This window comes from Cricetulus griseus, chromosome 3 (assembly GCF_003668045.3).
Source record: "Cricetulus griseus strain 17A/GY chromosome 3, alternate assembly CriGri-PICRH-1.0, whole genome shotgun sequence".
In the NCBI taxonomy this organism is placed as follows: domain Eukaryota; kingdom Metazoa; phylum Chordata; class Mammalia; order Rodentia; family Cricetidae; genus Cricetulus; species Cricetulus griseus.
Window position 1 is genome coordinate 257,832,507 of NC_048596.1, and position 62,678 is coordinate 257,895,184.

General features: G+C 43.9%; 1 protein-coding gene across 2 annotated transcripts; it reads left to right on the top strand.

The window, feature by feature from the left end:
• Positions 1-12,397: 12,397 nt before the first annotated feature.
• On the top strand, positions 12,398-57,799 carry Dsp (desmoplakin). 2 transcript variants are annotated; one of them, XM_027410382.2, is made up of 24 exons: positions 12,398-12,933; positions 24,970-25,072; positions 26,818-26,966; positions 28,202-28,376; positions 32,213-32,341; positions 33,242-33,292; positions 34,613-34,774; positions 35,924-36,028; positions 36,830-36,925; positions 38,073-38,198; positions 38,647-38,799; positions 40,597-40,751; positions 41,473-41,599; positions 42,373-42,574; positions 43,188-43,414; positions 44,406-44,572; positions 44,909-45,047; positions 45,993-46,186; positions 47,042-47,204; positions 47,766-47,849; positions 48,787-48,894; positions 49,608-49,706; positions 50,562-52,856; positions 53,892-57,799. In XM_027410382.2, exons 1-24 carry the CDS (start codon positions 12,737-12,739, stop codon positions 57,126-57,128), a joined length of 8,643 nt encoding a protein of 2,880 aa, XP_027266183.1. In that variant the 5' UTR covers positions 12,398-12,736; the 3' UTR covers positions 57,129-57,799. The 2 variants fall into 2 exon arrangements, with proteins under 2 accessions (XP_027266183.1, XP_027266184.1); XM_027410383.2 differs by having other exon boundaries at positions 12,399-12,933; positions 50,562-51,059.
• The last annotated feature ends 4,879 nt before the right edge of the window (positions 57,800-62,678 follow it).

A 62,678-nucleotide genomic window follows, 5' to 3' on the forward strand; every position in this document is an offset into this window, starting at 1 on the left:
ACTGACGAAAACTCATCAGCACAAAAGTCAGCTTTTACAATTATTGTGACTTACTGTGGTCTGGGGTAGAAAAGCACACGTAGATGACAGAAGTAGTCCAAAGGCTGAAGATTTGTGTCAGCTCATGGTTCAGGGGACAGTTTGTCTTGGTGGGGAAGGCACGGCAACAGGACCCATTCCTGTCCCTGGTGGTGGGAGTTACGAGGTGATTGGTCATATCAAGTGGGAAGTCAGGAAGCAGAGTTGGTTGTCACCAACCCCCAGGGCCATTCTTCCAACTAGGCTGGCCCGGGTTCCACTTCCCCAGACAGCATCACCAACTGGGGACTGTGTGTGTGTGTGTGTGTGTGTGTGTGTGTGTGTGTGTGTGTGTGTGTCAGGGGACTGGGGTGGGGGTGGGGCTCACATTCATCTTGCAACCTGGACCACTGGTGAGTATATGTCACAAGCAAAGAAGCCTGCTTCATTTAATTCTGCAAACATGGGTGGGGTGTGGACCAACCTGTCCTAGGGCTTGAGAGGTGCTGCAGAACTGCTAGGTTTTCAGGTGGAACTGCAGGCTAGGTAGACAGAATTTATCATCTAGGTCCTGGTAAGATGATCAGTGTTAAAGACGACCCTCCTCCTCCCGCTAAGTTTTCAGCCTGCCCCAAATGAACCACACAAGAACCAAGACACTGCATCTGATTTATATGGCTATCAAGTCCATTGTTTCTATTGTGTTTTCCTTATGAAGTTATTATCACTCAAGTGTTCTAATTAATTTTTTTTCCAGCAATAAAGAAGACAATTTGAAAAACTGACAAAACAAGCATACGAAAGGCCATCTGCTTGCTAGTGTAAGGTCAGAGATAATTGTTTTTAGAGTCTGGAGCATTTGCCGCCTAGGGTTTGGTAAGAATCCTGGGGTGTCCACGAATTGTATGCTCTCTGACTAAAACAATCTAGCAATTCGGTTCGGAGCACAGCACTTTGGATTAAGAGAACTGCATTTGAATCTCAGTCTCGATCCTATCCTGTTGGCAAGCCAATCGTGTACCGCAGCTACATCTCATAGCACCTGGGTTGGTCTCAAGGATTAACTCAGATAAAAGGTGGAACAATTAGCAATTACGTCTGGAGCCATCCAGAGTTTGCTTTCCTATTGCTGTGATATAATAGTCTGACCCAAAGCAACTTGGGGAAGAAAGAGTTTCTTTGGTTTATACACTTTCATGTCACTATCACTGAGAGAAGTCAGAGCAGGAATTGAGACTGAAGCAGAGACCAGAGGAGAATGCTATTTACTGGCTTGCTCTCCAAGGTTTACTCAGCTGGCTTTCTTGTACAACCCAGCACAACCTGCCCAGTATTGGCACAGCCTACAGTGAGCAGGGTCCTCCCACATCAATCATTAATCAAGAAAATGTCCCTTAGACTTGCTACAGGCTTTCTCAATGGAGGTTCCCACTTCTCAGATGATTTTAGCTTGTGTCAAGTTGACAAAAAAAAAAAAAAAAACAAAAACAAAAAACAAAACAAAAAAAAACCAAAACCAAAACTAAACTGCAAACACTAACCTTCCTTGTAGTTGTGACTTATTCCTAAAAGGTGGTTTGTGTTCTGGGGCAGAAAAGTGCACTTAGGTGACAGACCTGGAAGCTGGAAGGACACCCAAAGGACAACAGTGGGGACTTCAAGGGTATGAAAGCTGTAGAAAGTTCAGTGGAGATCTTTGATGACAACCTGGAGGGTAACTTCCAATATGTGAGAATGGAATCCTTGAGGATCTTGGGAAATGAGTACATGCCTGCCTTGCAGCATAATAGGAGATTTATTCTTCCCTAGCAAGGAAAAAAAAAATGCCACTAAGATGAGACAAGGATGGAGGAGTGGTGGCTTTGAAAAAATCAGTAAGATGAACATAGACAATGCATTCCCCATCATGGTGGCTTTGATGGGGGTAGAGGAGGCATCATGATCTGTTGAGGCTTTATCTTGGCCAGTGACTTTCTGAGAACAGTAACAGTATTTCTCCTGCCCTGGGTATTCAGCTAGAAGAGCTTACAGTTTAACATCTAAAATGCCTCAAGTTTAAGATCTAAAAATGATGAGGTCTGGGAGTATGTCTCAGTGGAGAACACCTACCTAGCACCACAAATCCCTGGGTTGCAGCTCCAGGACCACAAGGTAAATAAAACAAAGGAACGTCCTGGTGTCTGAGAGTTTTATAAAATGCACAGAGAAACAGGGTAGGTCTATGCCTCTCAATGGCACTCTGCAAGCAATAAAGATAAGAGTATTTCTCCTTACAACATGAGGGACAATTGTTCCCAAGCTGGAATTCCCTATCTGGCCAAATGATTAATTAAAGTGAATGTTGGAATAAGGATACTTCCAAACAAACAAGTCCTAGAAAAATGGACCTTGTGTGCACTCATAGTCAGTCAAGTTTCTGAATGATGTGTGTCTCCAAAGTGAGAGTGTTAAGTGAAGAAAAGGAAAGCCCTGGCCCCAGAAGAGACAGGCTACAGCTCACAGATTCCAGAGGCCAGATAAAGAGGGGATCTCACAGAAGCTAAGGGGCTCACTTGAAAACCAGCCCCAGTGAAATGAATAGAATAACTGATGTGAGCATTTGTACTGAGAAGAAAGTTACTCAACAGGAGAGGAGTTTGGGGATGAGTTGATGATAATAACAGAAACTGAGCAAAGGTGAAAAGTTAAAGCTCTGAGGGCTGGGGAAGTTGTAATAGGAAAGGATTATGATAAATTTATTGCATAAAATATAATCTACCAATGTTGTTTACAATAGCCAATAGGTGGAAGCAATCCAGATAGATGTCCGTCAGCAAGTGAGTAGAGAAACAAAATGTGTTGTGTGCATACAATGGAATATTATTTAACCTTAAGAAGGAAGAAAATTCTGATACATGCTGCAGCATGGATAAACCCTGAAGGATTATGATCAGTGAAATATGCCAGAAATGAACAAGGACTGTGTAATTCCACTTATATCTGATCTCATCAGATTCATAGGGGCAGAACAGTAGTGGGGGGTTGGGGGTGAGGAGGGAGGAATGAGGAATTATCATTTAATGGAAATGGTGTCAAAGTTCAGGAGGTATATGATGGTGATGGCTGTACTTAATATCACCAAGAGCACTTGTAGAGCAAGTGTGAAGACCTAAGTTGGAATCCCCAGACCTGAGTGTAGCACCAGACTCTCTAGAAGCTGTCAGGCCAGCATTTGTGAATGAGAGACCCAGCCTTAAAGAAGCTGGGGTGGGCTCTTATCCTCTGACCTCTGCATAGGTGTCTGGCATATGAGAATCTACATTCACACACATGAACATTCGAACACATGAACACACATCATACAAGTACATACACATTGATTAAAAAACTATTTTGTTTTCTTTCATGTCTGTATTTACATGAATGTACTCACTTTCTTAATATTTATTTGTAATAATAACTGAAAGTGTTTCTTTCATAGTAATGTAAATCCCTCTTTAAAGCCAAATTCCTCATAAGTAAAAAGGAAACTTTCAATCACCTCCCTTTGTGTATCACATTCTCCAGAGAAGTAAACAGGAACATTTACTTTTTTTTTTTTTTTTAAGAAGACAGCAGTCCCTTTTTAAACCCACGAAATTATTTTTTTCCCTATTTAGTATAGCACAGCCAAAGGTTTGGGGGTGATTTCAAATGATATTTCTTCTGGGTGCCATGATGGGAAAGGACGCTTTGTTCCAGTCCACTTGAAGTCAAACTGCTAAGTAGTTAAAACTCAGGAGCGGTTAGGCTGGTTTAGCGAGAATGACGTGTCCCTCTCAACACCCACCTTTGTAAGACAAAACTTATTCACTGGTTTGTGGAGCTGCATGGAATGTGCTTAGCTTTCCTTATAGCTGAAGTGTGTCTGTCTCCTGACAGTCTGGCTTAGATGTTTCAGAGTGAAACCCTGCAAGCTCACAGATAGCGCACAAAGTGAATGCAGCTAGGCGTGGGTCACAAAAACAGTCCTTTGAGCTCCCCGCATGATGTGCATAACTTTTCCTTGCTTAAGTTGTGAGGAGGCGGCAGTTGAAGAAGCTGGAAGTATCTCAGTTGTGTCTGTAAGTAGGGATAGTTCTTGCAGTGAAGGTAATCCCATCTCTGACATCTGCAGCCCTATGCTGAGAGCTCAGGACTGTTGGGAACCCTACAAGGAAATGCCGGCATGCCTCAGGGTAGGATTGTTTTCTTAAACACTGTTTGAAGACGGCTGTAACTGCTTTGCACTAGGTCATTGCTCCCTGCCTTCTCTCTCCTCGGTTTCCAACAAGAGCGAATCCTGCTTTTACCATGGATATGAAACATTCTAGAACAAAGGTGAATCATCACTTCCATGGGAGGCGCTGAGATGTGTGCTTGGCCATTTTCAAAGAGCCTTAAACAACAACAAAACAAGACAAAACCCAACAACCGCTATAACAGCTATAACACACATGCACCCTTTGAAAGCAATGCTAACAACATGTTTTAAATGAGGTGAAAAGTTATTTGTGAACTTCTCAAATAAGAAGCTAAACACAATCAGACATCAATTAGGAAAAATGTCTATTGTAGGGGAGGAAACCTGGAAGAAAACCTAAGACATTTAGCATGATTGCTTTGGATGGTTGGCATAGTTAGAGATGAGTGTTTTTTTAGCCTTCTGTCCATTTCCACAGCCTTTGTGAGTGTCTTATAGCCAGCACACACTTGTATGGAGGAAAGCATTCTCCAAGCTCAGGTTCATCTTTCTGAGATAACTTATTTGATTTGCTAACCTGGGCATTGCTGCTCACTCACAGGTTGGGACTTTAGACAGTGACTTTTGCATGGTGTTTTTTTCCTGGGGGAAGTTCTCAGGATCCCCAGGTTGGGAGACTCAGTTAGAATGCTCCCTCAGCTCCAGCTGGTGCTCTATTTAGATGCTCACTTTTTGTATTTTATTATCACTGCTAGTTGGTTGTTTCTTATTTTGTCTCCCAATTCCTTAGTCTCCTGGATGTCAATATTCCTCTCTGCAGTAGGAGTAGTGGCAGGGCCAGGGCCAGAATGTCATTGTGCTTACTTTAGATAATGGTGTGGGAACTAGGAACTTGTATATTGGATGCTTGTGAATATCTAGGGCTTTGTATGTGTCACAACAGATAATGGCTTCAAATCTGAATCTATGTTGTTTAGTATATGAACTTCCAATTTCACATTTTCTGTACAATGAAAACTATATTCAAAACCAAACCAAGGGCCAAGGAGCAGGAAGATGGCTCAATTAGAAAAAACACTTGGGAAACACTTGAGATCCATACAGAAGTTGGATGCAGAGGCAGGAGGATGCCCCTGGAAGCTCACTGGCTAGCTACCCTGGAGTACACAGTATAGTGGCAAATGGCAAGAAAGACTCTTCCATAGACAATGTGGAAGGCAAGGACTGACACCTGAGGTTATCTTCTTCTTTTGTTTGTTCATTGCTTTTTTGAGACAGGGTTTCTCTGTGTAACATGTGGTTATCTTCTGATATTCACAAGCATGACACACACACACACACACACACACACACACACACACACACACACACACACAACACCCCACACACACATTCACACACTGTAATGGTCAGGAATTCATGCTAGGGTTCTCCTCAGATAGCAAAATGCATGTATGCTTAAGTCCCTTGCATTTTTAAAACAATATCTAGTTGTGTGTAACACCCAATATAATGCAATTGTAGTTATTACATTGTATAAAGAAATGATAGAATTCTGTACATATTCACTGTAGAGGCTTTTTTTTTTTTTTTTTCAGTCTGCATTTACTGACAATGGGAGGAGAAGGGGTTTCGCAGAACTCTGGCTGTTCATGCTCTGTGACTTGAGATCATCAAGAAAAGCAGGAGTAAGACCAAATGTAACAACACCTATGCTTTGTATGAGCTCGGGAAGCAGGGCTATCACTTCATCATTATTACATATCCAGACACCCTGTTCACTTAGGTTAGGAAAAGAACAATTCATAGAACACTTTCTTGGTTTCAGGTGGATATCAAATCTTGCTCAGAAATGTGTTCTTTTATGCCTGACTGGAGAGGAATTTTGGCATGGTGACACAAGATTAGAAACAGATAGAATTCTGATATTTGAAATATCAAGTAACTCAAGGAAGGGACTAATATTGTGGGTTTCGCTGTTTTCGCCTGTTAAAATGTGGGCTTGGATTACATGACACTTACAATGGGTCAGAGCCTCAGAGGGGGGCCAGGTATGATGGATAAGACCAATTCTACCCAGACTGTAGCCGAACTGGCCCCACCATGATGTTTTGTCTTTTGGCTGTTTTCACCGGGCTTCATGTGAGCAGAGTCTACAAGTTTTGGAACCCCAGGGGCTGTGGATGCAACACAGCGGCAGAGTTGCATGCTTGAGGCCCAGTACCCAAAAGGAGAATCAAAAGTCAAACATCTGACATAAATAATCCTTAATCAGCTTTTGCTTCTAAAGTTCTCTCTGGGTATGAGTTTTGAATTCTTTCAGTCAAGGCTGGGGAGCTTCTCATTTCAGGTTTCCACTCAGAACTTGTTATTGCACGTGCTAGCCACTGATAACTGAGCTTCCAGGGGAAAGATTCATCTTAACTGAATACTTAAAGAAGTTTGACAAAATGTTCCCACCTGATAAGCATTTCAGATTGACAGTTCCTCACCTCCATGGTGAACTTAGAAAACTACTTAGAGAGACTATTAAAAGGGGACTTGGGGGAGGGTGTGATGAGTCTGGAGGAGAGGAGACCAGAGATGCCTAAGGCCTCCATCTGAGGAGTGGTCAGCAGGCAAGGCACAGAGCAAGGCATTAAATTAGAAACCCTCCCTTGCCATCCTAGCTCAAGAGGACTAGGTTCTCTTGCCCCGCCCTCCAAAAGCACACTGGGTGGGACGGGACTGCGGAGATGCTCACTGATTAAGAGCCCTGGCTGCTCTTCCAGAGGATCTAGGTCCTATTCCCAGCGCCCACATGACAGTTCACAACCATCCATAACTCCAGTGTCAAGGGATCTGATACTTTCTTCTGGTTTCCATGAGCACCAAGTATTGTGGAATAATCTTTTTGTACACTGTGAGGATGTGTCTCTGCCAAGACATCTTCTGATTGGTTTAATAAAGAGATGACTGTCCAATAGCTAGGCAGGAGAGGATAGGCAGGACTTACAAGCAGAGGTAGTAACTTAGGGGAAGAATCGGAGAGGCAAAGATTTTTGCCAGCAAGATATGGAGGAAGCTGGTTGTACACTATGGAAGAGAGGTAACGAGCCCTGTGGCAGAATGTAGATTAATATAAATGGGTTAATTTAAGTTTTAAGAGCTAGTTGGGAATAAGTCTAAGCTAAGGCCAAGCTTTCATAATTAATAAGAAGTCTCTGTGTCATTATTTAGGAGCTGGCAGTCCAAAGAAAGTTTGACTACAACCAAGCATGCATGTGGCAGACATACATGCAGCCAAACATCTATACACATAAAACAAAACAAAATTTAAAAATTAAGTAAACACACTGTGATGGGGGTAGTGGTAGCGTACACCTTTAATCCCAGCACTTGGGAGGCAGAGGCAGGTGGATCGCTATGAGTTTGAGGACAGCCTGGTCTACAGAGTGAGTGCCAGGACAGCCAGGGCTACACAGAGAAACCCTGTCTCAAAACAAAACAAAACAAACAAACAAACAAACCCCAAAACAAATAAACAACAAAAAAAGTACACTGTGGCATCCATGTGTGGTCATCCCCCCATAAGTGAACATAAAAGTTTTGTATGCACATTTTTAAATAGGAACAACATACATCAAATACTAAATTCCTTTAGTAATTTGAATGAATGTTTTCAATGTCCTCAAGTCCTTTGCAGGCAGATAAATCCCATATTTATAAAGTAGGAATAAAATTTACATACATTTGTTGGTTTAAGTTTTAAAATTGCTGAAATTGCAAATGTGTGAGAATAATAAGCACTACTTTCAGACTGGAGAAATGGAAGTGGAACTCGTATGGCTCCTTGAATCATGTTTATTGTGTGTGCATGTTGCCCACCATATAGGTGAGTTATCATTTGGCCTGTGGAACAGCTCAAGGGCCCGACAGCTGTACCTGCCATCTTTGGCATGCTCGAGCTTTACCAATATTGGGCTCTTTGTGAAAAAGAGAGTCAGACAGGAAGGCAGGGACAAACCACTGACAGTTAGGCTATCCAATGAAAGGCAGGCAGAGCAAATCGAAGCAAAACAAAACAAATAAAAAACAACAACAAACCCAAAGCATGCAGCACTGTTAAAATACAAAGGTTCAAAGCCTGGCAGTCTTTGTGGCTTTGTGGCACATGTCAGCACCCAGGAGGCAGAGGCAGGTGGATCTCTGGCCATCCTGGTCTAAAGTGTGAGTTCCAGGACAGTCAGAGCTACACAGAGAAACCCTGTTTCGAAAAACAAAATAAAACAAACCCTGAAGAGGTTCAGCTAAGCCTGGTGGTATATAAGCATGGTGGTACATGCCTGTAATGCCAGAACTTAGGAGGCAGAGGCAGGAGGATGATGAATTCTTGGCCAGCCTAGACTGCAGAATAAGACCCTGTATGGAAAACCAAATCTCATGAACAAACTCCATGAAAATCAATACAATTGATTAGCTAGCACCAGGGCAAAAACCAAGACAAGGGGCAGAAAAATGTGTGGGAATTTCATCACGACAGTGGAGAATGTATTTGAAATGTTCTTCTCATATATTTAATTTTTACAAACTATGCCATCTTCCTTGGCAATAAGACAAAACAAAAAATCAAAAACACACAAACAGACAAAACTCACTCCAAATGGAAAAAAAGTCCTATTTGTCAGGAAACTTAAACCAATAAAACCAAACAGTTTTGGCCTAAAAAGTATACTTTAACATTTTCCTATTTCTGAGGTAGATTTTACTTGCTTCATCAAAACACTTTCCTCAATGAAATCTCTGAAAAGAAAGGTCATATATACTTGTGTTTTAAACACACACACACACACACACACACACACACACACTTGCAGCACTGTGGATAAAGCACAGGCTCAAACGTGTCAGACAAACGCTTTCCCTCAGAATCACATTCCTAGCCACTACATATTCTCTAAAAAGTTATCTGCCATTTTAATAGATCTTTTTCTTTATTGCACACACTTTAGTCCAAGCTTCTGTGTGCCCTGGTTTGTTAAAATACTCTTCCTCTAGCAGGCAGACTGGCTGCTTTGAACTCAGGGGCTGTAAATGGTTTCGGAACAAAGGCATATCACCTACTACAAAGAGACAATGAAGGATCCTATGGGAATCTGAGCCAGCGAACGGTATCTCTTCATCTGTTGAAATCCAGGTGTTCTGTTTAGTGTTTTAAATCTGCTCAGGATACAACTGAGGGCTCTTTCCTAGCTGCAAGGTCATTTCTAAGGTTAGCCAGAGACAAGGTTGCCTGTCAGGGAACTGTCTCTATCAGTACCAGGGAAGCTATCTACAAGTGGCAGGGAAAAAATAGATGACCTCAGTCAGCCTGGCTAGTGAAGACTTCCAGACTTCCAATCCTGTACTTTGAAAACCCAGTTGTAAGAAACAGGCTTTGCACCCCTTTACTGTGTCCTCACAGTTCCAGGAATATAACAGCACAGGCAATGCTCTATTGTGATTGCTTTCATAATGCAGATTTTGATGTTCTACAGGACAAGGGCTGCATCTTCCCCACCTTTGTGTGTCCAGCATTGAGCCTATGGGCGGTCCATGCTATATATTCAATATGGCTCATCACAGAAATGTATGCTAACAAGAAGGATATTTCTGATCTAGAGATAAAGATGGAAACACTGAATATTCACACCTAGCAAAGAGTTTTTGGTTTAGTGGATGGTACCTTAAACTTCATATGCAATTTCCACTTTTCATTTGTCTATTTATTTTACATCCCCACCACACCATGGCCTACAATTTCCATTTTTAAGAATGATTCCATGTGGTACTTCATCACTGGTCCTTACCAGGGAAGGTTGGTAAGGAAGATGGCCCTCGATTTCCATTTTCTGAGCTGCGTTCTTGCCTGAGTAAATTATAGCGCAGAGATCAGAACGATGGCCTTCTGATGTTCAACGTCTTTTATCATGACATGAGCCAGCCTAGACAATTAATGTTGTGTGTATGTCTGGAGTCCATCTTCCTGGTTTGCCAACCTGCTCATTTCACTCTTTTATCTTCCTGACCCGCCTTAGAGAAAGATAAATGAAATCACTGTCTTCGCAGGTAGGCATGCTTGGTCAGTTTTAGAGCCACCAATATTCTTGGAAGGACCTGGACAGGGGCAAGATGCAGTGAGGTAGGTCAGGAAGCAATGACGGCCACAAGTCTACATCAATCTGGTTGGGCTGTGGTTTTCACTCCTTCCCCTGCTTTGTAAATAGACTGAGCAGCTCCGAGTCTGCATGGTGTGAGCAGCCTGGCTCCTGACTAGCTGGTGTGAGCGCTCAGAACTTCTTTGGCTGAAAAGAGCTTTTCTCGCTGCGAGGTGTTTTGTAGATAAAGGGGTTGTACTTAAGGTGGATTCACTGGTCAATTGTGTATCCTTTTTAGTATTGGAGAAAGGGGCTCTCCGGATTGTTTAAATTGTCCTTCTACTATAGCTTTTATAAGGACAGCAGCTATGTGCTATTTATTGTTATCTTTTGTTCAGTCTGGTACCAGCCCTTCCCTATGGTGTGTTATAGTTATTTGCTGGACAAACAAGATGCATAAGAGGGAAAACATCCCAAACCAAATTCTGTGCATTAGTGACTGACACCTCGAATGTCTTCGGATACTATGAAGACATTGTTAGTGTGGAGGCTGACTTCCAGATACTGATTCTATTTCTGAAAAAGCAGTTTGGTCTACACCCTTTGGCCAGGTGAATTCTTTATTAGAAACCAGAGGAAACTTAGGTGGTAGAAGAAACTAGTGGGAGTATGAACAGTGGTGAACTGTTACCTCCCCGTGTGTTTGTCTTCAGGGATTTAAGTAGGTCTTCTTGGGCCAATCATGAAGCAAAGGCACAAGCAAGATCTGTTGTCAAACATTGTGTCCAAAAGACTGAAGTGTCAATGGAGAAGTAGCTATGACACACATTTAGAAACCCACCTCTCCACTTCCCCCATGCCAATGTAGCTTGATCTTTTTGTTGTTTTGTTTTTTGGGGACAGGGTTTCTCTGTGTAACAGTTCTGACAGTCCTGGAACTCGATTTGTAGATCAGGCTGGCTTTGAACTCACAGAGATCCGCCTGCCTCTGTCTCTGCCTCTCAAGAGCTGGGATTAAAGGCGTGTGCTACCCCTGTCCAGCTGATATTTACTTTTTGGGTAGCTTTAGCCAGCTCATAAGCATTTGAAAAATACATTGTACAACCAGGAAAGCTAACTGTCATTATTTAGGAAGATGAGAAATATTTACTACAAAGTTCTTCAAGTGGTGTTTACTAAAGAACACTAAACACTGTCCCAACTTACCCAAACAGCTTTTACTGTCAGGTGTACGGAATCTGTATCTAAAGCCGTTTCACGGATACTATGGTGTGGTTAACACACATCTACTAACCGGGAGTGGCCTTGGAACAAATCGGCGGAATGTTCTGACTGGGTGTTACTCATCTGGGGACGGTTCGGGGTTCTTGGGCGCAGAAAGGGACCCAGGTTGGGTCTCAGTAGCCTATCACAAGCGCGCTCATGATTCTTTTTTAGCGAAATGGTCAGTCGTGTCTTGTCTCTGTTTGAGGCAAAGCACTTGTGTGTGGCCCAGACTAGCCTTGAACTCAGTCCTCCTTCAGGAGTGCCAGGATTACAGGACTACACCAGGTTGAAAACTTGGGTTCTGTGTTTTAAATACTGAGAGCGAAAAGGGACAATAAAGAAACTGTAACTTACATTGTTCTGTCATCTGATGGAAAAGAACGGAAGAAATGTCTTTATCCTCGTGACAAATTATTTCTGGAGAAGCCCCTTTCGGGGTTCTCTGTAAAAATAGTTTTGACACAACAGAGATCGAACTCCTGGAGTAATTTAAATAGAAGCTGGCGTGGCTTCCTGGGATAAGCAAAAAGTCAATGTTTTACTAGAGTCGTCCAATCGAGTGGCCCTTCCAGTCCACTTTATTTCCGCCCCTGGCACCTAGGGGGGTCCCCCAAAAAGGTGGGCCACTGTGGCCGAGCTGGTCGCCTAGTGCCTGAGCAAGTCCCACAGGGTCGTGGCGCCCAGAGGAGGTCAGGTCGCCAGGTCCCCGCCCCTCTCTGCTGCTCAGGCTTAGGTGGCGCAGGGCGGAGCGGCAGGTTGGGGAGGGCGGCCCCAGGCGTCGGTGACACGCGGGGGGGGCGGGGGGAGGCGAGGCGGCCGCACCCGGCCCTGGGAAGAAGCCGGCCAGGTGTGGCCTGGACGCCTGGTGCCAGCGGGGAGGAGACTCGCACCGCCCCGACCAACACCAACACCCAGCCGCGACCCAGCTCCTCTAAGCCCTCGCCGCCCTCTGAGCCACAGCTCCGGTCCGGCTCCCGGGTCCAGCCAGTCGCCGTCCCCGTCTCCGCCCTGCTGGAGCGCTGCGCCCTCGCCAGCCTCCTGCGCCCCGCGCTCCTCTCCGGGAGCCCCTCGCGTGCTCCGAGGCGGCGCCTCGCGTATGCCGCGGTGCTGAGCCGCTCTCTGAGTGACCGGCGACATGAGCTGCAACGGTGGCTCCCACCCGCGGATCAACACGCTGGGCCGCATGACCCGCGCGGAGTCCGGCCCGGATCTGCGCTATGAGATGACCTGCGGCGGCGTTGGCGGCGGTGGCGGCGGCGGGGGCGGTGGCACCAGCAGGATGTACTACTCCCGGCGCTGCACGGTCAACGACCAGAACTCCGACGGCTACTGGTGGGTACTCGCCGCAGCCACCTAGCTCAGTTCCAGGACTTTGAGCCGGGGAGGGGCCCGCCTCCGGGGCCGACCAGGAAACCCAGGGCTAGGCCGAGGAAAGTACTGTGCCCCGAGGTCACGGAAGCGCAGGACCCAGTGTCCAGACGCCCAGAACTCTCCATTGAGACCAGGGAGCGTGGGTGTGTGCGGGGATCCGGGAGACAGCTTTAGTGTGAGCCCGGGCTGGGTCCCACAGTCCTTTCCTCACTTCTGCCCTAGAGGGTGGCCCTAGGGGCGCCGCCTCCTTCCCGCCTCCACTGTGAAGGGGCGCCGTAGACGGCAGGGACACAGGCCCCTTCGTTGTGTCGTCTGTGCGCCCCCACCCCGCCCCCCTGTCCCCTGCGCTGCGGACCCGGCTGCAGTCGCCTTTGTTCCAGCCGGCAGGTGGGAGAGGTCAGGCAATGCGGGACAGCGGCCACAAAATGCAGCTTGCAAACTAATGGAAAGTAAAGCTGTGAAGGAGTGGGGTCCCCTTTGCTGTTCCGTGGCCTCGGAGTGACTCAGGGCTCACGGTGGCGGTGGCGCTTAGGTTACTTGGCTACCCGAGGGCATTTGCATGGAAGTTGCGCCCTCCTCCCAGCCTGAGACCCCCCTGTCACGCAAATGAGGCTCCTCTGCAGGCATGGCCTTTCGGCGCGGGGTGCAAGCTTGGCCTGGACGGGCCTGTTGCGCTCCTACTCTGGCCACTCGGTAACCTGGATCTCACCGGAGGATCCGAGCCTCTTTTAAAACAAAACAAAACAACAAAAACATCGGATAAGGCTCCTGGGTGACTTTGTAATAAGCATTAGTCATCTCTTTGATCTGTGTAGAGTGGGCTCAAGGTCTGGATGAGAGGGTGACCCTGGAGAAAGCACTGGGGCTCCCAGACCAAGGAGCCGCAGAGGAACCCACGCCACAAAGGGCTGGGCCCTCCTCACGGGACCGTCGGGGAAATACAGCGAGGGAGTCACGGGTGGGTGGGAGAAGGTAATGAGCGTCCTTTCACACAGTCCTCAGAGCTGCTCTCGGGAAGCCCACGTGAGCCGTGAGACTTTTGCGACCCGCCCCTTCCCAGCCCTACCCTGGTCGCGCCTCTGGGAAAGAGGCGGCTCTCCCACTACCTTAACACTTCCGCTGCGCACTGGCCGCAGGCGGAGGAGGAGAAACCTGAGGGCTCCGGTGGTGGCATTTTGTTTTGCCAGCAGTTTTAGAGACCAGACCGTCTTCCAGTTGCATCCCCTTTTCTGCTTAAATTTATTTATTTCTCTAGCATCAGGGTGAACAAAACGTGCCCGGGGATTTCCGTGAACGATTGTGTCCCCTGACACCGGTTTTTAAAATAATTTGGCCATCCATCTAAATCTCCAATTTGCTTTCTGTCATCGCCTTCCCAGAATTAAGGAGCGCCCCCAACCCACACACTTTTTTTTTTTTTTTAAATGTGTGGGTTACGCAATTCTAGTGTGGGACAGACTATGCAGGAATTCTTTAGTAGTTCTTTTCAACATTTTATGAGCCAAGTTATTATTATTTATCTTATTATTTAGTCTGCTTCTACTAGCCTAGGTTTCTTATCTTTTGTTATTTTTGCTGTCCTGGGAATCAGACCCCAAGGCCTTGCACACAGTAGGCAAGTGTTCTGCTGATCGTGTACACCCCCAGCCCTCTTAAACCGACAACCATCAGTGCCTAGTAATTGGCTATTTTACTTCCTTGGCTTTTCAAGATTTTATAGAGAAGTAATATTTTTAGTTTATCCATTGATATGTGAGCTGTGTAAAGATACATGTCTTAATTAGGATTCGTCTCAAAAAACATTTAATTTGGCCGGGGAACGATGTTTTTTCGTTGTACAGTATTTTTCTGTTCCCTCCCCGACAAAGAAAAGCTTGTTTATAAACCTGTCAAACGGTATATCTTCTGGAAGGGAAAAAACGATCTCATTTGGAGAAAGGAATTTTTTTTTTTTTTGGACCCTAAGGATTGAAGTTTGTCAGTGACCATGCTGTGACAGGGGGCGGACCTTGAGTCAGAGGTTGTCATTCTTCTCCTGAGACCCGGGTGGTAGCGCCCCCTCCCCCTAGCCTGTGGGACCTGTCCTAGAGCTGCTGAATAGAAAATGACCTATAGTCATTTTCTTATAGTAAGTGCTGACTTGTGCATTTCCAATTAATGGAGACTGAGTGGGGAGTCCGCACACCCGGACCTGTTTTTCTGGTAGCATTTTAGTTTTGTGTGGAGGGAACTGATTGTTCATTGCCTAGGCTTTGCACAACTAGGAGGCCCTGCCTGCCTAACAGAGATGGAGACCTCAACTAAGTGAACAATTAGGTCTTTAATAAGTATTTTTTTTTCTAGATAAAATGTATGTTTTTCTTCCTCTCTGTACAAAACTCAGTGTGGAAACTACTAGTTGAATTTAAACTTACTTGTCTCTCTGGGTTGAATTAGAGTGGTGGTTTTTGAAATAAATGTATGAAGCTCTTCCTTACGCAAGTTGGTCACTGTCTGTAGAGAACCCAGATCTTACTTTTGCCGTTGCAATCTCCTTAAAGTGTTTCTCCTCTGTCTCTATTTCATTACTAACTCTTGTCCATTTTCAGAACACTTTTAGGTGGCATTTACATTGTAATACCCTCTCCTCCTCCCATACCTGTCCTGTGTTTATTTTAGGTTAGATGGGATCTGTATCTACTTGAACTTCTCCTTGTGTTCCACTTAATAAATGGTTAGTGAGTGTTACACAATATAATAATATAAAAGGCATGTAGCCTTTTTGAAAATAAGTTTTGGATTTTCCTTGCATAAGACATCATATTAATCCTCTTTCAATTAAAGCGGAATTTCTGGAATCTCTTATAGCTAAAATAAAATACTGATCACCAAAATATAGTTGTCACCAAAGTAACCAAATTGCACACTCAGCTCTTCCACCAATCCAAGTGTAGGATTTTGTGGACAGATTAAAGGCAGTAGGTATTAAACTTCAGAAATATGTGGCTTGTAATGTTAAAGCTTATTCTTGCCTAGATCTCATTATTTCAAAACCAAAGCAGGGGCTGAGAATGTGGCTCAGGTGAAGAGCTCTGGCTTAGTATATTACATCCTCAGCACAGAAAAAATAAAATGATAATGATGACGATGATGATGATGGTGGTAGCAATAAGGTAAACCAAAACTAGCAAAAAGCAAGTCTCCAAACTTCAGAATGAAATGGACCACAGAGTGAAATGGAACGCTGGGGTTTACCTAGTCTCACCTTGGTCTTCCCACATTGACTTCTAGACTGGACAGGTCTGTGGTTACATGTTAATGTATGTAAAATTCCATTTTCTCCATTGACTTAGCAAGTATTTTCTGAGCATTTGCTGCAAACATGTGTGAAGCTTATGGAGAGTTAATGTAAACAAACAAGAACTATGAGAGGAGTGTGTGCTCTGAGACCATACACTACATGGGCATGAGAGAGTAGAACTGAGGGTATACCTTGGTGCTGTAATGCTGGCCCAGCTTTCTCAAGGCCTTGGCTTCCATCCCTGGTAGCACACGCATACACACACACACACACACACACACACACACACACACACACACACACGCTAGAGGTGTGTAAATAGCTTCAAAGCTTTCATAAGTAGAGATAACATCTGCCATGGGGCCATTGATGACACTTTATTAAAGAAGTTGTTTACTCTGTGTAGCAATTCAGCAGGTATAGATGGGTATATAGAACATGGACAAAGTTCAAGAGGTATGTAAAGCGGGCTCCTTGTTGAACATTCACTGAAAACTGGAAAACAGTAAGGAGAAAGGAGGAAGAATTTTGGGAGAGCCTGGAGGAGGGATTTGGCTAGAGATGGAATCCATGTCAGGTTTTCATTGCCACCAGACTCTTCCATTCTAAGGCGCAGGGGGGGTTGGTGGTCACTGAGCCTCTGGAGGGCTGCCTCTGTGACAGCTCTGTGGAGAGTAGTGCCAGGTGTACAACCTGGGTGAGATGGCCATTGCTCTACTGCAGGAGGACAAAAGGAAAGTCTGGGTGTGGGTGATGCAGCTGTGTGGGAAAGTCGACACTGCCCAGGTGGGGTTAGGGCTTCACCTGGTGTGAGAAGTTGAGAGTCTGAGGACACAGGAAACTCAGAGCCTAGGTAGCTAGAGGATTCATATTCTAAAATTTTTTTTAATGATGGCAAAATATGATTCAGGTAAATTCAATATCCAGCAGACAACATTGGTATTGTTATTAAGCCTGGGTAAATTGTATATTTTGTAAAACATTAGATCCATGGTTAATAACAGCTCCCATCACTTGATAGACACCTTCGATAAGCCAGGTATTATGCAAGCCTCATGTAATCGCAAACCTCACAACCAACCTCCCAATTTACAGATGGGAAACTGAGGTTAAAGTAGTTAAAACACTTTGCCCAAGGTCTAACAGCTAACAAGTGGTTTAGTTTATTATCCAGATTATCACACCATCTAAGAAAATATCAAACCCCTGTCATTAGAATTCAGCTTTTCTACTTGCAAACTTTTTCTAGCCAATACAACTTCTGACTTCATTAATTCCGTTGCCTCCCTTTTCTGCTTTCAGTGAGATACTTATTTCCTAATGTGTTGCTTTATTTTGTTAATACTTTTAGGAGGAGTTTCATGCACTTAGAAAAACCCCACCCAACATGATTCTTGTATTACATAGACTTATTATTGATTCTGTATTAGGATGCTGTGTGATTGCTATTTGCTTTCAACAGTAGTTTATTTCTTTTCCAAACATGGGCATGGCTTCACTGTAGCTTAGGAGGTGGAAATGTCTTGGGAAGAGAAGACCTGCTGATGTTCTGATGTCTCAGTGCTGACTTCTTTAGGTGGAGCAAAGAGAAGCTGGGTGTGGCTTTGAGAGTCCATCTTGACTTGTGTAACCAGTCTTTCCAGATGAGGAGCTTCTAGAAGACTTTAGAAGCATTTTGGTGGGAGGGCTGGGAGATCTGTCCCCTGTCCAGCTTTTCTTCTCCATCCTACTGGGTCCCCGTGACCTTGACTCTTGAAAACTGAAAATGGTCAGAGGTGGTTCTGGGGGTGAGACCCCAAAGACACTAAGACACCAAGACACCAAGACAGAGTGCCATCACTGGAAGCAACATGCTAGGAAATGCTAGTTCAGATCCACACTATGGAGATGATTTTTTTTTTTGAGGTTCAGTAAAACAAATGTTATTGCATAGGAAAGTATTTCAAATCAGAAATCTCTGTTTTGGCATAGAACCAAATATTTTGGTGTCATTTCCGTTGAACAATAAAAACAAACAAGTAAGGAAGACATCTCTCTCTGAATTTTCTTACTCCTTGAGGAATTTTTTTATACAGCTAAAATACATCATTCTCACTTACTTGCCTGACATAGTTGTTTTTGAGTCTTACAGGACTCCTGAATGCTACATACTTGACACCCAATCTGTTCCCTCTTTTTCCTTCTTTCCTTTTTAAATATATTTTGATGGCTACACTACAGCAGAAAAATTATATGTATTCGCAAAGTCTGCTGCAGAATTTCATTGTATGAATTCATAATCATTTCCTTGTTTTCCTGTAGGTCCTTGTCTACTTTTTTCTGTGTACTGTCCTTAAAACAATAGCTTGGGGCAAAAGGAAAACTTTGGAACCATGTCTGTCTTTATGGCAGGAGCAGACACCATAGGCAGAGCCCTGTCTATAGTCCTCTGTGACCTAACTACACACCTAAGCCTCACCCTCCCCTGGGGGAGGGGGGGTCACACCTGTGGAGATTCGGGCAGTCAGGCACTCAGCTTCCTTAAAGTCATGGACTCTAACAACTGGGAGTGGTGGGGCTGGGAGTGAACTCCGCTGGTACCACTTTGGGGTCTCTGTGAAGGTTGTGGCTGGTATGTCGAGTTTGTCCCTTCATCTGCAGCAGCTACCTGACACATAGTAAATGGTGGAGAGCCACCCCAAAAGAAGTGGGACATTTTATTGGAATACTGCCCCCACGGGTTTTGTTTGTTTGTTTTTGAGACAGGGTTTCTTTGTGCAGCCCTGGCTGTCCTGGAACTAGCTCTGTAGGCCAGGACTGCTCCTGTCTCCCAAAGGCTGGGAATAAATGTGTGCACCACTGCCACCCCCACTGCTCAGCCACAGTTCTTATACTGGGACAACATTTAACAGGTCAGAGGTCAGAGGAGGCCTGTTCACCTATTCCTCATTTGTTGCACGGGAACAGTGACTGGGATACACACACTCCCTGGCTGATGCTCTAAATCAGGGCAATCAGTTTAATGTCATGTATTTGCCTTTGCTTCTCTTCTGCTCTACAGAGCTGAACAAGCAGGCATTGAGCACCTGCAGTGTGCAAAGCCTTATGTTGCTAGGTGCACGTAGGAGGCAAGATGATAAAGGTGTAGGGAAGCCACACCTGTGTGTAAATAAGTCGTGCAGAAGTGTGGGCAGGTGAGTGTGGGTAAGCTCTGAGGAAGAGGGGTCATGGGGCCTGTCACTTCTGAGGAATGGCTACCCAACAACTCAGCTGACGCTAGGGTGTTAAGTGAGTTAATGGGCTAAAGTTACACATTTTTTGTTTTGTTTTACTTAAGATTCTTACTAGCAATGTAGGATACACGAAAGACACTTTGAAAATTATAAAGGGAGAATTTATTAGGCCTGAAGATTGATGCATCGTGTAATTGCAATTTCCAACAGACATTAACTGAGGTTTTTTTTTTTTTTTTTTTTTTTTTTTTTTTTGCGGCGGGATGGGGGTGTGAGTTATTCAATGAATCTGAATACAGAGAGACATACAGCCTTGTTTCAGGCATACATGCAAGACCCTAAATGACCCAAAGGAAGAAGGGAGAGAAAGATGAAAAGAGAGAAGAAGGAAAGATGTAATATGGAAGAGATTGCATACACATAGAAAGAAATACAGTAAGGCGGCATGGATGTCTAATGAGCAATAAAAATTATTATGAAGTTATTTTGTAAAACAACACATCTTTGCCTGGTAATGTCTCATGTATGTCATCAAATTTTTTTTCTATTATATTCTGGAAGCAGATGTTCAACATATGTTTTAAGATAGCTAATTTTTGAATCTTCTTTTTAAGGAACAAATGTTACTTGAACATTATGCTGAGATAAAACATAGCTGGATGCTGTTCACATACTCAATTGTGTGTTCAGTTTTTGGATTTAACTCCAGAACATATTTTCCTTTTAGCCACCGATGAAGGCCTCCTTTTACAAAAGCTTAGAGCCTTTCTTGTTTAAACAAGTTTTAGAATGAATTTTTAAAAATGTTTGCACAGGCAGGTTCTGTGCGGGATGAATCATTTGTCTTTCTGAGTGTGAAGATAAAACAATGTCAGAAGAGTTCATCTTCTAAGGAGCCTCTTTAATTACCCAAGAATATCTGTCAATTTTAGGGTAGAAGTCAATAGTCTTATCATTTAACCCACACGAGCTTTCTCCCTCGAGACTCCCCCCAATACCTTTTATCCTTTACGTCTATAAAACAAAACACATTTAAAAATGAAACATAGATACTGGATGCTTGCTAGTTCAATTCCGAATGTGGTTTATAAACTTTCCACTTTGGGCTGGGAATGAAGCTTGGTTGGCAGAGTAGTTGCCTATCATGCACGGAGACCTGGGTACATCCCCAGCACCATACAAACTGACTGTGGCAGCATGGCCTTTCAATCCTAGCACTCAGGGGTGGAGAAAGAGGATTGCAAGGTCCACATTGGATTACAGAGTAAGCTTAACCTAAACTGGTGTTATAAACCAGCGGTCCAACACTCGCCTAACTTGCTTGAAGACCAGGGTTTGATTCCTAATACAAAAAAAAAGGAAGAAAGAAATAGAAAGAAAGGAAGGAAGGAAGGAAGGAAGGAGGAAGGAAGGAAGGAGGAAGGAAGGAAGGAAGGAAGGAAGGAAGGAAGGATGGAAGAATGATAGTGTGCTCCCTGAAGCTGTTCCCCAGCTCTCATGGCCGGGATCTGCACTCAGGGCATGCTGGGAAGGAGAATATCTAACCCAGTAGGTCAAAATCCTCTCTGCTTGCACTTCTCCTTGATTAAGCACAGCCAGTTCTGTGTATGAAACATCCTCTGTGGCTTAACTGTCAGGGTGGATCCCCCTTTTCCCAGTTGCTGGCCAGAATCTGTCTTTTGAGATGGACAGAGCCAATGTGCACCTAGTTCACCTTGCTCTGTTTCCAAAGGGCTTCTTGACTGCACCTCCGTTAAAAGTGTGATTTTTTTTTTTTTAATAGATAGAGACTGGATAAGGAGGCTTCCTTTAAGGATAAGATAATAGATCCCTCTCTGCTACCCATGGTTTCTCTTTCTGCTCTTTCAGTTGCCTATTGGTCAACCACTGTCCAAAAGTACCCAATGGACATTAGGCAGGAGTGGTGGCTCAGGTTTGTAATCCCAGCACAGGGGAGATAGAGGTGGGGTCAGATATTCAAGGTTGTCCTTAGCCAAGGAGCTGGTTTGAGGCCTACGTGGGAACATGAGATCTTGTCTCAAAAGTTAGTAAGTGGGGTGAGGGCAGTGGCTCACTCTTGTAATCTCAACACTCAAAAGACAGAAGAAGGAGGATTGCCCTGATAGTAGGAGGCCAGCCTTGGTGACACATTAAGATCCTGTCTCAAAACCAACCTACAAAACAAACAGAAAAACTGGGTAAACCCAGAAATAAACATTCTGAAGTTTGAAATGTCCTTTACTACAATGTATTGTTATATTTAAATAGAACAGTTCTGTTTCCTTTCTCTTCTTCTCTTATTGTACCTAACATATAGATTAGGCGTCTAATGGTGGGGTTGTCCAGAGAATTTCATCTTGTAAATTGACTTAACATGTGTATGGCACTCTGGATACGTTTATTCATAATTGAGTTTGAACTTCCTGCATCTGTGTACATTTGGTGTGTGTGTGTGTGTGTGTGTGTGTGTGTGTGTGTGTGTGTGTGTGTGTGTGGTGCTAGGGGGTTGAACCCTGGCCTTGCTCATGTTAAACACATACTCTACCAGCCAAACCCCCAGTTTAATACATTTTTATTCCAAAGTTGATTTTGATTGACAGGAAAGTTGCCAAGATGGTGCAAAGTTCTTATGCATGCCATACCCAGGTGCCCTTAGTTGTCTGTCTTATGGCTCAGTTTATGGTAGTTTTTACTGTGGCACACCTTGTTAAATTGGTTAAGAAAGTCTGACTTTTGTTGTGTGGAGAGATAACTCTTTAATTCATGTACTTAGAACTGGCATTCTTTGTGGACATCACCATTCAAGCCACCTTGCAAAACAGAACTTTCCAAATGTTTCAGAAAAAAAGGTAGTCACCTTTCAATGAAGAAAACAAGCTGGCAGTGAATCCCAGTACCCAGTAAGCTGAGGCAGGAGGATTGCTATGAGAATGAGGCCAGCCTGGGCTACATAGTGAGTTTCAGGCCTGTCTAGGCTATGGGGTGAGGCCCTGTCTCAAATAACAAAAGAGTAAAAGGAGAAAAAAAAAGAAAAGAAAACAATTTTATACTTTATTAATCAATCCCTCCCTCCCTCCCTTCCTTTCTTCTTCCTTTATTTTATGTGGAATCTCACTGTTGCCCAGGTTGGTTTTAAACTCCTGAACTCAAGCCATCTTCTTACCCCAGCCTCCCAAAAGCCCTTCATGATTTCTTATTTATCCTAGAATTCTCAGCAGGGTTCCTATGCGTCTCTATTTCTCCCTTTGTTTCTTATATTTCCTCCTGGCAGGTACATTGGGAAAGTGTTCTAAGGCAGCTGGAATTCTGTACAAGTTAGGACAACAGATGTAGTCTTGTCTCTGTCCCAGTAGCGTGGGAACCATGCCAGATTTCCTGTGTAATGCTGATCGGAAGCGAGACTGGTGTACTCACGGTCCAGGAGTGGAGGAGGCTGTCCAGGTTTTGACAGATGGACGCTCTGGCAGAGCGCTGTCTGGGCCTGCCTCAGGGAGCCAGTGTCGTCATTTGGGAGTGGTTCCCAGGGGAAGCTGGGATCCTCACCCACATCCAGCTAGTGCTGGCTTGTTGGGGAGCCTTGCTTGCAGGGAGGAACCCCAAATAGGTGGCAGAAAAAAGAAAGAAAATGCTTTCCTGTGGTGTGGTAATATGTAGTGAGGCACTGTGGTAGAGGTTCCCACATTGATGTGGGCCTCCCCACCTGGGTATGTTATAGCTATTGTTCTCTCAATTTTTTTTTCCCATTGCTAAGCTTGTAACCCAGGGCACATGCCAGGCAAGTGCTGTGTCATTGAACTGAACTCCTAGCTCAACACCCCATGTCTTTTAACAGTGGAACTCTTTCTTTAAGATCTACAGGGTGGGCTGGGGAGATGACTCAGTTCTTGAGAGCATTAACTGGTCTTGCAGAAGACCCAAGTTCGGTTCCTAGCACCAACGTTGGACAGCTCACAACCAACCACCTGTAACACAAGCTCCAGGGGATCAAATGCCCTCCTGCCTCCGCAGGCACCTGCACTTAAGTGCACAGTTCCACACACAGATCCAAACACACTAAGACACATAATTATAAACTGCACAAACCTTTAAACAAGGCATAGAGGGACACACAGATCTCAGTTTGATAGAGAGGCATCAAACCGATAGAAACTGGTACAAATTGGAGCTAGCTGAAGGACCAGGTGCCTCTGAAGCCCTATAAGGAAGTGTGTCCATTTTTTAAATATTAAAATTTGCTTGAGGCATGTGTATGTGCATGCATAAGCAGGTGTTCTTGGGGGCCAGACGAGTGTGTGTGAGGCCCTGGAGTTGGAGTTACAGACACTTCACATGTGAGCTGCCCAGTGCAGTGTTGGGAAGAATCCAGATCCTCTTCAAGAACGGTAAATGCTCTTAACCACTAAGCTCTACCCCTAAAGTTCAGCATCTTGTAGCAATTTATCCAGCCGCTCACTCACACACATTAAACACAGTTTGATGTGCTTTAAATATCTCTTAAACCAAACTGCAGTGGGCAGGCCTGCCGCTTAATTCATATCACCAAATTAAGAACCTAGAATGAGCCACATTCTGGGAAGAAACTTCTATTCAAGCGTTATCTTAGCTACAAAATATGCTTAAATCTTCCATGTTTTCCCTCACACGGTGATTTCTTTGTTCTTCCTGTCTCTCGGTGTGAATGTGGAAAATACTTTTGTAGGATTAGCTTTGCTCTTGTCCACTCTGTTTTCCTATGGCTGGATTTGCTAGTGACATCCCTGTTGTCTGTGTTTGGCCTGCTGACGTCTGGCCATAGAAGGACATGTCCTGGGAACTTGGCTGTTGGGAGGGAGTAGGAGGAGTGACAGACCAGATGAGATCACTGGCTGCCATTGCTAGTCATGTGTTTCTACAGGTCCGAAAGTTGTTCTGGATTAGATCTTTGACCTGAGAAGAAATTGTCAGGAAGGACATTTTTGGGTTCATCTATGAAATTTTGGTGACACATAGCTCTAGTCCCAGCACTTGGGAGGCAGAGACAAAGAACTCTATGAATTTGAGGCCTACATAGTGAGGCCTATGGTCTACATAGTGAGTTCCAGGTCATCCAGGAATACTCAGTGAGACCTGTCTCAAACAAACAAACAAACAAACAAACAAATAAACAAAAAACCAAAAACAACAAAACACAAAATTCTATAGATTAGAAAATAGTATGATATCCATTTTAATTTCCATGATTTAGACATTTGTACTGTGATTATATAACTAATTGTCTTCATTACTAGGGAATATATATTGAAATGTTTCGGTGTGAAAGGGCATTGTCATTGTCAAGTGGGTCAGGAACAGGTGATTTATCCACACACGCATATTTATGGGGGAAATACCAACGTGGGAACAACTGTGGAGTGAGGAGTTTCACAGGACCACTTCTGTGCCATTTTTTTGCAACTTTTAAGAAAGTTTGATATTATTTTTAAATTGATAAAAGTCATCTCCTATTTATTTTCTTTGTCTCCACAGTCAAACTGGCACCATGTCCAGGCACCAGAACCAGAACACGATCCAGGAACTACTGCAGAACTGTGCGGACTGTCTGATGCGGGCGGAGCTGATTGCACAGCCGGTAAACTCTCTCTTCTCATTTCTCAGAGTCTGGTCCTGGCCCACGCTGGTTTCTGAGGAGCTCATGCCCTCACCACAGCCTGTGCTTCCCTGTTGTTGGGCCTCTCACATTATTAGTGTCTAGAGATGGTCTTTTCAGACCAGACGAGATAAGGATATTACCTTAATCTATTTTCTGTTGCTAGTAACAACGCCACAGACTGGGCAGACTGTAAAGAAAAGAGGTTTGCTTTGGCTCATGGTTCTGGCCCAAGCTGAGGGCAGCATCTGGCAATGACCTTCTTCCTGGCAGAGTCCCCAGGTAGAGTCCCACATGGCAGCAGACAAAGAGCACACAACGCTCCTAGCCAAGTTGGCTTTTATAACAGCCCCACTCTGAAGATAACCTATTATTCATCCACTAATCACATGAATTGATAAGTTTAGCTTAACACATACTCCTCTAACTCCTCCCGTACCTGGCTGACTCCTTCATCCAAAGCAGGTAGGGGTACCGGTACTCAATGAGAACATGCATGAAGCTCTGTGTGTATGTAATTTGTAGTGACCGTGGGTACATTCACCCACAGTGCAATGCCATGGCATTCCCGGTTTATTTCTATGGACGTGTGTTCAAAGGCTAAAATGAGTGCCTGGGAAGTAGTATCGTATTTGCTTACATTTTTGTGTACAGAAGTAAGATTCATTGGGCTGCAGCTGAAGGAGGGCAGCAAGTGGGAAATGGGGAGCAAGCTGCTGAGAGGCACCAAGCAGCAGAGGAGGCTTTCTGTTTACAAACCACTTCAGTGTGAAGTTAGAGACAGACTCACACAACGTGGGTCTCACCCACCCGTCACCCAGCCCCCTCCATTGGTGACATCTGACATAACTGCAGTGTGTCAGTTTTTCTGAAAAAGTTATGTCCCTCTGAAATACAGGGAAGGCTCAGCGATGTTGAAAAGGCCCTGCCTTGTAAGTGGTCCCGCCATCTTACTTAGCTCAGTCAAACTCCCAGTAAATAGGAATTGGGTGTAAAATGAAAGATGGAAATTCAACATACGGAAGGAAGGAGAAGATGAACACTCTCTAATTTACCTTCAAATTCCAACTGAAGGGCTGGCAAGTTGGCTCAGTGGGAAAGACTCTTGTCATGCAAGCCTGACCACCTTAGCTTGATTCCTGGAACCCACATAAATATGGAAGGAGAGAACTGACTTCACATATAAATATGCATACAGACACACACACACACACACACACACACACACACACTTATATATATACATACACGCTTACATACATATATAATGTTTTGAGCTGTTTTTTAGTGTGTGTGTGTGTGCATATGCTTGTGTGAGTGAGTGAGTGAGTGAGTGAATGCCAGGGAATGAGTACAGAGGTCAAAGGACAACTTCCGGGAGTTGGCTCTCTCCTTCCACTATGTGGGTGCCGGGCATCAAACTTGCCAGGCTTGGTGACAGGCACCTTTACCCACTGAGCCATTTCACTGGCCCTGATTTTATTTTGTTTTTAAGATAGAGTACCTCTGTATACTACAGGCCAGCTTCAAAGTCCTGATCCTCCTGCCTCAGCCTCCAAAGGTGTGGGGTTAGGGTGTGTACCACCATGCTCAGCTCAGTTAAAAACAAGCCGTTTGACTAGGGGCTCATACTGTCTGTTAGTTACAGTAGACCGTTTGCTTTCATGGACACACATGAATCTTTTGTTTACAATCTTACACATTTTCATGCAAATTCTTTCTGCTAGGAACTGAAATATGGAGATGGAATACAGCTGGCCCGGAGCAGAGAGCTGGATGAGTGTTTTGCACAGGCCAATGATCAAATGGAAATCACAGATAGCTTGATCCGGGAGATGCGGCAGATGGGCCAGCCCTGTGATGCTTATCAGAAAAGGTATTGGCTGCAGAGCATGGTTGGGGACCTCCAGCACATGACCTTGGGCTTTTTCCAGGGGACGCACATATGACCCAAGAAACCTCCCTTACTTGGGACAGTGCAGCGTTATCCATTTCAAATATAAAACTGCAACCTTCATCTTTTGTGGGCCCCCAAGGTGCTATGAGAATTAAATAGACCTGCAAGAAAATAACCATTCGAAAACACTTAGCTCTTCTTGGAATGGTAGCAGAGCTCTGTCATCCTGGGTACTCAGGAGTCCAAGGCCGGAGGATCAAAAATTCAAGGCCTGCCTGGACAATTTAGTGAGGCATTATCTCAAAATTAATTAAGTAGGTTTTTTTTTTTCCCTTTGGTTTTTTGAGACAGGGTTTCTCTGTGTAGCCTTGGAGCCTATTCTGGCACTTGCTCTGTGAGTTGCCTCGAACTCACAGAGATGCACCTGCCTCTGCCTCCCAAGTGCTGGGATTAAAGGCGTGTGCCACCAACGCCCGGCATTTTTTGTTTTTTTAAAGGATAAATGATGTAGTAGAGTACTTGCGTGGGGTTCAGTCCCCAGTGCTGTAAAAATTCTATGCTAGTTTGAAAGGCTGAGTGAGTCATGAGCCTTCCCTCCATTTAGACGGCAACAGAGGCCTCTGGTATAGCATCTGACCTTTCCAGAGGCTGATATCAACTTTTATTTAATCAAGTGGGACTCTTGGAGTTGGAAGTGGCTGCTCCACAGCAGAGATGTGCAGTCTGAATTTGCTCTCCTGCTATTGAGGCCCAGGATTAAATTCCCAGGATGAAACTCAAGAGAAATCGAGGCTCTGCCAGGTTGGGCATGGGCAGTGACACTTTTCATGATGTTTTGGGTTATGAGTCCTAGCATTTTTTTTTAAAAAGATTTTATTTATTTATTATGTATACAACATTCTGCTTCCATGTATATCTGCACACCAGAAGAGGGCACCAGATCTCATTACGGATGGTTGTGAGCCACCATGTGGTTGCTGGGAATTGAACTCAGGACCTCTGGAAGAGCAGTTGTTGCTCTTAACTTCTGAGCCATCGCTCCAGCCCACTTCCTAGCATTTATACTTGAATGTAATCAAGTTGGAGGACATAGGGTAAAGAAAAAAAAACTTCCAATGCAGCATCCTTGGCCTGTAGATTGACCCAAAGAAAACCCAGAAAAGGGTTTTCATAGGCTGTTTTCTTGTGACGACATTGTTTTCCTTTCCTTTCAGACTGCTTCAGCTCCAGGAACAAATGCGAGCCCTGTACAAGGCCATCAGTGTCCCTCGAGTCCGAAGGGCCAGTTCCAAGGGAGGTGGAGGATACACCTGCCAGAGTGGCTCTGGGTGGGATGAGTTCACCAAACGCCTCACGGGCGAGTGTCTGGGCTGGATGAGGCAGCAGAGGGTAAGTGGTGCCCAGGTGAACCTACGTGTGCTGGTATTCAGACCCCTGAACCCAGGGACTTCAGATGAAGAGGTGGCTCAGTCAGCCCCCAAACTCCAGTGGCAGCCACCTGCTAAGTGTCAGAGTCATTCTGTCTGAGTTGCAACCAACCTCATCTGTATCACACATACACTGGAAAGAAAGAACGAACTCTTCTATGGCTCATTTGAAATACTAACACAAGAGTGAGAAAAATTAAAATTAAAAACTAAGCTATAAAATATTACCATGGAGGAGGAGTTGAACACTGAGACACTGGGTGTTCTGGTTTGGTCTCCTTGGTGGTTTTTCGAAGTTCACTTGTCTGACTGTATAAGTCTCAAGTCACTTGTGTGGGTGTCAGGTCCAATAATGGCACTAGAAGTATGCGCTGATCTTTTCCCTGCGACTGGAATTTCTACCAAGTATTTTTCAATGCTAATTACTGTTTTGTTGTTTTATGTAGTAATTAAGCCCGATAATGAACAGGTGGCTAGAGAAACATGCCATAATCATGTAGATGGGAACTTTATAATGAAAATCTTCTAACGAGCCAACCTTCTTCGAGAGGTGGATATGTTAGAATGAGACATTGTGTTGCCGGGCGGTGGTGGCGCACGCCTTTAATCCCAGCACTCGGGAGGCAGAGGAAGGCAGATCTCTGTGAGTTTGAGACCAGCCTGGTCTACAAGAGCTAGTTCCAGGACAGCCTCCAAAGCCACAGAGAAATCCTGCCTCGAAAAACCAAAAAAAAAAAAAAAAAAAAAAAAAAAGAATGAGACATTGTGGAGAGGTAGTTAAGTAATGCTGTAAGAACTTATTAATTGTTGGACCAATTTCTAAGTAGTTCTAGAATTTCTTAGCTATTTTAACATTCCCCCTACCCTTTCTTTGAGACTATGTTGAATCGTGTTGCCCAGGTTAGTCTTGAACATTCAGACTCAAGCCATTCTCCCAGTCAACCTTCAGAATATATAGGACCACAGGCAATTGCCACTTACAACCAACCCAGCCTTTAAAAGGTTTTGGGTGTGTCCTTGTGTGGTGACTCCCTTTGCCACTAATTCATTTCCATTTTCATTCACTCACTCAATCAGCTATTATTTCAGTTTATGTTTTGTTTGTTTGCTTTTCATTTTTTTATGTGTATGATGTTTTGTTGGCATATATTATCTGTGTACCACATGCATGCAATGCCCATGGAGGCCAGAAGGGGGCATTGAATCACCCAGAATTGGAGTTATAGAGGGTTGTGAGCCACCATGTGGGTGCTGGGAATCAAACCCAGGTCCTTTAAAAGAACAGTCAGGGCTCTTAACCAATGAGCCATCTATCTCTCCAGTCCATTTGTTTTTGTTTTTGAGACAGGGTCTTGCTTTGTAGCTTAGGCGAGCCTCGAACTTGTGACCCTCCTGTCTCATCCCCCCAAGACACTGGGATTATACCTAGTGTTCTACCATGCCTACCTCCACACCCCCTATTTATTATGAAAATCATAAACTATTCTGGAAGGTGGAGTAGATAGTAGAGAAACATCAGCGATTATCTCAGAAACTTAACTGTAAACTTGTTTGCATGTCTTCAGATTCCCTTCAGAGTCTTTTGAAAACCTTGTTATTTTTTGAGACAGGGTCTCGTAGAGCCCAGGCTGCCTTGAACTAGCTAAGGAGCTCAGGAGGACTTTGAGCTGCCCAGGCCCTGGCCTGCAGCTCTGAACACACATTTCTTGAGTGTTCATCTACACTGGCATAATGATAGAAACTGAGGGCTCAAAAATTATGGTCCATAGTAATAAAGATGATTATTATTGAAGACAACAAGAACAAGATACACCTCAAATGCCAAATAATTGCCTTGTAAGAGCTATAATAAAATCCTGCTTAGTAGAAGGGAGAGAATGACATTCCAGTCCTGAGGAAGACTTGAGTTAATGGGGCTTGAACTGTACCTTCAAGGATCCTTGATGGGAGGCAAGACAAACTTTGAACCAAAGTAATTATGAGACATCATATCCCCTGATGTCTTCTGAGACAGCATGACAGTTACATTAAGTGACAGCTCAGAGTTAGTCACTTTCGGTATTACTGTGGGTGTAGCATTGTAAGAACACTTTGTAGAGCTGGGTGTGGTGGTACATGTCTATAATCTCAGCCTGGGCTACTTAGGGAAACTCTCCAACACCAACAAATGGACAAACAACAGCCACAAAACAAAACAAAACAAAACAAAAACCAAAAAAATATTTGGTAGAAAAATCTGTACATCTTTAAAATTCAGGAAATGGCACTCTCACACAAGCATATGGTTCCATCATTTCCTAACAACCATCCATGAGCCATGGTCAGACGGCTCTTAAGGTTCTCAGCAAGCTGATTCCTGCTGTAGGTTTGCAGTGATTTTGTGTGGCCTTTTCCTTCTTATCCCACCTCCCCCACACATAGTCTGCATTCTTCACACACTCCCAGGAGACTCAGCTGAGGCCTGGGCTGATAAGGGAGCCCTTTCCCCAGCAGTGTGTCTGGAGGCAGACACCCATCTCCCTGCCAGGTTTCTACTTTGTTTCCCTCATCTATGCTTCTGCTGATGGGCGAGCCAGATACTATACACCTGGCAGGTAATGAGCTGTGTGAGTTGTCCCTGGGTCATTCCTAGCTCCCAGGTGATGTAGCACCTGCTGTTTCTGGTTTAAAGCACGGGCAATTGCAGGACACAAGGGCAAAGTCCTTGCTAACCTTCAGTTCTCTGACTCTGAAAGGGCTCCTCTCTGAAGCCTTGCCAAGAGCACTAGAACATGGGTGTGGCTTAGGACAATTGTGTTCTGTTCATGCTGCCATCCCAGCTTGGGATGTTTGCCCTTGGCATGTCCGAGAGATGACACAGGTGGTTTAGAAATTTACATGTGCCTCATGCAAAAGGAGGAAGAGACGCTGGACTGAACTTCCCTTTGAAATGGACCATACGGAGTTTTTACAGATTGAAAAGGAATTTTAAAGTGCTGTATTTCTGAGCCAGCATTTAACTATGTCACATTCATCTACGTAACTTAGGGCTGGCTATGGAGCCTAATGGTAGGTCACTTACCTAGCTTTTGTGAGGCTGTAGGTTCACTATAGCAAGAGCAAACAAAAGATGATTTAAAGGATTAGGTGAGTGACTTAGTTTGAGAGGCAGTTTGTGATTGTGTCATTAATGATTTCTGACACTGGTTTAAAAGTGATTGAAGAAAGAGATGTCTATTAGTACCTATAATGTATCATGCATACTGGTAACTAGTCATACACATTTACATTCTCCTTTTCAACTTAAAAAAATGTCATTATTATCATTGTGGGTGAGTGCAGGATTCTTTCTTCAGGAGACAGATCTAAATCGCAAGGAACCATTACTGAATGTGTTCCTCAGTTCATCTTGGGCTGGAGCCAGACTAATTGAATATGTATTTGGTGATTCTCATTAGCCATTTGGTAATCTTGAAACATTATTTTGACTTCAGACCATACTTCATATAGCCCTTCCTTCCTTCCTTCCTTCCTTCCTTCCTTCCTTCCTTCCTTCCTTCCTTCCTTCCTTCTTCCCTTCCTTCCTTTCTTCCCTCCCTTTCTCCCTCCCTTCCTTCCTTCCTTTTTTATTGAGATTGGGCCTTGCTGTGTACTTAGGGTAGTTTTGAACTCCTGTATTCAAGCGTAGCTTCCTGGGTGGTTGCATGTTTTGAGTTTTATCTGAAGCAGAGCTGTGTATGATATCTTGATCCCCAATGCTACAGAGAACTGAGTCTGTTGTGGAGGAGGGACAATAAAGGGTTGCCCCTCTTTCTGCAGGCGGAGATGGAGCTGATAGCCTGGGGTGTGGACTCGGGCGCAGTGGAACAGCACATCAACAGCCACAGGAGCATCCACAATGCCATCGGAGACTACCGCTGGCAGCTGGACAAAATCAAAGCGGATCTGGTACTTCACACATTCATCATGGAATCTGTAGAAGGCTGTGTCGTCACTTAGGCAAATTTGTCTGAAACACGCAACTATTACTCTCTTTCTAAGAGACTAGAAATTAAACAAAACAAAACACTCCATTGTGTAAAAGAGAAGTGGGAAAAGATTTACAGGTCCTGGGGAAGGAGTTGCACTAAATGCTGAGTTCGAGCAGGATATCATGAGTTTATGGTTTATGAATAGGTATCTGGGGAGGTGGTAGGTAGGCCATTACTGCACAAAGCAAAGCATCACCTATCAGGAGACAATGAAATTATCATGTAGCTTATATTGCTGGGGAGTTCTCTTCTGGGTGGGAATAAAGTGACATTTGTCCTGCAGGAAATTATATCTCAGTTTATACCTCTCCTATGCTGGAAAAAGTCAGACTTGGAGCGAGTGAGAGTGACAGACAGTACAAGACAGTAGTCTGGTCTCAGTGCTTGGTCATGTCCCCGGATTCCCCACCGTCCCTTGTCTGTATACATGAAGTCACTTATTGTAATACTTAGACCCAAGTTTTCACTTTCACTTTGCCCTGCCTTTTTACAATTTAAACCTTACTCTTGTCTGCTTGAGTATCTGCCCAGCTTTCTCCTTCATGTCTGTAAGATATGGAGGATCCAAAATCATATTTTCTATAGCAAGCCTTGAAGTGATAGAGTATTTACTTTGTGGAGAAGGCATGAATGTCCAGAAAGGGGCCCTCAAACCATCTGGGGAAAGGTCACTCTGGGTAAAAGACCTCATAGAGCAATTGTATCTTTTTACTGAGAGCCGAGGCCAGCATCTTACAAGGAGGTATAGAAGGGCTACACTTTTTATAGACCTCCATGGGTAGGACTAAATAATGACCTGTATTGTCTTATTTCCCAGCGCGAGAAGTCTGCAATCTATCAGTTGGAAGAGGAATATGAAAACCTGCTGGTAAGCCCATTTAGCCTTTGTTGTCAGTTCAGTTCAGTTCCTCAAGTGGTAAGCCTCTCTGGTGGAACATACACTTGGCTTATGTTCACCAAAGAGCCAGGACGCACTGGCTCCTGTGTTCATAGATGATAATTTTGTCATTGTTGTTGCTTCTCTTTTAGAGTTGACGTTTCAAAGGTTTTGTTTTGGTTTCTGAAGACAGTGCCTAGCACTGTTCCATTGTCTGTTTTTAGGTTAAATTTTACACAAATGACTCTTGTTAGATGCATGCAGGTGATAAAGGATTGCAGCCTTCTTAAACAAATACAGAGACTAAATGTGTTTTCCTCACATATTTTACCAGCCTGTCATCATCTCGTGACAGACGGTGTCAGTTGCTTGATTCCTAAGCAGAGATTTCCATACTTCCATTTGTGTCTTCTTATTTTCACCTTACCTATTGCCTTGCTGGTTACAATGCTTTTAAAATAGTGTGGCTGCTGGTGACACTCTACCCTTCCTGTCGGGATGGGCATAAAGCGGATGGCACCTGAAATTTACGTGGGCAAAGCCTGACTTACCCACGAGAGAAAACTTGATTTGTCTATGAGTCTAGTTCCCCCTTAATTATCTAAAATTATTAAACCCAAACATCATTATCTTTTAATTTTTTTGTTTATTAGAATTGGTGTGTGCGTGCATGTGTGTGGGTGTATGTGTGTGTGTATATAGGTATGCATATGCTATAATGTGTATGGAGGTCTAATTTTTGTTTATTATAATCAGTGTGTGCATATATGAATGTGTGTGTGTGTGTGCATGTATGCGGGTTTATGTGTCTATGCACGTGTGTATCCATATAGGTATGCTATAATGCAAATGGAGGTCAGAGGACAACTTTGTAGAGTCAGTACTTCGAATGGGTCCTGGATATTGAACTCAGGTCGTCTGGCTTGTCTAGAAAATTCTTTATCCACTGAGCCATCTGGCTGGCCTCAGACATCATTGTCTCAATCAAGACTCTTCAGGGGCTGGAAGCGTAGCCCAAAAGTAGAGTGCTTCTCTAGCGTGAGGGAGACCCTGAGTGTCTCCAGCACCAGGGGGGAAAAAGATGGGAAAGACCCTTTGGAATTAGGATGTTCGAATCTGAGACTGCCCTGGCTGTACAAGCATCACAAATTCGGACAGGGTCTCTCTCCTACAAAGGGTGAATGCAGCAGAGGTTTTACCTGGTCTCAGATGGTCTGGGTAGAGAACGACACAGGTTCGTGGGCACAGTCTGTGAGAACACCGTTCACCCGGGCATTGTTATCTTAATACTGCTCTCGGACTTGTCTGCAGAAAGCGTCCTTCGAGAGGATGGATCACCTGCGCCAGCTGCAGAACATCATCCAGGCCACCTCTCGGGAGATCATGTGGATCAACGACTGCGAGGAGGAGGAGCTGCTGTACGACTGGAGCGACAAGAACACAAACATCGCTCAGAAGCAGGAGGCCTTCTCTGTAAGAGCCCGCACCTTGCCTTTAGCCTGCGGCTGCGGGGGAGGAGTGAGAGGTCTTTTAAATAGCTTGATGAGCCACTTCTAATTTAACCTTGGGAACACTGGTCAGTGACTGGAGATTTATTTAGTTTTATTTTATGTGTTTGCCTGCATGTGGAGCTGTGTACCATATGCATGCAATGCCCACAAGTGCCAGAAGAGGGCATCATATCCCCAGGAACTGGAGTCACAGGAGAGTGTTAGCTTTGTGTGGGTGCTGGGACTCGAACCCAACTCCTCAGGAAGGGTAGTCAGTGCTCTTAACCACTGAACATCTCTCCAGCCTCTCCCCCTTTATTTTTAAAGTTAAGGTTTCCCTCTGTAAGTCAGGAATGCCACTGTGTTGTGGAACCCAATCATCTTGCCTTATCCTACCAAGTACATGGGACTATGGGGATATACCATTGCTGGCTGAACAACCCCCAACCCCAAGTTCATTGTTTAATATCCCTGAAGACAGTGGTTCATAGATAGTGTGGGAATCAGTCCATCCGGAAACCCTGGAGTGGATGGCACTATAGAACAGTGGGTCAAAACCTGGAGTTAGGAATCAGAATGTGTTGAGCACCTGTAATTTGAAAATCTGAAATCCAGAATGTTCTCTCTAAAACTTTGAGTGCCACCATGATACCATAAGTAGAATATTCCACACCTGACTTCAGGTGACAGGTGGCAATCAAAATCCAGCCCCTCCCAAAATATTGTATAAAATTATCTTCAGGCTAGGTGGGTAGGGAACGTAAATGAATTTTGTCTTTAGACTTGGGTCCTCTCTCCAAAATATCTCTATGTATATGCAAATAGTCTACAATAGCAGATCCCAAATCTGAAACATTTGTTTCATTTGCGGTCCCAAGCATCTGCAGTTAGGGATGTTCAGTATGTATTAGTTCAATGTGTATTTTACTGGATGGCCTTAGGTCATGCCACAAGTCTAACCTTGGTTTTCATTATCAAAAATGCTGTGGTTTTTGAGGACAGTATAACATGAGTCCTTAGCACCAGTCATTCCCAAAATGCAATTTTGTATGTAGCCGCCTCTAAATAGTGTAATTTAACAGAAGCCTAACTGACTCTCTGTAAAGGATGTATTTGGTCTTTTCTTTCCCAGATCCGCATGAGTCAACTGGAAGTCAAGGAAAAGGAACTAAATAAGCTTAAACAAGAAAGTGACCAGCTAGTCCTCAATCAGCATCCAGCCTCAGACAAAATTGAGGTAGGCGTCATGGGATTTGCACTTTCACTAGGGAACAGAACTTCAAAAAAGAGGTCTCTGTGGGTGAATTGTGCTTCTCCACTATGAAGCTGTGCCAACTTTATCTTCTATTTGGGGATCAGTACCCTAGGCTAGAGACTGGCACATTTTTCCCCTTGGAAACTAGAAATGTCTTATGCTCTACCAGATGATCTCTGTCACAATGACTTAACTCTGTCCTTGTATCACAAAAGCAGCTATGAATTACTATGACCATGTTCCAATAAAGCTTTATTTTATAAATAAAAGTAGCAGGCCAGATGTGGCCCTTGGGCAGTATTTGCTGACTTTTGCTGGAGACTTCTATCTGTAGGCTAGACTCAAGGCTGCTCCGTAGGTGGTAGTGCTGCTATGGCTGTATTAGTGGCTAAAAGTTACTATCTTAAGTCTCGGAAGCCTTGTACTTGAATTCATCCCACCTCCCCATGATCTAGTGCCTGCCCAAGAACAGGCTTGCTGTGCCAGAGGGAGTCCCACTCCAGCACTGTCCCCAGTGTCGATTCTGATTGGTTAGTAGCTGCTCAATTTGGGCAAGACCTATTTTGACTGATATCCCTTTGATGGTAGCTGTTTGTAAGAACTGATTGCACCAAGAGATCTCAGGTGGGATATTCTGTCTCCATGCCTTGGACAAAAGTTTGCTTGACTTGGGGTGAAGAGGTATCTGCTTCATCTGGCTCAGGGGTCTGTGCAGGAGGCACCCCTCTGTGCCTCTGAGTGGGCACAGGAGACAGCTGATGCCTTGATGCTTTCTCGTTTCAGGCATATATGGACACACTTCAGACACAGTGGAGTTGGATTCTGCAAATCACCAAGTGCATTGATGTCCATCTCAAAGAAAATGCTGCCTACTTTCAGGTTTGTAGACATATCTTTTTTTTTTTTAAAAAAAATCTACATTCACGTGTGTGGGGTTGGTGGTGGTGGTGGTGGTGGTGGCTGCATGTCACAATGGGCAGAGGACAACCCGCTTGAGTTGTCTCTCTTCTTCCACCATGTGGGTCCTGGAGATAGGGCTCAGCTCATCAGACCTGGTGACAGGCATCTTTACCCACTGAGCCATCTCGCTGGCCCTGGCTGATCCTTTAGAATGGCCATGGAACTGTGAGAAGAATTGTTGATGACGATGATGATGTCTGGTCCCAGCCCTTCTACCATGGAGTTGTGTAACTTTAGAACATGTTAGGACTCCAGGCTTCCGTTTCTCATATACTAAATAGGGAGATCAGACCTATGGTGATCTCCAGGGACCTTTTCTTAGTCTAAAATAACATGGGGCATGCATGCTTTGTGTGGATGAGGTGTTAATAAGCACATATGCTACACAGATCTGAAATAAGGGGGTCACATGCATCACAATGGTATCACTACCTTATCCTGTGAGTATGTGTTTGAAGCAAGGACGCACTCTAGACCATATTGTCTAAGTCCTACTTACAGTCCTTGGTTTAGAGGAACACAGATCTGTGACGTGGTCAGCAGTCACTCAGCCCTGCTACCAAGTCTGTGAATGCTTCTACTCTAATCTTTTCCTTTAGCCATTTAGAAGGGGCTTACAGGGGGTGGCTCTTGAACCAGAACTACTAAATGGTTGTGTTGGTTAGCTGGCCCCTAATTTTAGCAAAATGCCCAGGATAATTAACTTATGCAGATGAAAACGTTTATTTGGCCAACAGTTTTAGATGGTCCAGTCTGGGACCCAGGTGCCCCATTATTCTAGCCGGTGAAGAGATAGCTCATCATAGCAGGGAGTGCAGGAGAGAACAAAACTGCCAGAGAGTAAGGGGAGGAAGAAGAGGAGGCTGGGGTTCCACGATTCTCTCCTAAAGCACACCCCAATGATCCAAAGTCTACCTTTGATGCACTTTCTTCTAAGGATTTCACCCCGTTAAGTGACACTCTGGGAGCCTGGCCTTTAACACAAAAGCCTTTGCATGACAGTCAAGATCTGAACCCTGACTTTGAGAGCCTTTTCACTGACTGGAGCTGTTGTCATCCCTAACAGTTTTTTGAAGAGGCCCAGTCAACTGAAGCCTACCTAAAGGGCCTGCAGGACTCCATCAGGAAGAAGTACCCCTGTGACAAGAACATGCCTCTTCAGCACCTGCTGGAGCAGATCAAAGAGCTGGAGGTACCGTGCCACACCCAGCCCCTCAGCAGCTGCACCCAGGGGATTTGATGGCCCCCAGACCCAGGGCAGGCTGTGATGGAGTACAGCACACACCCAGAGCCTAGACCTCAATTTCTTCATTTTTCTGTGGCATCTCTGTAGCACCTACAGTAGGGAAGGGCCTTTGCTTCAGTATCTCAGTAATTGACTGAGTGGAGAGAATACCGTGACTTAACTTGGCCAGCCCCTTGGGAAAACGAACTTCTCATTTTATCCTCATGGCCCTTTCTCAGAAATGGTCTCTCCTGCCCAGTTAATTCAACAGGCTTACCGTTCGTGGAAGGTTATCTTCCCTCCTGATGAATTTGTGGCTTATTATTACTAATGGAACTATAGCTATGTTTCCCCAAGAGGCCTCTAAAACTCACAGGGTTCCTGTGTTTAAGGCAGCTTGTTCTTGCCATTGCAGAAAGAACGGGAGAAAATCCTTGAGTACAAGCGGCAGGTGCAGAACTTGGTAAACAAGTCTAAGAAGATTGTGCAGCTGAAGCCTCGAAACCCAGACTACAGGAGCAACAAGCCCATTATTCTCAGGGCTCTGTGTGACTACAAACAAGACCAGGTGTGTGCTCCGTGTTCAGAAGCATGGCAGAGCCTTCCCTTTTCTTCACATAAGCTTTTGTCAACCAAGAGAGCAAAACTAACCTTGGTTTCAATAAGAGTGTCACAGTCATGTCTTTTCTAAATCAAGCAGTGACTCTGGGCTGAATCACCGAGGACTGTCAGGAATCGGGAGAGTAGCTGCTTTCTTTTGGTGCTGGGGAAAGGAGGCAAAGCTCCAGCTATGCAGAGCCTGTACTGTACCTCTGAGCTCCACCCCTTTACCCAGACAGTGGCTATCTCGAAGGTTTAAAATCTTTCTAAGGTTGACTACTTCCTTTTTGTGGAACCTACAGCCCACTTGTTTGTGACCACTCCTGTCTTTAAGTTTCAGACAGGATCATTGGAAACAGGAAATGGCACTGTCATAGCTCCTGCAGATTATTGGCAGTTCTGGATCACACTAGTCCTGCTGGCTCTGTGAGAAGCACAGGTTTATAGAGAAATGGGTTAGTTTCTGTTCTTATCTGTGTGACTTCCACAGTGCTGTTTCCTTACAATCAAAATTGGAAGGATTACCTGGTTAGATGAGCTTTATGAAACGGTTGTCTGTTCTTCCCTGTGGAATGTTCTAACTTTGTGTGGTGGGAAAGAAGTAAGCTGGATTGAGCATGGTGGCACACACCTGCAATCCCAGCATTTGGGAGGCTGAAACAGAATTCCCTCAGATTGGAAGTCAGCTCAGGGTACAGAGTGAGACCTTGTTTCAAGCAACAACCAAAAAAATAAAAATAAAAATAAAGAAAGAAAGAAAGAAAAGGAAAAAAGTTGATTAGATTGAAATATGAGGTAAAAAAATCAAATTTCTTATGGATTGTTGCTTTAATAGGTAGGTTAGTATTTTTCCTATTTGTTTTTGTTTTTTATTTCTGTGGTGCTAGGGCCCAGGGCTAAGTAAGCACTTTGTCACCGAGTTGCACCTCTAGCCCTTATCTTAAGAAACTCTATAGGGCCTGAAAGCCTTTAATCCCAGCATATGGGAGGCAGAAACAGAAGGATCTCTGTGAGTTTAAGGTTGTCCTGGTCTACAGAATGAGTTTCAGGCCAGTCCAGGCTGAAAAAAAAAAAAAAAAAAAAAAAAAAAAAAAAAAAAAAAAAAAAAAAAAAGAAAGAAAGGAAAAAAAAACCAAGCTGGAATTAATTAATTGAATTTATTTATTTTTTTATTGTATTGGCCATTAAACTTAGGGCCTCACACATGTCAGGCAGTCACATATGTCCAGGCCTTTTCATGCTTACTGTTATGAGACAAGATCTTGCTAAATGGACCAGGCTATCCTTAATCTTACTCAAATCTCAGGCAGCCTTTGAATTTGTAATCCTCCTGCCTCTGCCTCATGAGGACTACAGGCCTGAGCCACCAGACCTTCATTTAGAAGGGTGGCCTTTTTTTTTTTTTAAACAGACTAAGACCATGATTTTATTTATTTTTAAAATTTAAGAGCAAATGAGTGAGGCAAGTGACCCCACCCACATCTAATATATAAAGCATGAACTCAAAACAGGAAGAAGATATGATGAGGGTTTGCCTTGTGAAAGAGGTGTTCTCACATTCCTGGGCAATCTTTGTAGAGTTTCTTTCTCCAGCTTGCTTAGGGTGTAGCTAACTATTTAGATACCCTTCGGCTCACAGGTATTACTTATACATAGTTACTGCTCGGGAGTGTCAAGATTGTCTTCATTTGATGGGGAAAAGCAAGCATGAGAGTGTCACCAGTTTCTATGTCTTCATTGTCATCCCTGTTTCTTTACCCGGCAGAAAATTGTACACAAGGGGGACGAATGCATCCTGAAGGACAACAATGAGCGCAGCAAGTGGTACGTGACGGGTCCCGGAGGTGTTGACATGCTCGTCCCTTCTGTGGGCCTCATCATCCCTCCTCCAAACCCACTGGCCGTGGACCTTTCTTGCAAGTAAGTTCTGAAGTCCCCAGCAGCTGTGACACTGAGCGGTGCGGACAGGAGTGCTTGTGTCTGAACAGGAAGCTTAAAGCAGTGTTGCTTACTGTCATCGTCCCCCAGAAAAGGAACTTAATGAAGTCACCGTTACTGTGTCTTGCAAATTATGTTGAAGATTTTATTATGGATAGAAGAGAATATCTGACCATTAGGAGAGTTAGAGGCAAGCATGAGTGACACTTGCCATACCCTTTGAAGCGGCTGTTTTGATGGTCTTCTCTTTCCTAGCAGCTAAGTTATTTCAAATGTAGTCATGTCCCTCATGTCTGCATGCGTTCACCAGCAGGTGGGACATACATTGTATAGACTGTCCACAGCAGATTCTTTCAAATGTTTTAGTTTGGGAATCTTGATTCTCATGCAGAGTGGGGAGTGTTGGGTATGCCATCCTTCCCTCTCTTGTCCTGGGTTAGGGGGTGGTCCGCATTTGAGCCACTTGCCAGTTAAAATACTGCCAGCAGTCAATACAACAAAAAAATTAGATAGCCTGTGTCAACCAGAATGATTTAAGTGATCTGCATGACTATAGATAAAGTTGAGAATTTACTTCTGGGAAGTAGGTTAGTCTGAATCTATTGAAGTATTGATAGTTTAAAAATTGTACAATCATTTCATAAGGTTTGGTTTAGATTTCCGGGCAGTTTGGGCTGGAGTGTTTTCCTTTTCCTCCTTCCAGGATTGAGCAGTACTATGAAGCCATCTTGGCTCTGTGGAACCAGCTGTACATCAACATGAAGAGCCTGGTGTCTTGGCACTACTGCATGATTGACATCGAGAAGATCAGGGCCATGACAATTGCCAAGGTATGTCCTCGGGGCTGCCTAGCGGGTCCCTCACTGCTTGACCTCACTGGACACACGAGGATTTTGTGTCTCACCACAGGAGGCCTTGTAGCCTTCCACAGGACTGGTCCTGTCCAGTACTGTACAGAGTGGGGTGGCGCTCAGGGGCAGAAAGCTTGCTTAGCATGCGTGAAACCTTGGGTGCTTCTGCTAGCGCCATAAAACAAGGAATTAGCACATGGCTGGCCATGAGATGCACAGAAACTCACTGAAGTGATCTGAAAAGCCAGAAATACCTATGAAAAAAGACAGGGTGGGTACCCAGCTCCTTAAGATAATGGGAATGAGGTCAGACCTATGTACTGAAGCATGGCAGGACGGGAGGTCAGGATGATTCTTGGAAGATCTCTGAAAGCATTCCTCTAAGCCAGAGGTCCTTAAGGTGTGGCTGGCAGTGCCTTGGGTGGAAGAGTCCCTTGATGGAGCGAAAAGTGAGAAGGGAAGAGGCTAGGAAACTTTAGGGCCCCTGAGTCCCTGTGTTTCAGTGTGCTTTGTTTACATTTGAATTTCTGCACAATAGTTTGTTTGAAGAAAAATATCCTGTGAAGGAAAAAGCCACTGGCAAGCTACTGCTGTGCCCCTTAGCAACACGGACAAAACCCCAAAACCTTTTTTAAAAATCTTAGTTGGCCTATGATGAAGGTTGCCCTGTCCACTCTGTCTTGCATTCTTCTTGCACGGGGGTATGAGGACATTCACGTCTTCTCAACTCACCATGCCTGATTCACCTCTAGCTGAAAACCATGAGACAGGAGGATTACATGAAGACCATTGAAGACCTTGAGCTCCACTACCAAGATTTCATCAAAAACAGCCAAGGCTCAGAGATGTTTGGAGACGATGACAAGCGGAGGATGCAGTCTCAGTTCACTGACGCCCAGAAGCACTACCAGACCCTGGTCATTCAGCTGCCTGGCCACCCCCAGCACCAGACAGGTCAGCCTGGACCATCTTTTCTCTTTAGATTAGTCACATATGTGGTTTTGTGTAAAGCTGTCCCTTTGAAAGATACTTAGGATGCTCTGTGTTGATATAACAAAATACCTGAAATTGGATAATTTGTAAAGCAAAGAAGTTTGTTTAGTTCATTACTCTGCTGGCTGGGAAACAGTATGGAGCCTGGCAAGTGATTCTCGGCTCTGTCCTAAATCAACAGAGGAGTAGAAGGGGTATGGTAACGTGCAGAAAGGACTGATGCCTGGAGTAACTTTAGAATAAATGATGCTGTTGAGGACTGGTCAGTGCCAGAACTTATCCAACTCCTAGGGGATGGGCATTCATCCTTGCTGAGAGTGGTACCCTCATAATCTAATCATCTTCTACTAGGTCCACCTCTTAAAGACCCCGCTACATCAGTACTCTTTCACTAGGGACCAGTCTTCCAGCACATGACTATTTGGGGGACAATAAGCCTTACCTGCCACATAGCAGATGTATAAAATGCTTTGTATGCCTGAGTTCTAGGATGAAGTCATGGGGAGTAGGCATATTTTCGTACTTCACCAGCTGGACAGTCTGTTGTATTCATGGTCTTAATTTATTTTTACAGTCACCAAAACTGAAATTACTCATGTGGGCTCCTGCCAAGATGTCAACCACAATAAAGTAATCGAAACCAACAGAGAAAACGACAAACAGGAGACATGGCTGCTGATGGAGCTACAGAAGATCCGTAGGCAGATGGAGCATTGTGAGGGCAGGATGACACTTAAAAATCTCCTGCTCACAGACCAAGGCTCTACACACCACATCACAGTGAAAATCAACGAGCTCAAGGTAGGATCTATTAACATTAATCTCCTGATTCCACGAGTCCTTATGTTTATCTACCAATGAGTAAAAACCCCATGGCTTACATGTTTATAGGCAAGTGTATTTGTTTTCCACTACTGCACTAAGGACTTCTTTAAGGCTAAAAGCTAATCTTAAGGATCACACAGCTACAGTACAGAGTATGTATATGTATGTATGTATGTATGTATGTATGTATGTATGTATGTATGTATGTATATATACGTGTGTGTGTGTGTGTGTGTGTGTGTGTGTGTGCGGGTTGCTAAACTTGTGGTATACGTACATTATGGAATGTGTATTTATTTTAAATTATGGCAAGGTCAGAGAGGAATGGGCCAGAAGAGGGTGTCAGATCCCCTAGAACTGGAGTTATAGGCAGTTGTGAGCTGCCCCAGGTAAATTCTGAGACCCCCAACTCAGGTCTTCTGCAAGGTCAGTACAGGCTCCTAACCCCTGAGCCATTTCTCCAGCCCAACATGGGATATTATTCAGTTTTTAAAAAGAAGGAAAAATTGAGAATTGTGTGAACCTGGGGATGTCATGCTGAGTGAGGTGGACCAAATGCACAAAGACAAACAGTATGTGATCTCACATATGGAATTGAAAAGGGGGTCAAACATATAAAAACAGATGTATAGTGATGACCGGGGATGGAGCTATGGAGGCAGTGAGGAGGTGTGGGCACACACTTACAGTAAGGCAAGTCTGAGATCTGGCATGCAGCAGGGGACTGTGGGTAATAATATATTCATTGAATGTTGCTAAGGGGTTAGACTTTAGGTGCTCTTACCTGTTGGTCACCTGCCACATTACTTGTATACATGAAAACTGCCATATGTATATACATATTTGGGACAGTGATTTTTCTTATGCAGAGCAGAACAGCATGCTGCAGGTCTTAAAGGTGCATGATAAAAATAAGTTTGAAGCCTTCGTACAGCTAGTGAAATGTGCTTCCCTTCTCTTTTGGCAGAGTGTACAGAATGACTCCCAAGCCATCGCCGAGGTTCTCAATCAGCTTAAGGACATGCTTGCCAACTTCCGGGGGTCTGAAAAATACTGCTATTTACAGAATGAGATATTCGGGCTCTTTCAGAAGCTGGAAAATATCAATGGTGTCACAGATGGCTACTTAAACAGGTGAGCACAACTGGTAGCCCTCAAGAATAGTTTTCATTTTCAAGTTTTCTTTTGTTTTCCCTTTTGGTGCAGGCAGGGGTGGAGGGCGGGCGGTGGGAGGGCATAGAATCCAGTGTGACTACTCTCTCACTGAGCCACATCCCCAGCCCAACCCTGTCAAGTTTCATTCTTGCCTGACTTCATTTGTTATATGTGTTTTGCCTTTTGGAGCTTGTACCTTATAGACAACCACCTTCCCTCCACACTTTAACATCATCCTGTTTCTAGTGACAAGAGCCAACAGTCACCATCCGTTTATGTCACTGAAAACTTTATCTGCATCTCTTGTCTTTCCAGCCTGTGCTCCATAAGAGCTCTTCTGCAGGCTATTCTGCAAACAGAGGATATGCTGAAGGTCTATGAAGCAAGGCTGACAGAGGAGGAAACTGTCTGTCTGGACCTGGATAAAGTAGAAGCTTATCGCTGTGGACTGAAGGTAATGCAAAGGTTTTAACTGTAGCCTGGCCTCCAGGAAGTGACAGAGAACTTGGCCCTCTGCTGCAAAGCCTCACTAAGCTTTCATGAGTGTTTTAATTTATTTCACTTTTTGAAAATACATTTTATTTTTAGAATAGTTATAGTTTTACAGGGAAACTGACAGGATAGAGCCCATATACCCTAGTTTCTTCTAGTGTCAGCATCATACACTTATGGGATCTATTTGATAGAATTGGTGAGTTGGTAATGACATATGACTACAGGCTGAAGTCCATGCCATCTGTTTCTTTTTAAAGAGAGGGTCTCATATATGTCACACTGGTCTCAAAAGCACTATGTAGCTGAGGCTGATCTGGAACTCCTGGTCCTCTTGCATCTACCTCCTGGCACTGGGATTACTGGTGTTTACTACGCCACCAACAGCTCGTGCTTTATTCATTTGTGCAGCTAGGTTTCATGGGGTTGGAGACTTTCTTGCTTTCATTGGCCACACGTGGCTGATGTCAGTCACTGATAGGGAACTCTGTTTTCAAAGGCCTGCTAGCAGGAACAGGATGGAAGTGATTTGTAGTGGGAATTGGTGGTAGAGTGCTGAGTTGAAATAATTTCTTCACTTTGGGACTTCTCAGTCAAGTGTGGTAGTTCATGCCTGTAATCCCAATACTTGAGAGGCAGAGGCAGAGGGATTGCCATCTTTGAGCTACTGAGGGTCAAGCCCAGAGCCTTGTGACTGTTAAGCTCCTGCTCTAATGCTGGGCTGTACCCCTAGACCTTCCTCTTTCAAAGTTAATGATATGCAACTTAGTGGTAGGTGGTAGGGTGTTATTTGCCTCAGCACCAGAAATAGATAAATAAGTAAACAAAATGAACAGTGACTTGGGAGTGCCATACAATGCAGGAAGAGATTAATGTGTATGTAACTTTTCCCCCCTTTAATTTTCAGAAAATAAAAAGTGACTTGAACTTGAAAAAGTCCCTATTGGCCACCATGAAGACAGAGCTGCAGAAGGCCCAGCAAATCCACTCTCAGTCCTCACAGCAGTACCCTCTCTATGACCTGGACCTGGGCAAGTTCAATGAGAAAGTGATGCAGCTGACAGATCGCTGGCAAAAGATAGATAAACAGATAGACTTCAGGTGTGTCAACCTCCTTGCCCATGGTCTTCCCATTCAGTGGTTCAAATGCCACCAGAGGCCATCATTGTCAGAAAGCAGTGCCTTTGCTTGGCCAGCCTACTTTCTGTCACTGGTTTTGATTACGCTGAACATTTTATCCACCTGTCCTCATACAGTGTGTAGGTTTCTACATATTGTGCAGCTTCCATGCTTCATCTCTATTGTGGCATGTTTTGTACATTGTTTATTTAATCTTATTTGTTTATTTCTGTGGTAGTGGGGATTGAACCCATGGCCTTCCCTATTCTAGACAAGTGCACTACTCCCCTCTGATCTACTCCCCAAGCCCTGGATGTTTTGAAATAGAGTCATGCTATATAGCTTAGGCTGGGTTAGAACTTGAGATCCTCCTGCCTCAGCCTCCTAAGTACAAGGATTATTGGCATGTACCATCACACTTGAGTACTTTTTTTCCATCTGTCTTTTAAAAATTAAATTAACTTTCTGCCAGTTGAATTTTGTCTATTTTTTAGGTTTTTATGGGGAGGGGTGGTAAGACAGGATCTCATGTAACACTGGCTGGCTTCCAGTGCCACGTGCAGCCAAGATTGGCCCTAAACCCTTGGTCTTCCCACCTCTACCTCCCAAGTGCTACCAAACCCAATTTTTCATCTCTTTTTATGGCTAGGTACTATTCATTTGTTTGGAATTGTACCAAAGTTTATGGATAGTTATGGGTTTAGTTTCGAGATACGATGAAAAAAATGCTATGATGAATATTCACATTTCAGTTTTTGTGTTTGCATGTTAGACACCAAGGAAAATTTTAGGAAATACTTATAAGAGTGTCTTAAAATTTTTATATATTTTTTCTAGATTGTGGGACCTGGAGAAACAAATCAAACAACTGAGGAATTATCGAGATAACTATCAGAGTTTCTGCAAGTGGCTCTATGATGCCAAACGCCGCCAGGACTCTTTAGAGTCCATGAAGTTTGGAGATTCCAACACAGTCATGCGATTTTTGAATGAGCAGAAGGTATAAACACACTTGTCATCCCAAAGCTCTCTGTTGAGTTTGATTGGTTTTAAGCTGTGTTTGCTCCTGGTTTGAAGTTATGAATATTTCACGTTATGAATTCACTTTGTGAATGTTTAAAGTGCGCACAGAGGAGAAGCCACTGGGCTGTTTGGGAAGAAATACAATTGAAAACTATTAATAGTGGAGGTGGTTTTCATGTCATGGTAAGGAATGGTTATAGTTGAGTTGATGTAGTGCATGCCTATACCCCAGGGCTTGGGAGCTGAGATAGGAGGACCTTGTGTTCAAGGTCAACCTTGATCCTATCTCAAAAAGGAAAAAAAAAAAAAAAAAAGTAACGATGGATACATAAAAGTGCTGATTGAAAGTATCTCCTGTAAGTAATAAATCACAGGGCTTTCTTCTCCTTTCTGAAAGGAGACAAGTTCTTCTCTCAAGCCATTACTGAGCATGAGTCCACACAGCAATAAGCCGAAGGAAAAAATAACCATTGTAAATGTGAAATAATGCTTGTACTTATATGCCTTAACATTTGTAAATATTTTATTCTCTGCATAGAACCTGCACAATGAAATATCTGGCAAACGAGATAAATCAGAAGAAGTCCACAAAATTGCTGAACTTTGTGCAAACTCAATTAAGGTATATTGGTTTCATTAAGAATGTTGGTACAGTGGGGGAGGGTATAGAATGGAAATTCACTGTATTGGTGTATCAAAATACCAAAGATTTAGAAAAAGAATGGTTGATGCTGGCTGGCAGGATGGCTCACTTAGATAAAGGTGCTTGATACTGAGTTTGGTCCCCAGAACTCACATGTTAGGAGAAAACTGACTTTGCAAGTTACCCTCAAAATAATTATTAAAAAATTGAAAGGTTGTTATTTCATCAAGAATATTATTAACTTATTAAATATAGCATTATTTGTTGTTTTGCTTTAAAGATTATACACTTCTTAAAGGTGGTAATTGTATATATTCTGGCCTTAAGAATCTGTTTCTTATTTATTTACTTGAATTCAGGTTGGAGAGATAGCTCACCCATTCAAGGCCCATGCTTCTAAATAGCAAAGTTTGGGTCTTGTTTACTTGAATTCATTGCACTTTGGAAATATCCCTGTGAAAAGGGCTAGCTTTTATTCATTAGGTTGGCCCTCTGTACAAAAATAAACATTTAATAATAATATTAACAATATTAATGTTGCCAATGGCCTTTGTAGATAATTTTTGGAAATAATTTGTGATGATATAAATCTATGGAATTATAGACTGCTAGTGACTCTTTTTAAGTCTATTAAGACTGTTTTTATGAGCTACATGTGATGGGTTACATGTGCAATCCTAGCACTCAGGAGGCTGAGGCAGGAGTATTGCTGTGAATTCAAGCCAGCCTGAACAAGACAGTGAGTTCCAGGCCATTCTGAAACAGAGTGAGACTGGGTCTCAAAAAACGAAAACAAACACAGGTTTTCTAAGGGCTGGGGTATAGCTTAGTGGTAGTGTTTCCCTCACAGGGAAGATCCCTGGTTTGAGTACCCACCAAAACAAAGATGCCTTTCTTAAACTTTTTTATTCTACAGGATTATGAACTCCAGCTGGCATCATACACCTCTGGGCTGGAAACTCTACTGAACATACCTATCAAGAGGACCATGGTTCAGTCCCCATCTGGGGTGATTCTTCAAGAGGTATATAAGTCATTACTTATCTCTTAATAGGCTGCCATCAAAAGTCATTACATATCTCTTAATAGCTCCCATCATAAGTCATTACATAGCTCTTTATGTCTGCCATCGAAAGTCATTGCATGTCTCTTAATGTCTGTTGTCCCTTCTGCCTGTCTTTTTCCTGTTTCCTGCCCAGCTTCCCTACCCTGCCTGAATGCATCCCCTGGTATAGAGTACCCACTGAAATTCAGGGCTTATTTGGCCTTTTTAGGCTCCCTTCTGTGTGAGTCATCTACACATGACACAATTTAGGAAATGATCCTGAAGTCCAAGTATGTCATTTGTATATTGGACTTGACTTGCTTGTATTTGGTATAAGTTCAACTCCTGAGAAGTGGAAGTTATATAGCATATTTCTAAAAGACAGCATTTCCCCAAAGATGTCAGAGAATGTCAACTGTGGGCTAGGGGGATAGCCTAGAAAGATAAGGAACCCAGATGGCTCTGGTCCTTTGTGTTGTTGCTATATTTCTAGATTCTGGATCCAGCACAACTGACCAAAGGGAATTTACTCTTTATATTATAATGCCACTGTTTTATTATTTTAAGAAAACAAAATTAGTCAACTTGCAAGGGGCTTTTAAGAAATGCAGTATATAAATATATATACTGCATTTTTTTCCATCCAGAAAATATAAATATATACTGCATTTTTTTTTCTCTTTCCCCCCAAGGCTGCAGATATTCATGCGCGGTACATAGAACTGCTGACAAGGTCTGGAGACTACTACAGGTTCTTAAGTGAGATGCTAAAGAGTTTGGAAGATCTGAAGGTAATTCGTTTCCTTGGAGTTTTGTTGTTTGTTTTTTGTTTTTTAAAGAAAGAAAGAAATATCATAGAACCTTATCTCTGCTTCGTTATATCTCTTCTTTCTTATTATCTGTGCTCCAAATAGCTGGTATGACACAGTTTGAGTCTGGCCTCAGTGTTGTGCTCTTGCATGGCTGCTCCAAGTGAACTCAGATAGTATTTGCCAAATTGTGATTACATTCCTTTGTTCAAACCCATGGTTTCATTTAGTGCTTAGCAGAGGAATTTGCTTTATTTATGCAAAATTTCAGAGAAGCTCACCCTGGACTAGCTGGATTTTAATCTTTAACATCGAATCGTTATTCAGTTATTCTCCCTTTTTGAGAAGAGAATTGAGTTCATTCGCTCTGTGTCTTTGAATGAAAAGTACATGATATATCAAATCAGAAGCTTTTGGATTTTGTTTGTGAGACAAAAAAAAAAAAGTAAGCTGGCCTCAAATTCCTAATCCTCCTACCCCAGCCTCTGAAGTGTAGGATTATAGGAAGTGCCACCATGCACAGTTAATCGTAAGCTTTTGTTCGTGGGGGAAATTACTTCATTTTAAAAACTGAGGAGACTGGAGTTCAAAGTTGATATCACTCCCTAAGACCATAGGAGCAGCTGATGGAAGCATTATGATAGGCACGGAGGGTCTTTGAATTTTTTCTGGTAGTTTTTTTTCTGATATTTGTGTGTGTGTGTGTGTGTGTGTGTGTGTGTGTGTGTGTGTGTGTGTAAAGGAAATACATACAGTTCTGAAGAGGAAAAGTGCTGTTTCTTCCTTGTGGTACAAAGTGCTTTTTTTTCAACATTATTTCTAATTTCATATCCACAGCTGAAAAATACCAAAATTGAAGTTTTGGAAGAGGAGCTAAGACTGGCCCGAGATGCCAACTCGGAAAACTGCAATAAGAATAAGTTCCTGGATCAGAACCTGCAGAAATACCAGGCAGAATGTTCCCAGTTCAAAGCAAAGCTTGTAAGCCTGGAGGAACTGAAGAGACAAGCTGAGCTGGATGGAAAATCAGCCAAGCAAAACCTGGACAAGTGCTACGGCCAAATCAAGGAGCTCAATGAGAAGATCACCCGACTGACATATGAGATCGAAGACGAAAAGCGCAGGAGAAAGACCGTGGAAGACAGATTTGACCAACAGAAGAATGACTATGATCAGTTGCAGAAGGCAAGGCAATGTGAGAAGGAGAACCTTGGCTGGCAGAAGCTGGAGTCTGAGAAAGCCATCAAGGAGAAGGAGTACGAGATAGAGAGGTTGAGGGTTCTGCTGCAGGAGGAGGGCGCCCGGAAGAGAGAATATGAAAATGAGCTGGCAAAGGTAAGAAACCACTATAATGAGGAGATGAGTAATTTAAGGAACAAGTATGAAACAGAGATTAACATTACGAAGACCACCATCAAGGAGATCTCCATGCAGAAGGAAGACGATTCCAAGAATCTCAGAAATCAGCTTGACAGACTCTCCCGGGAGAACCGTGATCTCAAGGATGAGATAGTCAGGCTCAATGACAGTATCTTGCAGGCCACAGAGCAGCGGAGGCGGGCTGAGGAAAATGCCCTTCAGCAGAAAGCCTGTGGCTCAGAAATCATGCAAAAGAAGCAACACCTGGAGATCGAACTGAAGCAGGTCATTCAGCAGCGCTCGGAGGACAACGCAAGGCACAAGCAATCCCTGGAGGAGGCTGCCAAGACAATTCAGGACAAAAATAAAGAGATCGAGAGACTCAAAGCCGAGTTTCAGGATGAGGCCAAGCGCCGATGGGAATACGAAAATGAACTGAGTAAGGTAAGAAACAGTTACGATGAGGAGATCATTAGCTTAAAAAACCAGTTTGAGACGGAGATCAACATCACCAAGACCACCATCCACCAGCTGACCATGCAAAAGGAAGAGGACACCAGTGGCTACCGAGCTCAGATAGACAATCTCACCAGAGAAAACAGGAGTTTGTCTGAGGAGGTAAAGAGGCTGAAGAACACGCTAGCCCAGACCACCGACAATCTCAGGAGGGTCGAAGAAAATGTCCAGCAGCAAAAGGCCACCGGCTCAGAGATGTCACAGAGGAAACAGCAGTTGGAGATAGAGCTGCGACAGGTCACTCAGATGCGAACTGAAGAGGGCTTGAGGTACAAGCAGTCCTTAGATGATGCTGCCAAGACCATCCAGGATAAAAACAAGGAGATCGAAAGGCTCAAACAATTGGTAGAAAAAGAAACCAACGAGAGGAAATGTCTGGAGGATGAAAATTCCAAGTTGCAGAGAGCCCAGTATGACCTGCAGAAAGCCAACAACAGCGCAACCGAGACCATAAGCAAACTGAAGGTGCAGGAACAGGAATTAACACGCCTGAGAATTGACTATGAGAGAGTTTCCCAGGAGAGGACAGTGAAGGATCAGGACATCACAAGGTTCCAGAGCTCCCTGAAGGATCTGCAGTTGCAGAAGCAGAAAGTGGAAGAGGAGCTAAACAGGCTGAAAAGGTCAGCCTCCGATGACTCCTCCAAGAGGAAGATGCTGGAGGAGGAGCTGGAAGGCATGAGGAGATCTTTGAAAGAACAAGCCATTAAAATCACCAACCTGACCCAGCAGCTGGAGCAGGCATCCATTGTTAAGAAAAGGAGCGAGGATGATCTCAGACAGCAGAGGGATGTGCTGGATGGCCACCTGAGGGAGAAGCAGAGGACCCAGGAGGAGCTAAGGAGGCTCTCCTTGGACGTGGAGGCCCTTAGGCGGCAGTTGGTGCAGGAGCAAGAAAACGTCAAGCAGGCTCACTTGAGGAATGAGCATTTCCAGAAGGCAATAGAAGACAAAAGCAGAAGCCTCAATGAAAGTAAAATAGAGATTGAGAGGCTACAGTCTCTCACTGAGAACTTGACCAAGGAGCACCTGATGCTGGAGGAAGAACTACGCAATCTCAGGCTGGAGTACGATGACCTGCGGAGGGGCCGGAGTGAAGCAGATAGCGATAAAAACGCAACTATCTCGGAGCTAAGGAGCCAGCTGCAGATCAGCAACAACCGAACCCTGGAACTGCAGGGGCTGATTAATGATTTACAGAGAGAGAGGGAAAATTTGAGACAGGAAATTGAGAAATTCCAAAAGCAGGCTTTAGAGGTATTCACAAATATTTGATCAAAAGCTTGACTGTTTCTCAATACCTGACGCCTGATCTAATCTGAACTATTCTCTTGCTGCTTCCAGAAGGTCTAATTTTCTTCCTGCTCATGTACTTACTACCTGTTAGATCTATACTATGGCTTTGAAATAATTCTAATGCCATTTGCCCTTCTGTCCTGTTGCTGTGTCGGATGCCAGTCTGTTGGAAACCTGTGCTTGGTCCAACTTAAAAAACTTTAGCATGAGAAAAACATCTAAGATATTTTCCATGAATGTTCCACTCTCCTTTCTAGAAGGTAGCTCTTGGCTGGGGCTCTCACTGAGTGGTAGATCATGCACTTTGCATGCTCAAGGTCCTGGGTTCAAGTCCCAACATCAAAATTTTAACATACTAAAATAGAAAGTGGTTCTTATTTGTTCTTATTTAGTGGTCTGAACGTACATCTTTAATTTGTTTCTCAGTCAAATGTATTAATTCTTACACAATTTTAAATTTCCACCTTGCTTAGATGTCTTTTCTGCATGCCTTGTCCTGTTGTCTTTTGATTAGGATCCTAACCTTTCTTTTTGCTTGACTTTTCTTCTTCTAACAAGCCCTTATTTTAAAATAACCTCTATGGACAATATTTGTGTGGGGCGGGGTGGTATGTGTATTTGTAAATTTGCATTGCTTTATAAAATGTGTCAGTATAATATACCAGATGAGATGTAGGTACAGCAGGGATGCTAAATTACCCCCCCCTTTTTTTTCAAGCTATAATTACTGTTAAAAGTAAGGCAGGTCTACAACTTCTAGTTTTGTCTATGGAAAAGGAACACAAAACAGTAAGTATGAAGCCATTTACCAAAGTGGCAATCTACATTTTCATATTTTCTTTTCCAGGACTGTGTATGGTAACAAATTAATAGTATATGCAGGGAAAATGCAGACAGGGAAAATGAGACTATGTTTAAAATATATATGTAGGAAAAGAGATTAAATTACACATCTAAACACTATTTTCCCCCATTTCTTTCTTTTTAAAAATCTAGGCATCTAATCGGATTCAGGAGTCAAAGAGTCAGTGCACTCAAGTGGTTCAGGAGAGAGAGAGCCTGCTGGTGAAGATTAAAGTCCTGGAGCAAGACAAGGCAAGGCTGCAGAGGCTGGAGGATGAACTGAACCGTGCCAAAGCAACGCTGGAGGCAGAAAGCAGGGTGAAGCAGCGCTTGGAGTGTGAGAAACAGCAGATCCAGAACGACCTGAACCAATGGAAAACCCAGTACTCCCGCAAGGAGGAGGCCATTAGGAAGATAGAGTCAGAAAGAGAGAAGAGCGAGCGAGAGAAGAACAGTCTTAGGAGTGAGATTGAGAGGCTCCAAGCGGAGATCAAGAGGGTCGAGGAGAGGTGCAGGCGGAAGTTGGAGGATTCCACCAGGGAGACGCAGTCCCAGCTGGAAACAGAACGCTGCCGACACCAGAGGGAGATTGACAAACTCAGGCAGCGCCCCTATGGGTCCCACCGGGAGACCCAGACGGAGTACGAGTGGACTGTTGACTCCTCTAAGCTGGTGTTTGACGGGCTGAGGAAGAAGGTGACGGCCATGCAGCTCTATGAGTGCCAACTGATCGACAAGACGACGCTGGACAAGCTGTTGAAGGGGAAGAAGTCCGTGGAGGAGGTGGCTTCTGAGATCCAGCCTTTCCTCCGGGGCGCCGGCGCCATCGCTGGGGCTTCCGCTTCTCCCAAGGAAAAATACTCGTTGGTGGAGGCCAAGAGAAAGAAATTCATCACCCCCGAATCCACGGTCATGCTTCTGGAGGCCCAGGCAGCCACGGGTGGCATCATCGATCCCCATCGGAATGAGAAGCTCACCGTGGACAATGCCATAGCTCGCGATCTGATTGACTTCGATGACCGCCAGCAGATCTACACAGCGGAGAAAGCCATCACTGGGTTTGACGACCCATTTTCAGGCAAGACAGTGTCCGTTTCAGAAGCCATCAAGAAGAATTTGATTGACAGAGAAACCGGAATGCGCCTGCTGGAAGCCCAGCTTGCTTCAGGGGGTGTAGTAGACCCCGTCAACAGTGTCTTTTTGCCAAAAGATGTCGCTTTGGCCCGTGGGCTGATTGATAGAGATTTGTATCGCTCCCTGAATGATCCCCGAGATAGTCAGAAAAACTTCGTGGATCCAATCACCAAGAAGAAGGTCAGCTACATGCAGCTGAGAGAACGGTGCAGAATCGAACCCCACACGGGTCTGCTCCTGCTGTCAGTACAGAAGAGAAGCATGTCCTTCCAAGGAATCAGACAACCCGTGACCGTCACCGAACTGGTTGATTCTGGCATATTGAGACCATCCACTGTAAATGAACTGGAGTCGGGTCAGATTTCTTACGACGAGGTTGGTGAGAGAATCAAGGACTTCCTCCAGGGTTCAAGCTGCATAGCGGGCATATATAATGAGACCACCAAGCAGAAGCTTGGCATTTATGAGGCTATGAAGATTGGCTTAGTTCGACCTGGTACAGCCCTGGAGTTGCTGGAAGCTCAGGCAGCCACCGGTTTTATAGTGGATCCTGTCAGCAACTTGAGGTTACCTGTGGAGGAAGCCTACAAAAGAGGTCTGGTGGGCATTGAGTTCAAAGAGAAGCTTCTGTCTGCGGAGCGAGCTGTCACTGGGTATAACGACCCTGAAACAGGAAACATCATCTCTTTGTTCCAAGCAATGAACAAAGAGCTCATCGAGAAGGGCCACGGCATTCGTCTGCTGGAAGCACAGATCGCAACCGGCGGCATCATCGATCCAAAGGAGAGCCATCGTTTGCCGGTTGACATGGCGTATAAGAGGGGATACTTTAATGAGGAGCTTAGCGAGATCCTCTCAGACCCAAGTGATGACACCAAAGGCTTTTTTGATCCAAACACGGAGGAAAACCTTACCTATCTGCAACTGAAGGAAAGATGCATCAAGGATGAGGAAACAGGGCTCTGCCTTCTGCCTCTGAAAGAAAAGAAGAAACAGGTGCAGACGTCGCAAAAGAATACCCTCCGGAAGCGGCGAGTGGTCATAGTTGACCCGGAAACCAACAAGGAGATGTCTGTTCAGGAGGCCTACAAGAAAGGCCTTATTGATTACGAAACCTTCAAAGAGCTGTGTGAGCAGGAGTGCGAGTGGGAAGAAATAACCATCACAGGGTCCGATGGCTCCACCAGGGTGGTCCTGGTGGACAGGAAGACGGGCAGTCAGTATGACATTCAAGATGCTATCGACAAAGGCCTCGTCGACAGGAAGTTCTTTGATCAGTACCGATCCGGCAGCCTGAGCCTCACACAGTTCGCTGATATGATCTCCTTGAAAAACGGCGTTGGCAACAGCAGCGGCTTGGGCGGCGGTGTCAACGACGATGTTTTTAGCAGCTCCCGGCACGAATCCGTAAGCAAGATTTCTACCATATCCAGCGTTAGAAATTTAACCATCCGAAGCAGCTCTCTGTCTGACCCCCTGGAGGAGTCGAGCCCCATTGCAGCCATCTTTGACACAGAAAACCTGGAGAAAATCTCCATCACAGAAGGTATAGAGAGGGGCATTGTGGATAGCATCACTGGGCAGAGGCTTCTGGAGGCTCAGGCCTGCACTGGTGGCATCATCCACCCTACCACGGGTCAGAAGCTGTCTCTTCAAGATGCCGTCTCCCAGGGCCTCATTGACCAAGATATGGCCACCAGGCTGAAGCCTGCCCAGAAGGCCTTCATTGGCTTTGAAGGTGTAAAAGGAAAGAAGAAGATGTCTGCAGCAGAGGCAGTGAAGGAAAAGTGGCTTCCCTATGAGGCAGGCCAGCGCTTCCTGGAGTTCCAGTACCTCACCGGAGGCCTGGTTGACCCAGAAGTGCATGGGAGGATCAGCACCGAAGAAGCCATCCGAAAGGGTTTCATCGACGGCCGTGCGGCTCAGAGGTTGCAAGATATCAGCAGCTATGCCAAAATCCTCACCTGCCCCAAAACCAAATTAAAAATCTCCTACAAGGATGCCATGAATCGCTCCATGGTGGAAGACATCACTGGGCTGCGCCTTCTGGAAGCCGCCTCCGTGTCCTCCAAGGGTTTGCCTAGCCCTTATAACATGTCTGCCCCAGGCTCCCGCTCTGGTTCGAGGTCGGGATCTCGCTCAGGCTCCCGCTCTGGGTCCCGCAGCGGGTCTCGGCGAGGAAGCTTCGATGCTACCGGCAATTCCTCCTCCTACTCCTACTCCTACTCATTTAGCAGTAGCTCCATTGGGCACTAGGGGTCAGAAATGGTTTTGCCTCACTTCAGAATCATTTGTGTGAATTTCTCCTTCATCTTAAATAACAACGGAAACCTGGTGCTTGCAGTATAGCGGTAGAACATTCGATGCTTGAGACGTAGCCGCAATAAAATTCCAGTAGTAAAGGCTCATTTGGCTTCTCTAGCTTTTGGCTCAACTAATGTAGTGTGCTTCCACGTAGTGAATGTGAAGTGGCAATCATTTGTAAGGATGGGGCAAATTGAATTTAGAATGTATTTCTTCCCTTCTGTTTTGATCAATTTTCTGTAACTTTTTTTGGGGGCCTAGAAGGTCCAATTTCTGGGCTTGGAGATAGAGATTAAACGGATTGCTGGTGTCTTAGTCCTCGTTTTGTTATTTCTAACCTAAATAGTTACACTTTCTATATTAGGAGAAAACTGCCCCCTCCCCGCTCCAAGCATTTTGTCCCAAGTTTCCCTTAGTTTGAGAACATAGATTGTATTACCCATATACTCTTACATGCACTTGTTTGGTTTGGTATTACTTTGACTATGTCCACAATAGCAGCAAACTTTGCTCTTTGTTAGTCAAGGTTTCCTGTTTATTTGGCTTGTCATTTTCTATGTGCTTTAAAAAAGGTGTCTTTGTGAAGTTTGCTGTTCTGACAATAAACTTTTAGACTTTGGAAATTTTTGTGTATTGATTTCATAGTGCCTTACACATACATACAAGGACAGTTAGTGGCTGATTTTTATGTATCATAACATAGATTTAAAGCATTTGTTTACTAACTAACTTAATAAGAAAGCCCCTCAAAATACTAGGTTGAATTTTTTGTTTTTTGTTTTTTTAAAGAAGAGATGGTCTTCTGAATTTATTTCTTTCAGTTTAGCTCCTTGGAAAGAAACTTAGAGAAGCAGATCATTCTAGAGACCAAAGCCCTGTTCTGGTTTATTCTAGATAAGTTCAGCAAAAAATATCATAGTGCTGGGGGGAAAAATGGCTGAGATTCCTTACTGGATAGACTGGAAAGAAGTAATGTTCCATTTTATCCTCCAAAAGGAAAAAGAAAATGTTGAGCTTATGTATACGGAATGATTTATTCTGTCTCATGGTTTCAGTTCATAATCCTTGGCTCCATTGTTTCTGGGCGCATAGTGAGGCGAACTCCATGGCAGGGGGATCTATGGTAGAGGATGCTTCAGGGTGGGCAGGAAGGGGAGGGAAGTGAAGGAAAGGACATCCCCTCCCCCAGTGGCCTACTCCTTCTAGCTAGGCCTTCCCCCTAAAATTTCTAACTTCTCTCAAAGTAGCTCTACCATTTGGGGACCAACCCTTCCACAACAAGCCTATGGAAGACATTTCAAACAAACATGTGTTGTGTCTGGTATTGGGCAAGGTACTGTAAGAATTTGATAGAATTTACAAGTCCACTGACTGCAAAGCATTTGCAGCCTGGGTGGGTACAGGAGACACATAAAACAATCAGTAGGGGGGCTGGAGAGATGGCTCAGGGGTTAAGAGCACTGACTGTTCTTCCAGAGGTTCTGGGTTCAATTCCCAACAACCACATGGTGGCTCACAACCATCTGTAATGTGGTCTGGTACCCTCTTCTGGCACGCACTGTATACATGATAAATAAATAAATAAATAAATAAATCTTTAAAAAACAAAACAAAACAAAAAACAGTGGGATTACTTCTATCCACCAACAGGATATATAGAAATTTTCTATAGATAGAATATAGAACAGCTAATAAAATGCTAAACACACAGAACAAGAAAATCATTAAGATCAAATATGCTATTGGGGACTTTTGGTACCAATTGAAAGTTACCGTTATTTTCGTTGAACATGGTATTTTTTCTTCCTAGTGCTCCTTTTTTTACCCCCTCACAGTCCAGCTCCTCTTTGTCCCCATCTCCTAATTTGTGGGACTTGAAGTACATTTCATTCACTGAGTTCTGTATGCCATGCCATAGGTCTTAGGTTAGAAAAACATAGTATAAAAATAGTCCTTGTAAGTCTAGAGTGAAGAAGAAAACTGATGGGGTTGGGAGGGCGGGGCGGGGGGAGAGAGAGAGCATTCAGGAAGTTCCTATGCTAGACCTGGTTGGTTCTTAACCACCTCAGGCTTCCACACATACCACAGACCTTTTGGTTTAGCAAATCTACTACCCTTCAGTTCTGCAGGCTGGAAGGCAACAATTGAGATGCCGCAGGGCTAACTTCTGGGTCATCTTTCTCATCATGGCGTTTCCATACATACCATTACATTTATTGTTATTTGTCCCTCTTACTGCCCGCCTTTCTCCCCACTCTTGCTGGTCCCCTCCCTCCCCCTAAATAGTCCTTTCCTTCTGCTTTTATGTCTCATCTATTCCATTACTCTCTTATTCGCCCCCCTCCCTTTAGGTCACACCCCCTCTCGATCCTTTTTCTGGACACACACACACACACTTGGATCTGAACTCTTATGAGAGAAAACATAATGTTTGACTTTCTGAATCTGGCTTATTTTGTTTAACAACGATTTCCAGTTCCATCATTTTTTTCCTGCACCTCTACACAAGCCACGGCATGTGTACCATGTTTTCTTTATCCAGTCTTCTGTTGATTGATTCCTAGATTGGTTCTGTATCTTAGCTGTTGTGAGTAGTGCCAAAGTAACCCGGGTGTGCCATTACTTTTGTGATAAAAAGCATAGAATGTGTTGAGAATTTGAGTGCCATCCTTGCACAAGGATCATGCTAATCTCTATCACTCCAATTGGTGCTGTCCAAGATGGGTGTCTTTTATGAAGACTTAAAAAAAATCAAATTAGGGCCTCACCCTTACAGCTTTGTTTAATCTCTTCAAAGGCCTTATCTCCAAACACAGTCACATTATGAATATGGAAGTTTTGGGAGAACTCAGCTCAGCCCATAATAGAAGCCTGGCATACAAAAACTAATGGGGATGTGTCAAAGACACATAGGGCATGTCTTGATCTGGCTTTCATAGGTCAAATATAAGATGATTCAAGTATCAACAGTAATAGCAAATCTGCTATTTGCTATTATACTAAATACTAAATATACTATATACTAAACAGGAATAAAGTATATATTTCTAAAATTTAAAACTTTACATTTGTTTAATTAAATTCAAGCCACGGTGAAATAAGCAACAAAGTGGAGGTGATTAAACAGATTAAGAGCATTGCTGTAGAATAGTTCCTCAGGTTAAAACAGTAACCAGAGAAATAGGGTCAGCCGGTGAGATTTCCCTGTGTCCTCCAGGTTTCTGTAAAAGTTGTCACCAAACTCTGAGATAGATGGAACTTTTGGGCTGGCAAAATGGCTCTGTGTATAAAAGTGCTCACTGTGCAAGCTTGAAGCCTAGAGTTTGACCCCTTGGAATCCATGAAAAGCTGGGAGGAGAGAACTGGATCCACAGAGCTGTCCTCTGGCCTCCACACATGCTTTGGTACTGACCAAAACCATCTTGGGGAGGAAAGGTTTTATTCCATCTAACTGGTTACAGTCCAAGGCACAAGCTAGAGCAGGAACCTGAAGGGATACTAGCTAGCTTGCTTTCCATGGCTTGTTCAGCTTGCTTGCTTTTATAATCTGGGACTAGCTGCCTAGGAGTGGCACTGCCCACATCAATCATTAATCGAGGAAATATCTCACAGACATGCCCACAAGCCAACCTGATAGAAATAATTTCTCAGTTGAGATTTCCTCTTACCAGGTGATTCTAGTTTGTCAAATTCACAAAAACTAACCAGAATACATTCATAATAAATTTTAAAAGTATTCTTAAAAATATGGGACAGTCCTAGAAACAGCATTTACTTGACCTGGGTGGAGTTTTGACTTCTTTCACATACACTGGGCATCCATATAAAGAGAAATTCAGCAACAGTAATCATGTCATCTTCAAAATTGTTCTCACACTTCCCCTATTGTTACAACAAACAGAAAAGGGAAAGAAGCCACAGGTTTGATGAATAAGGAAGACAAGACCCATTTCTCTTCATAATGAGCTTTATTGGCGAGAAAACCTTACAACCACTGGGGGCCATGATCAGGTGTTGGGTCAGACAGCATTAGGAAGGATAGCTTAAAGGGGAAGAGTAGAAAAGGTCTCCCTCATGGACAGGGAGGGAGAACTGGAGGAGAGAGAGAGAGAGAGAGAGAGAGAGAGAGAGAGAGAGAGAGAGAGAGAGAGAGCGCACAAACTTTCAGAGAAATCCCCTTAAACAAAGGAGACTCTGACTTTTAGTTTAGTAGAGCTGGCATGAATTTCCTCACCTTATTATTTAGTCTGACATAGTATACATGCCAAGGAGCCAGGTACTGGGTAGTACCATAAGTTTGTCTTGCAGCTATGGGGGTGGGAGTGGGCTGGGTTGGCTTGCTTCCTACCCCACCTTATCTGTGCACTCTAACCTCCACAGCAGGGATTTGTCAGCTGCTGCCTGAATTCTGGGAGAGAAAGGGAGGGCAGAGGGAGGGAGGAAGGGAAAGAGGGAAAGAAACACAGCTACTGGGTCTGTGATCTTACATTTACCACTTGGTTATGAAAATAATATAAAAAGCAAAGACACTGTGGGTAGATGGGTGAATAAATGACTCTAGAGCTCAACCCTAACTCCACATCTGCTTGAAGCTCTTGTTGGCCCACTTTGGTTTTCCTCATAATACTCAATTTTTATTGTTTAGTGAATGACCTTACTCCCTTTTAAAATTAAAAAGTGGGAGCTATACCATTTGCCTTTGGAAATAATTGGCAACCAACGCTTTCCTCATAGTTCTTTCACTGGTGGTAAAAAGTGGGGAAGGGAGCCCAGATCTGATCATGAGGCTTAGCAATATAAGAGAGATTCAGTTCTGAGGGTCCAAACAAGACAGGAAGACTAAAGGCTGACTTTTGCAAAAGAAGAGATTCACTTGCTTACAAAGCAAAACACCTAACACTGATAGAGCCGTGTCAAAGACACGGAGGGAGGGAGGAAAACGATTTCCACTGGCCAAATTTACAATCTTTTGGATATTAACAAGAATTATGATAATGAAATAATAATTCTGAATTTTAAAACCTAAATTCACCCCCCCCCCATTCTATGGTGAAATGAATAACAAAATTGAGATGTGGGCAGAATGCTAGGGTGGTTGGTGTTCCCTGTCAAGCTAACAAAATCCAGAGTCACCTGAAATGAGCCCATGAGCATGCATCCCTCTGTGGGGGATAGTATTTTTTATGTAATTTTTATTATGAACGTGTAGCATGTTTCTTTAGTAACAATGACCTTCCTTTAGATAAACATGCCCCAGCCATCCATAAGGTCGCCATGCCACCTGCTGACACGCCTTCTATTGAATTGGTTACTTGACACAATCACATGGTGAGTTCCAGGATGGCTCATGAACTTGCGTCTGATAATTTAATTATAAGCAAAAATGTTTGCATTTTGTTTTCATTGAACCAAGCTTACTTATATCAAATTCTGTTTTAGAGAATGACTGCATTACTGCTACTCTGGTCTTAACCTCCATTGTAAGCAGATTTTAAAATTAAA

Coding starts and splice junctions, on each gene's coding strand:
- Dsp (XM_027410382.2), top strand. CDS start 12,737: ATGAGCTGCAACGGTGGCTCCCACCCGCGGATCAACACGCTGGGCCGC. Junction 34,775..35,923: donor AGAAGCAGGAGGCCTTCTCT/GTAAGAGCCCGC, acceptor TTTCTTTCCCAG/ATCCGCATGAGTCAACTGGA. Junction 38,800..40,596: donor GTGACTACAAACAAGACCAG/GTGTGTGCTCCG, acceptor TTTACCCGGCAG/AAAATTGTACACAAGGGGGA.